Source organism: Pleuronectes platessa, chromosome 4, assembly GCF_947347685.1.
Source record: "Pleuronectes platessa chromosome 4, fPlePla1.1, whole genome shotgun sequence".
Classification (NCBI taxonomy): Eukaryota; Metazoa; Chordata; class Actinopteri; order Pleuronectiformes; family Pleuronectidae; genus Pleuronectes; species Pleuronectes platessa.
The window spans coordinates 20,241,488-20,313,306 of NC_070629.1; the positions used below are offsets into that span (position 1 = coordinate 20,241,488).

The following is a 71,819-nucleotide window of genomic DNA, read 5'->3' on the forward strand; positions in this document are numbered from 1 at the left end:
TTAAGCAGAAGGGACCTGACAAATTTGTCCCTGCATTTAAAAAACAAAATACGTAATAATGTGTGTTTCGGGCATCAATAACTGTATTTTTCAAGTGGCTAATTCTGTTAGCTTAAAAGAAACTCTGTCTGAGTTAAATAATTCAATATAAAAAGGAAGACTTCTTGATGGCTGCTGGGAAAACATTATTATTGCAATTTTCATGAGTTAGCTTCATTGTGCTTTTGCTGTGTCTGTCGCTTATGAAGGCCGGATGCTAAATGCTAAACCCATTGCTAACGTAGCATGCTATTAAATGAATGAATTTTTTAGATGTTCCATTACTGAAAAGATGTTTTAAAAACACTCAACAGAGTGAATGGAGAGTGAAGCTACACTTCAACTCATTGCAAAAACACAGAGTATGGGCCTGATAAATCAGATCTTTGGCTCGATGAGACTGTAGCATTATATTAGTTTGTAGCTCATTTATCAGTCGTAGCCTTTATGAGTTCAAAGGGAATTTCCCCCTTTGAGATTTAGCTCTTGTTTTAGAGCTACTGAACTACTTCCTGTGTTTTACAAACAGCATACAGACAAACCGACAGTACGACTTTTATTGCCTGTACGCACATAAAACTGTGATTTAAAAAAAAAAAAAAAGTCATCAAGATCACTCATCAGTTGATGTCACAGCCAAGGTATTACTTAATCCAAAATCACAAGTTCCTGACATGAGTCAAGTATTTACAAACCTTAAATTGAATTATCTACCTTTAATTATTAAGAACAATAAAACTGTTGTACCAACACCTGGAATCCAACTGTTGGAACTAGCACACAAATACTGCTTTTATTTAATTTATTTAAGATTTTAAATATTTGAACTCAGGTCAACTATATGCAAATGTATGAGACATCACATGGCATATGAGAAAAATAAACAGTTGTTTATCATATAATTTAAGTGTTGTGTGGGCATGTAAAGTAGCAGATTCTTTTGCACGGTCACTTTGTTGTTTTGGATTGTTTGTCGAAAACTGATTTTTATTTATTTAATTTTTTTGTCACCCAGTCTCTTTTAATAACAATCTCTGGGACATTTAATTTGAAAAGAATCAGAAAAAGTACAACAAAAAAAAGTAATGACCCTCTCTCTTCTGGGACAACCAAGCCTTATGAATTTTGTGAAGTGAAAATTTTGAATGTTTGTATGTTATAAAAGAAAAGATGAATTGTTTTATATGTTAATACTGCCTCAATAAAGCTCCCTAATGAATATTTATTGAAATATGGCGCCTGATGGGTAAATTATTTTACATTACTCAATAAAGTTAGTTTTTTATGATTTTTCTTACATGTCACTGCAGTGAGGTGGCAGCTTTTTCTTCTGTCTATATAAGACAATGAATTATAGTTTTATTGGTGCCAGCAGGAAAAAAAACCAACAATAATCATTTTACGAGGATTTAAAATCTCCAACATGCCTTGAACACAGCTAAAACAACAATATTCATGCGATAATAAACCAACCAAACTTTCTCAATGTCAATGCGAACCCAAGCAGCAAAAACTGAAACAACATTTCAGTGTCAACATATAATTACAAAAACAAAAGTTTGGCTTTCAATCAGAAAAAAACAACACATTTCCAAAGATAATAAGATCAATTTAATTTTTGTATAATTTTAACAAATTAAAAAATTATGAATTCTGCATCAGAATTCAATGTCTGCAGTTTGCTACTGTAGACATATATTATGAAAAATGTATAAACCGAAAGTTTTTTTAACTATGGGAATATCTTGTGTCCGTCCCCACACACTCGAATTCTTACAATGCTCACATAGTTCACATTCTTCAAATTGTAATTCAACTCTTTCATATGAGGCAACGTCAGAAGGCAGCGACTCAGGTTGATAATTATTCCATCTCACTCATTTCCCCCAAACTTTCTCAAAGCTTTGCCGCCCCCACATGGTGAAGAAGAGTTACTGCATTTTGTATCTCTGTCACTATGGTGATGTTTCTGTGAGCAACTAAAGATTTCTGGGACATAGGAAGTGTGTTCAGACCGTCACTGTTGACTGCCTATTCTTTTATAAATGAAAAAAATATGAGGTAAGGAGTTGATGTATTGCCTGAAGTCATCAAGTGGACTTAACTTCTCTTTTACTCTGTGCTAAAATACAGAGGTGACAGGAAATCTTCAGGGTAAGATTGAATAATCATTTTCTAAAACTGCGTCTGTTGCTTCTACGTAAACAGACTGAATCCGACTCTGTAGAGATGATGTAATGCATCGTTATTACAAGTCTAAATAGTGGTTTTGCTTCTATTGTTCGAACAGGAAGGTGGAGAAAGACGAAAGTAAATCCTACATGGTTGTTTGTGTGTATGACGCTGAGGTATACCTGTGGATAACCCTGAAAAACATAATCCAGGATCAACTTTTCAAGCAGCAAATCCGACTATGGAGACTCATCAGACCACAGGAGAAGCACGTGTTGTGTCTGAGCACCTGGAGGATGCTGGGAACTGTCGGCACAACATCAACCAGGAACCGAACCTCTGTTGTTCTCTCCTCAGTGAACAGAAGAAGCTGAGGCACGTCTTGGACTGGGCTCACAGATTCCTCAGCAGCGGATCAGAGCTTCACCGAGAACTCTGCACAGCGGACAGTTTGATTTTGGCAACTGAGAAGGATGAGGCGAAGAGGGAAAGTGAGTTATTTGATGGAGGGAGAGCAACAAGTTATGAGAATCAGGAAAAATTTAAATTTCTTTGTGGATTTAAATCTCCTTTACAAGACGAGCCCAGCAGTCCCTTCTCCAGGAGAGATGATGTAACTTGGCCTGAGAACAGAGAAACGGAAAATATCAAAAGTATGGAGCAAAAACACAGCATCAATAAACAAAGTCCCAGCCAAGACTACTGCCCAACAAACAGACTGAATGCATCTTATCAAAGACACCAAACACATATATCTGACAGCAGCGAGAATCAGACTCTTACATCACCAACTTTGATCGTAGGATCCACATCATGCCGGAGCAATGTTATTTGTAAAAAGAAAATAGTGTCATCCAAACGTGACTCTGAAGATATAAGTTATAAAATAAATGGAGCTCAGTCGAAAGGAGTAATGTCAGACAATCAAAAGGAAGTGAAGAAACAGGTTCAAGAGATGTCGGAAGGGGAGGAGGAGAAAAGGGATGCTGGGCTGGAGGAAGAGGACGGAAGCAAAAAACAAGGAACCTATTCAGCTTTTCTGGAGTTTGCAATTGATCACATGAGCCACCGTGAGATTCCCTGTCACTTGAAAACACCCTCAGATTTAACTGTGTATGAGCAGTACCAGCTTTGTGTGGACCGACTGCATCGCCTCAGATTGAGACTACGTATTGAAGCGGGATGTTTCGCAGACTCACCTGCACGAGGGAAGATGACCTGTGAAGAAACTGCAGCACCAGCCCGACCTCCAACTCGCTCTAAGTTCAACTCCTCCACCGCAAATCCTGAGATCAAAAAATACTTTAGTGAAGCAACAACAAAAACAGAAGACCTCTGTAAAAACAAGGACAGGACCGAAAGCAATGGACTTACTAAACACAAGGAAACCAAACACCATGACAACCTGACTCTAAGGAAAAACAGAGATTTGTGTCAGACAAGCTCTGTTTACTGCAACAAACATGGTGATTTCAAGAAGAGGCCTGCAGGAGCCAAAACCTCCACTGATAAGCCTGTAGACGTTCACGTAGAGGACTCAACAGGAGAGGAGAGAGCTGCACCTCCTGCTAATTCAGGTACTAAAAATAATTTATGACTGCAAACCCTAATCAACATGAAGTTCTATCTTGTACAAAAATATAGAAAAAAATGTAACTATTGGCCAGAGTTGTTGTTCCCAATCTGCATTCTTTTTCTTTTACTTATTTTTTCCTCATTTTTTTTTAAATTAAAACTGGATCTAAATCCTTAAAATCCTTTATATAAAACAGAAGGATGATGTATACTGTGACGATTACAAAAAGACATTCTCTAGTTCGAGGCATCATAAAGTAAAAAGACTGGAAACGCTTGCTCTACAGCAAGTTTATGATTTGATATGATTTCATCCACATTCTGATTATTTGAATATGTGCATTTATATTCAATGTGCGTTTGTCTGTTTCTCTCTCTGTCTATCGTCCGTTTTACAGCCAAAAAGGACTGAACGACATCCAGGCCTGAAATGTCATCAGAGTGATGTCAAAGGTCAAAAGAAGACAACTGGAGGTCGAGGTCCACAGCGGTTTAATGGGAAGTCATGCATTTCCCTGTCTTCGCTCACAGATGGGGGAACATTGCCAAGGTTGAATAATTTTTTTTCTAAAATTTAACCTTAAGAAAAGTATATGTAACATGTTTATGGATTTGCCAGAATTTTGTAAATTATAATCTGAAATCATTCAGCTATTTTCTGTTTTGGAGTTTTGGAGATTGGTTAAAAAAACAACATAACAAAGTTAATAGTAAACATTTTAAACACTGATTTTTGAGAGATTATTGTTTCCAAAATAAAAGCATGGTTCCTTCAAAATGACCTGTAATGCCTGACTAAATATTTATGTGATAAATACCGGTGTGTCACAATAAACATTATCATCTTTCTCCAGACCTCAGTCAGCAGCAGCAATCCAACGCACAAAAAGGCTGAATGCACAAACGCACACAAAGAGACACACACCAGAGGACAGACTGAAACACACATCGCCTTACAGGGATACTCCCACAGGCCTGAAACCTACAGAGACGCACACGCGTCAGAATGATGACACCAGACCGACATCCCCAGCCTCAGGTAAGTTTAACAATAAAATCACAGACATGAAAACATTACAAAATGTAAAAAGCAAAAGAGAAACAGTACAAGTCAACACCAGGTCATATGATTGGCTAAACTTCAATTAATTTCACACCTTATCAGATATCAATTTAGCAGCTAGTCATGAGTTTAAAAGAGTTTGTTAGAGTCGAATAATAGCTGTTGTAAATTTGGTCCCATTGCACCGGCTCACCTCCTTCAATGGAGCCATGCAGACATCGTCCTCACGTGAGCAGCAGTTTATTCTAAGGTTGGATCTTGAAAAGGCTTTGGTTGTTTGTGGTGGTTAATTACTGAAAGTCACAAGTGTTTAGGAGGGGCTGTAAAAGTGATTATGTGATTGTAAAACCAAATGTTTCATGAGATATTTAATGATGTTTTATTTGTCTCTTTGGAACCAAAAACCAAAACTTAATTTGTCCAATTTTGCAGGTATGAAACGAAATTCTGTATAGAACACAAAGTTCTGAAAAATACAAAATACATTTTTTTTTAAGATTAAGTAAAAGTTGACTTGTGGCAATTAAAAACAAAATATGAAACAATGAAGGTCTGCGTGTCTGCTAAACTCGATGCATCCTTACTATGGTTTCCTCCTTTGTTGCTGGTGAGCTGCGTAATTACAGTGTGAACTTTGAAGAACGATTGATTTTCATAACTTAATAATATGAATAGATAACTCTTTGTTTCCTTCACAGACACATCTGCCCACGGAGGCAGCACTGACTATAAACACACTGTAAGAAATATTTCTTTATTCTATTATAAACCTACTAACAATGTGATCACATTTACTTAAGTCGTACAATGTAGAAAATACATTGTAAAAGAGGCTACAGGGAGAACAGTCACATCTGTAGCTGACAATGTATTAAAAGATTTGATCTGCCTCTGCTTTCCTGCGTTTGCAGTTTGTGGAGAAAAAGGAGCTTTAAGTGATGATTTTGTGTCACAATTATTGTATCATCTTAGTTGTGTTTTCTGTTACACCTGTCAGGTGGCAGCTGTCCCTGCGTGTGGCCGCTGGCTGCGTCTGCCGGATGAGGTGTGGCTGTCCGTCCTGTCTCTGCTGCCTCACACTGATCTGTGCAGAGTGATGCAGGTCTGCAGGCGCCTGCTCACACTGGCTACTGATCACACACTCTGTGAGTCAGCTCCCTGCAGAGATACACACTCCTCACTTGAACCAGGGCATTTGTTTAGGCTGATCGTGCAACAACATGTTAATCTACATTTCAGCCAAACTCACAAATGCTCAGCCTTCCTTTGGCTGCATGTTCTCAAAGCATTCGAGCTATAGCACGAAGGTTACGGACAGATGACAACAACTGCAAAAAGAAACAAGCATCCTCAAAACAATGTTAACGCAACGCAGAGCGACAATAAACACACACATACTCCAGAGCAGGGGTCGGCAACCTTTTTCACAATAAGTGCCAATGTGAAAATGTCTTATTACTTAGAGTGCCATATCAACATTCTTTTATGTTAATTTGTATTATTGAACCACATTAATATTTCCAACAGATTGTTATTGTCGGTTTATGCCATCCATATTGGCTATATATAGAAAAACACTTAAAAGAAACATGTTTATCTCATTATGAATGCAATACTAAGTTGGTTATTAGCCCCATATATCTATGATTAGCCCCGCTTCTTCTTCTTATTGTTATTAAATGGCGATTGGCACTCAGCCTATGGCGCATTACTGGCACCTAGTGGCTGAGTTAATATCAGTCAAGCTAAATGATATAGGCTGCGTGACGGCAAAAGCTTTGAGTATTTATTAAATAAGAAATCGACCTGTGTTCCAATGACTATGGTGCGCGTGACATAATACACTCTGACCTCTGCTCCAGAGTGTTTGGGATGGACAGATTTATACTATATAATTATAGAGACAATTGAAGAAAACAACTTACTATCAGCATAATAATAAGATAACACAGGATAAGACATGTTTTAACGTTTTGAGCGAAATGCATTGATAAGGATGTTATATTGTTCATACAAATGATTTTTTTTTTTTTAAAAGATGGACACACCTTGAATCAATTTAGTCAAGAACTACATCATTAAAATAACAAGAAGATACTTACAATTAATTCCCTGTTCCACTATTTCTTATGGACTGATGATACATTACTCTCTTTTTTAGTAAATATCCTCTTCTTCCTGTACGAAATTATGCCAAACCACCATAAAGTGGAATTTTTTTAAGGGAAAACTACTGCACAGAAGTCACACAAAGCCGACCACAAAGAACATTAGACAAGTTGGTAGCGATTTAAGCTACAATCATTATAATTTGTCTCATGCATATTAAATAATACATATGTGACAAGACGTGTGAGGGGAATTTGCAGTTTGGCTTTATAAGTTCAAGTAAATAATTTGAGGTGATGTCTGAGGTCAGTGGGATGACCTGAACTTTTCAAAGTATCAGCACATGGTTTGTTCTCATGATGTAAGCAAAGTGTACCGTACCACTCCCTGGACAAATATACAGTAAGATAACCCAGATCTGCACCATCACATGTCCTCAAACACACGCTGTACATCAGAGGCAACATCGTGAATCACTAAAACAAGCTCATACACTGAACATGAAATATACTTGTTGCTTCTTCTCTCTGCTCCTGAAGGGAAACATCTGAGGATTGAAAACTCAATGCTGACCGAGCAGCGGTTGCTGTTTTGGGGCAAATGTCGTCCTCGCAGCCTGTGTCTGTCCAGCTGCAGCGGCCCGTCCGTGACCTCCCACGGGCTCCAGGTGTTCTTCACTCTGTGTAAGAACCATCTGGAGGTAAGAAAAGAAAAACACTCAAAGCAGACACGGTGGGTCAGATGAGCAGGGGTGAATGTCTGGTGAAAGATTCTCGTCATTCACATGATTTTTCACGTCAAGGTAAAACATCAGATCATCTTAAAGCCACTGTGCTGTCTGTGTGTTGGGCAGAAAATCGATTTATTAGAAAGAGAAAACAAAACTTTTTTTTAAATTGTCATTTGTTATCTGCCAATGAGACATTATCCTTCCTTGTTGACACTGTCAAATTATTGACCTCACATCCTGAATCCGTCTGCTGGCTCTCATTGTCCACCCAACACGTGATGTCACCGGAGTGAAGTGAGTCACATCTGTTACATCCTTTGCCACATATCATTTAAAAGATATCACATTATCAACATAAGTATATTTGAAACTTGTATGGAAGGATGACTGAGGGAATGTGAGGTGAGGGGCCCTTCAGGGTGTTTCTGTTTGAAGTGATATCTCAGTGGATTATTCAATCAAACAACCATGAAAATACACAGACCGATTCCACAGAGACTCACAGCGATGCAAAATAACCACCGGCAAACTAAAATTGGCCACAAGTCAACACAAAACAAAGAAACACGTCTCATTCCGTCTGGGTGAATTACTTGTATATATAAGAGGTCCCTTCTTTATGTCAACAGAGGCCCCTGGTCATAGACTCTTCACTTTCTGAGATAAAGAGGACAAGATTGGATCTTTTCATGAATGTGATATGTACTCTGCTTCTACATTACCTGCTGGAATCACGCCGCATTAAATCAATATTGTAGTTTGTTAATTACAGGATGTTAAGGTCACAGGCTGCACTGGTCCTGGCCTCCACGGTGACCAGATACTGCCTCAGATTGGTCAGCTGTGTGACCATGTGACTAGTGTGGACATGAGCTGGAGTGCAGCAACAGATATGGGAGTCAAAGCTCTGAGTGACGGCCGGGCAGGGTCAGTTACACACACTCACACATACACACACACTCACACAAATAAAGACACACATACACAGATAATCACATGCACGCACATGAAAAATATACATGAACAAACAAAGTGTAACAATGGTGATATGTTTTAATGCTTCATTTATCCCTCCCATAGGTTGAGACTAAAATCCGTTGTCCTGAACGGCTGCCATGTCACTGATGACCCACTCAAGAAACTTGTCATGAGACATAGAGAGAGGTCAGAACAAATTCAGCCCCACTGTATTTACATAAGTGTATTAAAATGTCCACATTTAATCATATACTCTATTCATTTTGTTGGTTCACCATTTACCTCACGGGCCAGATTACACCTTGCCTAAAGGTGGCCCACATCTGCTTTGGGATATTTGGGCCATATTTGCTATTTATGAGTAGGAAACTTCAGGCTCACATCCATTTTGTCACAAGAAGACCAGAAGTGCTACATCATTGCCTGAAGTGACCCACATCCGTATGCTAACTTATACGTAGTGGTGTTGAGATACATCAGATGTGATTTATATTTCATACCTTTCAAATTCTAATTCACCACCAACACTGCACTGTCACAGTAGGATATTTTCTTAATAGTAGAGCCAGATGTCATCCTCAGCTGCAGGTTTCAGTTGATAAATCCACAGAGATTTAATTATAACGTGCATAGATCTGTTATTTACTCTGTTTTCACATTAGTCTGTGCAGGCTGGAGGTGTTTGGCTGTCAGTTCCTCACTGCGTCCTGTCTACAGACAATATATGAGGTACTTAAGTCATCAGCATATTTAGTTTGAATCCTTTGTGCAGTGCTTCCAAATCACGTTTGTATCTTTTCTCAATAAGTGTACACTTTCTTAGTTTGTTTCAGTATGTTTTCCATGTAGTTTTTCACTTTCTGTGTTCCAGATGTGTCCTGGTCTAAAGCATCTTAACATCGGACAGGTGCCCAAAGTCAACGCACACAGTCTCACAGTGATGGCATCACAGCTCAAATGTCTAATTTCCCTTAATGTCACTGGTCTACAGGCAGTGAGTGTGAGATTACAACCAAATAAGCTGTATGCCATGAATATTTTATCTTTGAGTTTAAACCAATGTGCTGCATTTGCTTGTTTTTTTACTGCCACAGGTCACTGATGTCACAGTGGCCACTTTGCTTCAAAACTATGTCGAACTTGAGAGTTTGACCCTCAGCTCTTGTCCTGGAGTCACGGACCTGACACTGCACAACATAAGCAAATATACACCATGCATTAGGTACACACACACACAAACACACACACACACACACACACACACACACACACACACACACACACACACACACACACACACACACACACACACACAGGAATAGTAATGTAAAGAAACTGAGATATTGTGTGTGTGCATGTGTGTGTCAGATACCTGGATGTGAGTGGCTGTTGGGCAGTGACCGATGCAGGAGTTCAGTCTCTGACTCTGGGATGTCGACGGCTTCAGCAGCTAGACCTCAGTTCCACTGGTGCAGGAAACAGAGGGTAGGAAAATGACACACTGATGAGCTGTGGTATAGTTTCATGTGGGTACATGATTGAATGGGACTTGCCGTGTCCAAAAGTCCCAAGGTAAACAAAACCATTTTTACAACTTAAGCTGTGTGTTGCAACGTTTGATATCAGTAATGAAAATGATGAGTAAAATGTCCGCTTAAAGAATTAATGGTGTGTGTTTGTGTGTGTGTGTGTGTGTGTAACACAGGGTTTCTCTGTTAGCAAATTACTGCAGTAAACACCTTCAAACTGTCAAGCTCAGCTTCTGCCACATCACCTCAGAGAACATCCTGAAGCTCTGCAGACGCAGCAAGAGGTGAACACACACATGCACAAATTAATTTCTGTCAGTATTTGTCTGAATTATTTTCTCTGAGATCTGACTTCAAAGTGTCTATGAAGGGTCAATTTGCTCTTTTACACTCTTTGCTAATTGGGCTAAAAGTGTTATTAAAGATCCAAAGTGTCTCAAATGCCTCGAAAAGTCTTGTGAAGGAGCAATTCAAACATTTATTTTGCTGTCTGGAAATCCAGTTTGTCAAGGCCCAGTAGATAAATGGCTGTGTCCCGTTTACACTTACAATATAATGATATTTTAAAAACCTTTGGAATCTACGAGTTATACATGCTGAGGACTTTAACCGACATGAAACCAAGAAATTACAATAACCCAACATACATGTCCGATTCATTCCAGGGACGATAATACAGTTTAAACAATTAAAATGAAGTCTATCAATGCTGCTGCTAGGTGTGTCATTGAATTTTAATCTATAGCTAACACCAACCATCCAACTGTGTCAACTCCGTGTGGTAACCCTAACCCTAACCCAACATATCATGCAGCACAACTACACCACTTGTTGTTCCCGTGTTTCTCTCTCTTTAGGCTGAAGCTGCTACATCTCTACGGCTGTGTACATCTCCCCAGTGAGAGAGAGATCAGAGAAGTCAACGCCATGGTTAAAGTTTACCCTCTGTCGTGACTCACACACAAACATCTGCACACAACGGGACGGACACACACATAACTGAGTAATAATATAAAAACAAAGGTGCAACATCGTATCAGTTTTACATATTTTGCATTTATTCTTGTGGTATCAGGGGATACAAGATCTGCTGAGTCTCAACGAGTAATGTTATTTATGTTCAGATATTAATAAAACTTAATGTGAAGAATTTTGTGTGTCAGATGTCAGATGTGTTGACTCTTTCAAAGGGTTTCTACTACTTAACTTTTTCTAGTTTTGATCAGGCTCAATAACTTTTTATATTTGCCTCGACTCAAACTCCAGAATCCTCATACAGAGAATTGCAAATTGCTCGAAAAATGGAAACAATTGTTGAATAAAATCTTTCTTATGTGATGATATTCTGGATATATTTTTCAACTTGTTATTTGGAAACAAAAAGTTATTTTAGGTGCTTGTAACTCAGGAAGAGCCCGGCCTGGCTCTTATCTCTTTGCTTGGAGGGAATTTGCCCTTTGATGCCAGTCATGGATTTACAGCATTTGCCACACCAAGTTTGAGGGAACGGATTTTTGTTTTTTTTTATGTCAGGGGTGTACAAGAGTCACACAAAAAGGAGTGAGATAAGAGGGGGAAGGGAGGATATAAAAGTGAAATGGCAGAGGCGTTGACACAAACCTTTTTTCTTTTCAACGATGGGATTTTTGTAGACACGGAGCAAAAGGTTTTACCTGCTGCCAACAAACAACTGGATTTAAAACCTGTTCCTCAAATGAAAGAAATATGACATTAGAGTAAATGTCCTTAAGGTTCAAATTCAAAAGGCCTTGTCAGATTTTGTATTACACTTCAATCAACTATCTGTTGTAGCTGCTACTTATTAAAAAGCAACAACATGGCCTCATCAACAAAGGGCATGAGTGAAGAAGAAAAAACTCGTCTGACCTCGCTCTTTCACGCCTACGATGTGGATTACTCAGGCTGCATTGAAAAAGATGAATTCTTCACCATTTGCCAGGAGCTTCACGTCCCGTCCCAGGAGGCAGAAAACATATTCACCCGCCTGGACGTTGACAAAGACGGAACGGTGACTTTGGAGGAGTTCATCGGCGGCTTCAAAGAACGAAACCAGGAGGAGGAAGAGGAGGATGACAGCGAAGAAGAGGAGGAACACTCCCCAACTGTGGAGACATTTTCAAATAGCAAGGAGCAGATCATATCCAGGTGAGAGAACAGTCATCAACATGTAAATGAAAGTGAAGGTAAAAGGGATAAATCATTTGAAATGTATTTCTTCAGGATTTCCTTGGTGGGGTATTTTTTTCTATTCATGAGTTCAATAAAGAAGTAAAAAGAGAATGTGTTTTAGGTCACAGTATCTTTAAAAAGGTGTATTAAAGAAGTCTTTTATCTGATACCCCAGGATCCCTGAAATAAATCACCAACGTTTCTTTGACCATTTGATGCGTCAACATGATCTTAACCTAAACTGAAATTATGTCAATTTCCTTTTCTGATGAAAACATTGTTTACCAATAAAAAAAGTGGCACAGTTTAATAAAATATGCCGTGGAAGTGTTAGAGAGTCAAGCTGAAAAACAGTCCTGCATCAAAACATCATGATTTTTCTTTCTATTACAGTAAATGCAGGTAAATTGATGCTTCAGGGTGAGAAGGTTTTATTGTCAAATTTAAAACAGGCTCCCAGGCTTTAACAGAATATGCAGTAGATTGTATTTTCAGACATTGTCAAAAATTGCACTTGTTTTGGCCTACAGGTGATTTTTAAACACATTATTGACATTTGGAACCATTTTCTAACATGGAGACTGTGTCTGTGTATATTTTTCGTGATGTTTTATATATGTATACATGTACATGGCACCTATTAACTAAACTAGACCAAACTAAACTCAACATTTTAGACAGTTAATGACTTAAAACTCTGTATCAATTTACACAAAGAACAAAAAGCAAATGTAATATTGTGTGTCAGTATGTGTGCACACGTGTGTAAATAGTCATACACGCCAATTTAAACATACATGTCAGTACAGAGCATTGTAAATCAAAAAGGATGAATCACATTGAATGGTTTGGCCTGCGGGGTTCGGATTTATGAATTCAGAACATGTACATTAAAAGGTTTTCTCGTCCTCAAAACAACATTGTTCAAAAAAATGTATATAATAAATACAAGTTCCCTTTCATATGAGCACTGAAAATGTAGTTAAAAACATGTAAGAAGAATCTGAGAGGATACTGGTATTTACTGTTTTGAAGGAAAATGTATTGTAAATGCATTCAATGTGTTTTTCATGGCCCCATTATTATTTATTTTATTCAATTTTGTTTTTAATAAAATCTAAGCGTTGTTTATATATATTTTTTATATATTAACTTGCTTTAATTGTGATCTTTTCCGTTATTAATAACTTCGGTAGCCATGTTTTTGGCTCATTTAAAATTCATTTTTAACATTTAAAAAAAAAGTTTTGCTAATCACTTGCAAAGCACTTTGAATTACACTTGACCTGTGTGAAAGTTGCAAAAATAGTGCGTGTACTGTGTGTGTGTGTGTGTGTGTGTGTGTGTGTGTGTGTGTGTGTGTGTATAAAACGTTCTGTATATCACAGGTTGGAGGATTACACAGGTTGATGATCTGTGGTTCTCTGGTTTATAAAGTCCAGTCAATCCATTACAGGGTGTCAGCCTTTCACTACAATGAGAGCACTTTCATTTGGCCTCAAGCCCAGACCTATTATTCTCAGACACATACACACACACCCACGCACAAGCACGCACACAGGTAGTTGCTGTATCTGAGTCAGACAGAGCAGCTGTTCATTTCTTCGCTGCAGAAACCAACTGGAAACTTATTTCTTCAACAGGAGCAGAACATGTCCCGAGCATTTTCACATGTTGGAACGGATTAACTTTTACCTAAAGATGTTTTTACGCACTTGTATCGAAGTGTTTTGTTAAGTTTGGCAGATCGGGAGAATAACACACTTTCTCCGTCGCCTTTACCCATTGCACCGCCTTCTCCCCCCCCCCGCAGCCAGCCCTCCATCAATGGTATGAGCGCGGAGGAGCATGACCGGCTGCGCTCCCTCTTTCGCGCCTACGACGTGGACAACTCGGGCCGCATCGAGAGGAACGAGTTTCTCACCATCTGCGCGGAGCTGCAGGTGTCCGCCGCCGAGGCCGACCGCATCTTCGACAAGCTCGACGTGGACAACGACGGCACCGTCACCCTGCAGGAGTTCATCAGCGGCTTCCACGAGCGCTACGGGGAAGACATGGAGTCGGACGAAGGGGACGTGTCCGCCGCCTGGGAGCACTTCGAGGAGCGGCTGGGCGAGCAGGCCAGGTTCATCCCCAGGTGAGGGCGCACGGCCGCGGGCAGCTTGGGCCAGTGGGTGTGAGACGCGTATGGAAATGTTCAAGGGTGATTTGAATGTGTTGGAGCGAATGATGGTGACAGCTCAGTTATCTCCAAAGGGAAATTCACAAATTAGGCTTCACGTAAGGAAAGTAAAAAGCCAACAGGTAGCTGTGGGGAAAGGATCAGAGCTTATACCGATGTTTGAGTTACAGGCAACAAGGCTGGGCAATAAAACGATATCAGGAATTATCCAAATATATTTGTCATCAATAGCAATAAAACTAAAGTTCTATATATTTACATCGAAGACACTGATTTCAAAGCTTCACTGTTTGAACGTGGATCTGCATCAGATTTGTAAAATGTTTTTGGGTGTTTGGTGTTCCCATAAAGAAAAGTTTTAAAGCCCTCACCCAGGAACGAAAGTGACTCTTTAAACTTAAAATAAATAATAATGAGACATATATCGTGACACTTATCTATCTATCTAGCTATCTATCTATCTATCTATCTATCTATTTATCTATCTAATCGATATCTGATACTGATATGAACATTTTCATCGTGATATAATTTTGGGACGTCCAGCCCTACATGCTCCTCCTTGGTGTCAGAGAAAGAAAGTGAACTGTGGCTTGTTAATGTGTTTGTCTTCAGTTCTAATCCCCTACAGGAGTCATAATATCCCAAAGATAAATATGTTCTCATGTTGACTCAGGTGTATCTCTCCCTCTTCAGTATATGTTAGGGGGAGCAAGTTGAACATGTTGAATGAATGATCATTAATCAGTCTATTTTCTATGACCCTAAACTGTGTTGTTGATTTAAAAAAGGCCTTTTATGGGAAAGTGTGATGGACATTTACATAATTTTTCAAACCATTAATCAAGAGGAGCTTTTCCACTGGTCAGCCACTGAGTCAGCAGCACAGCAGGGGTTCTGTCGTGTTTCTCATGACACCAGAGAAAACAGGGAGAAAGGCTTGGAGAGTGGTTTTCACACAGAGTGAGTACCACACCTGTAATGCTACAACACAAGTCTTTGTTTGTGGACTCCAGCTGGAAACAAACAAGAATACATCCACCTGTACACGCTAAGGAATACTCACACAGAGTATGCCAGGCAGAAGAAGTGGCCTATTAAATCACCACTGTTCCTCCTTGCCGTCCATGGCAGGGAACCAGAAGAACGGTCTGTTAATCCACAGAGTGGTGCCGATGATGCAGAGAACCGGGCCACATAGCAGGCCACTGCCCAGCACAAGCCCAACAAGCTCAGCATCGCAGAACCCGTCCTCCCTTGCCCACTCACATTTGCAGCTCGGCCATCTGGGCCGGTCACAATGACTATACCTTAACTACAACCTTCATGGTCAACCAATGGAGTCCACAATTTATTTTGCCCACACTGGAGCTCGACCTGGAACAGATGGCCCAACACCAAAGGGTTGAAGAACCAAGGGTTTCTATCTGAATGTGGACCTGGACCTTCTGACCAGGTGGAAGGCCCAGTGGACATTACACACTTTTCCTAGATTCTGGGGCCGTGGAACAGTTCCATGTTTGGGATATCTGTTCTACAGGCTTAGTGCATGCCAAATGAAAACTGAGAAATGGACAACAACCAACCTCAGAGGGAAAACAATGTTTATTTCTAATTTGAAATTAATTTAAAACAATAACTTTCCTTCTTCTTAACAAAGCCAACCACAGCTTATTATTGTGACATTAGTTTTTAACACACACGAGGTCTGCCCTACTTGCCACAGTTTTGAGGATCATCATTTTGCAATGTGTCAGTTAAGAGCTTGAGTTTGTCTGCCATGAAAAGACCAACTGACTGTCACTATGACGGAATCATTATCAACTATAACTCATATAAATACCTATCGTCTGTTAACTGAGCCGCATGCGTCTGTAATTCATCTAATCCATCATCCTTTCCAATGAGTCATTCTTATCTGACTTTTGATTGTTATTGTATTTACAGTTACATTTCTGACCGAACCTTTCAGTGGAGGCTCACTTCTCTCATCATGTGGTCAAGTAGAGATCCTTGGACAGAGCCAGGCCTCAGACCGCAAACTGACCAAAAATGGGCCCGAAGAAGCAAATATCAGAAAGTGTAATTTATTAAAAGCACCAAATAATTTTCCAGATTTCAAAGCTGCATTGTTTAGTCAGTTAGTTTCTCATTTCAATTTTTGACTCCTTTATTTTGGCGAAGCTCTTTTACATCTGCTTGTCTCATCATGTTTGCTCTTAGCTGCAGTTTTATGCATCGTCATGATGACTCCCGTATCAAGTCAGCAATAATGTCAAAATACTTCCACTGGTAAAATGTTATGTCTCTGGCCAACCTTTGTAAGCATATGTCTTTATATTGTTTTTTATTTGTGAATGTTTTCATATATCATCTTTTTGTGTATGTTTTTGGCCCCGGGCCTGACATGGGACTCTTCCTCGCGCCGCTGTGCTGTGACATCGGAACATCGATGGTCACAGCGGCACCGCTTTCTAAATACACCCTCTTATCCCTAAAGAGTCCGAGTCACTGCCACAACCGTCAGCTGAGCGATGACATCATGGAAAATATAGCACACAAGACACAGTGTCTGTTTTCCAGTGGATGAAAGAGTATTTTGTGAGAAGGAGGCATCATGAGCAAAGCAATCGATTAGGGTCCCAATCCATAACTTCATAATGATTACGGCCGAAGTAATGAGTGTGTTTTGTTGATCAATATTCAGTCTTTCAGCTGACTGAGGCAGTGACTTAAATGACTGTGTGAGGGTTCACTGAAAACATGATTCCTACGCACAACATGACTGAATAGATGATGATCTGGTCATATCATATTTGTTTTAAATGCTCAACAAATAATGATATTGGGTGCTCCTTTGAAAACCGCATTTATAAAAAAAATTATTCCACATAGACGAAAGTTTTGTGGTAACAAATGTGCATTCTAAACAGACGATGGACAAATTATCATTAGGTGCTTGAAAACTATAAATCGCAAACACAGACAAAGACGACATGGGGTCAGAAAGAGAATAGGGTTAGGGTTAGGGTTAGGGAAAGTTTTGTGGTAACACACGTGCATTCTAAACAGACGATGGACAAATTATCATTAGGTGCTTGAAAACTGTAAATCGCAAACACAGACAAACACAACATGGGGTCAGAAAGAGAATAGAAAACCTGTGAATATAAAAAAGTCTTTATTTGGTGCCAGTAAAAGTATTTTAATGCTTAAAGTTTTGAGATCATTGGGCAGAAAAGTGACGTTTTCAGCAGCGTTAGACGACATCAACTGCCTCAACACAACTTCCTGTGTTTACATCCTTTATTTGTGTGTGTGTGTGTTTCTGTTTGGAAAAGTTTGTGTGTCAGAGTGAAGGACAGCTGTGTGGTGCCGCGAGTTATTGACAGACAGGCAGGAGTGTCTATATGCTCAGTATTACAGCCGGTCCGTCCTGTTGGAAGGCAAACACACACACGCACACACACACACACACTCACTCACTGTACACTAATATGATCGAGCTGTGACGCAGAACACTTTTATCACTGTAATGACATCAAACACTAAACTAAACTGTGTGATTAAGTGAGGTTTAGTTTCTCAATGACATGTATTTATGGGATCTACATTTTATGTATTTGACTGGGATACAAAATGAGTCCAGAAGCAACAGCAAAGACACTGGTGTGTTATAAATGGACTTTTGAAATTAGAATAGTTTCTTAAAATGGTTTACTTGTGCCTGTGCTGGTGTCATGTCTTTTTCATGATTTATGAGGTGAACTGATGTTAGTTCTTCAGGCAGTAAAAGAGGAAACTTGCCTGTTTTGACCGCTCATCTGATTCTCACTGTACATAGAGAGCATGCTCTTATTTTCCTGTTCTGTTAATTTGACTGGTTCCAATCATCATACTCCACGACTTTACTAGTTTCAGCTTCACATAATCACAATTTGGTTCATTTCACATCTCAACTAACCTTAACCAGGAGCTCAGAAATGATATTTAGCCTCATTAGGACAGAGCTTTGGGGGCCACAAGATCTATTGGTCCTCACAAGGTCAGTGCTTATGCTGGGAAAGGTCGCAAAAGCTGTAACAAAACAAGTAAACAAACACATAGGGTACAGGTCAGAGTGAGATTTATTCCAGTCAACATCTCTTCTCCAGGACACATCACCAAACACTTTGGGCTCCTGATAGATACAGTGTTTGGTGATGTGAATAAAGTATGGTGTATGATTTGCCGGGGAAAAGAGTGAACATGTCAGTAATTCATCACGGCAGACAAAGTGAAATCCTGTTTTTATTCCAGACATGAACAGGCAGCGACGTTGTACCAGAACATCAGCCTGACGGAGCCAAGAATGATTCCTCAGTTCGAGACCGTCATCCTGAACTTCACCAAAGAGATCAAACAGCAAAACTCTGAGATGGAGAACCTGGCCCTCGCCATCAAACGGTGAGAAACACACAGTCACACACTTACACACTAATATGATCGAGTTGTGACGCAGAACACTTTTATCAGTGTAATTTCCCTTATGGTTATGGTTATATAGTTATTAATTCTTTCTTTCAGTAAAATATTATTTCAGATGATTCAGTTCCAATGGCTGATGATGATTATATAGATTTTACGTTAGTCCCTTTAAATGTGTGTTGTCTTGGTCCTAATGTCAGGAAATATGCAATAAATGCTGTTATGTTCAGAATCCCTCTTCAGTCCAAGAACTTGCTGGTTGGGTAAATTTGGCGACTCCACACTGGCTTCACCTGTCTTGTGACCATCAAGAGGACAACCCAGTACCTGTACATATTACATGATGGAGGGATGCAGGCTTCTGGAGTACACTGACGTTTATCTCTCGTTGTTTTGCAGCGCGCAGGACCAGGCTTCGATGCAGCTCAGTGAGATGGAGGAGGAGATGGAGCAACGCATTCACGCTGCGGAGAGAAAAACACGGGAGCAGGTGGGACAGACTCATCACATCCTCTCAAATTCAAACGCATGCTTAAACACAGCTCTCTGATTTCGTTTCAATATTGCAGGTCAGTGGATATGATGGGTTTCTGTCTGTTGAGTATATTCAGGCCAAGAGATAAGCAGGGCGTGTTTATTCAGCTCTTCCCTCATGTCAAACAAGCATGAATATCACCTTACTGATCCACTTGGACACACCTGCGGATCTGTACATCCCCTACTGTGTATTACACAGTAGACACACAGAACTGCTGGTCTCCAATAATAAGACTGTACTGTAAACACATCGTTGTCATGATAAGAGTGGGGCAGTGTGTGTGCGTGTGTGTGTGTGAAAAGTATAATCTGTAAACTACTTTCTGAGAAAATCTTTGTGCTTTTAACTTGAACTTATGTAAGTGTACTCAACTGACTCAGGAGCTGCTGTTTGCTTAGTAAGAAAAGTACACATGATTAGAGGGCCATCACCTGTTTTCTCTCACACTGTAATGTGCACACAGCCGTGCTGCCGCGTTCCGACACCTACATCACAGGAATCTAATTTTGGAAACTGGACGTAGACGGTTGCTGATACACTTATCGATCAACCGGCGGCTTTCGTCCATGTTTCAAATTCTGCCCTAAAATAAGAACAGATTAATGAGTCATTATGTTAACATGTGTCCTTAGTAAGGACACATGTTAACATAATGCATTCCCTAGTCCCTTATCCTGATCATAAACTGAATTCTACCCATAGCATTAACACCAAGTCTTAAAGGTTCAGTGTTTAGAGTTAAGTGACATCTAGTGGTGAAGCTGCATGTTGCAGCTAAATACCACTCTCCTAACCCTTTCCTTCTCGACATGAAAGAAAGGTGTGGAAACCTTCAATTGTCCTAAAAACTCAAAAGCTGTTTAGCTTGTTCAGTTTGGGCTTCTGTAAAAAACATGGCGGCCTCCGTAGGGAGGCCAGCTCCAGCTGATATTGTAAAGTATTTAAATATAAAGGGCCCATTCGAGGGTAAAGAAAACAACTCATAGAATTTAGATGAAACATACAATAGTGAACGCATCACGAGGGATATTTTATATTCAATTTCCGCCAATAGATCCCTTTCACCTAAATCTTACACACTCCTCTCTGGGTTTGAGAATTGAGGGAAACATTTTGCTATTATGCAAGAGCACAGGTCGGAAAAAATTAAGATATAACGATGTCTGGTTGTTTTCTAGGAATTTTTATGAAGAATTGTTACATATCCTATTTCCTGAATCCTCATGGACTAATGGTCGATTAGTTCAACTTGTTCTTGGAAAAATAGAAGCACATGTACACACACACATTCACAGCATGCACGCTTTAATAAGAGAATATCACAACGTGTTATTTTAAGGCAGCCATGTTTTTGTGCTGGTTGTGTGTGTTTGTGTAGGAGAAGAAGCGAGGAGAGAACGAACTGAACGAGTTACGGAGAAATTTCGAGACTGAAGTGTGTGAGCTGCAGTGTAAGATCCAGAGGATGCAGATGGTAAATATCTATTTTGTAAAACTGCCTCTTCTGGAGATCAACACATTTTGCTCCACAGAGATACAGTCAGATCAATGTCTTGAAAACGGATGATTGTGCTGTTTAACTGTCCCAGTGACATGTGGACTCACAACAAAGAGTGCATTGCTGAAGAGACACTCGCCTTCGACTCAATTAAACACAAACAGGCCCTGAAGAGTTATTTGTACTGAACATATATGAAACCGCTAAACACTGGAACTGGGTGAATTGGGTCATTTCTCGTTAACACTGACTGACTGCATTCACAAGAAGGTGAACTAATGTAATCTTTTGACCTCTTGAAAACATAAACATCCACTTGAGCAGATAACACTCACTTGTTTCCAAAGATAAAAACATGAGCTGTGCATTAGTGCAGGAAGCTTTAGAGGCAGCAGCCGAAGTGAAAGAACTATAAAATCAAATCTAATTGATTATTATTTGAAAAATGTCTATTCAAGCTTAGAATTGATCCTGTGACATGAGGTTTTTATAGATTCTCTCCACTAGGCTTTTATTTTGCCTTTTTAAATTGCACTTCTGTTTTGAGTTTATCGCATAACTAAAATTGAAAATACAAAATTAAACAGGATCTTTTTATTCTTCATATCAAAAGGAAGAACCATAAGACTGACTAGCAAAGAAATTGACAAACACTTGATAAAGAAAAGAGAAAAACATTTTAAATACCTGAGGTCAACCAATTATGTGTTTGACTCCTCCTCACTGTGTTTTAAGTGAAAATAATATTGTGATAATTATTAATGTCGTAATATTGGCCATCTCTAGTTTGTATGCTTTTTATATTAGTCTGTTAAATCTGTGTGTATAGTCAACTGAAGCTATAATATGTGAACCATCAGATCGAAGATAAGTACAAGATCATCACTGTGAAAGACGAGAGTCCAGCTTTGAAGAAAAAGATCAGTGAGCTGACACTGGTGAGACTGCGTCTGTCATTGCATAACATTTGTTCAAAGTGCCAGAAGGAGTTTTGTCTCACGTCTCCGCTTGGAGCTTCACACACGTGTTATATTCTCACTTTCCACCGCTCTCTCCTCTTGTCTTTGTGTCTGCAGGAGAACCAGCATTTAAAGCAGGACCTGATGAAATCTCAGACCAAAGTGGCCTGTCTACACAGTGAGATGGACACGCTGAAGACAGAGTTAACCGATCAAAGCATCAACTCTGAGCGGTGAATTGCTTTTTATTCCCATGTTTGTCATACGGTGTTAGAGCACTTCTAGATTGGGGTATTTAACTGGATTTCTCTTGAATCTGTAGTTGCAAGTTGCAGACCTTTCTGACAAACTCAGCATCATATTCTATTTGTCAGATTTTTCTAGAGCTCTCGTGATCATACATGAGGGGATATTTTGTTGTTGTTTCACCACCAGAAGTAAATGGGTTTGTTGCACAAGACTTGACGTCAAATCCCACTTTCTCTTGCAAACACAAACGCACACACTTACCCCTGAGGAAAATATTTAAATTTGGAATTACTTATTACAAGGAAGTGGTAGAGCCGGTTTTCTCCCTCTTTTTTAAAAAATCTCATTTGTTAATTCTGAAGTTGAGAATAATATGGTCTCTCTGCTCTCTATCACACAAGAAAACCTAGACAAGACTTGGACAAAAAGAAGTGAGGACCTCAGTGTCCCCACCTGGGGTGGGGGGGGGGGGGGGTTCACTTTGTTACTGCTGAAACAGGATATCCTGGAGCGGCTTCACACACACAATAACTTCTTCAGAAGCGTTACTTAGCAACAGACGCAGCCGAGTTACACTCCCCCTACTCAGGCCTCCTCATCACAGACACACAAACACACACACACACACACTCACACACAACTGTTACATATTCTGTATGTTTTTTTCACTTTTATTTACCGTTTCAAATGTATAAATTCGAACAATTGTTATTTATGATGCAGAGACGAAGAGCTCATGAAACATTTCGCCGATGAACGCGACGTCCTGGAGAGTCAGATCGATATTCTGCAGTAAGTCCTATCCCCACACACACACACAAATACATGCAAACACACACACACACACACACACATACACGCACACACACACACACACATAAAATTAATAAGTCAAATAAACATTATTTATTACTCTCTCTCTGTCTTTCTCTCTCGCTGTGTGTGTGTGTGTGTGTGTGTGTGTGTGTGTGTGTGTGTGTGTGTGTGTGTGTGTGTGTGTGTGTGCGTGTGTGTGTGGATAGGACAGCCAACAGGAAGCTCCATGACAGTAACGATGGCCTGAGAACAGCTCTGGAGAGGACATCAAGGGTAAAGCTGAACAATTACAAAAAAAAAATGGTCTTGTTTACAAATTAAAAGAGGCTTAAGTTATTTCCTACTTTGGGTTTATAGACGCCATTTGTTTTTTTTAATAAGAAAAACTGACTTTTTGCTTTGATTCTTAAACCTATTTACACAATTTCAACCCCAAAAAACGAATTAATTGGACCAGCAGATTTGTTTGAAATGAAAAAAGGCATATTGTGTTACAATACTCATGAAAACAATCACAGTATGAATATGTGTCAGTTTCAGAAAGTAATGAAACATTATAATCTCTATATATATATGGTGTGTTTCAGTCTGGTAACTGTGCAGAAATTAAGGAGAGAAGCAGAAGTAAAAGCATCTGCTACACATCCCCATATGCGTTAAGGGAAAGGTCAGTGCGCCACTCTTCTACTCATTGTATGCACGTAGTGTATTGATACACAATGATGAACTTTTATATTTTCTGAACAGTCAATTTTTATTTTTTATTTTATCACAGCTACTGTTTATCTTTTAAATACTATTTCAGTTGTATCAAGAGCAGAATATTAACAGTAAGTGTTTAGGGATTAAGGATGATATAGGTGTTTGCAATGTTCAGGGTGTTTATTTCAGACTGGGTGCATCTAGTTTGAGCCATTTGCATGTCCAGTATAAAATGTATTGAGTCAAGACGCTTTGCTTGGAATTTAAGGCTTTTTCCTCATGAACACGATTGTCTGTTGATACAGCAACGTATTCGAGTTTTGTATTAGTATTCATTTATTTGGACTACCAGAAAAATAAATATGTAAATAAAACATTATTGCACAATGTCCTGGTTCCTCTGGGTAATAATAGTAGTAGTTTGTAGGCTCTACTTGTCTCACCTCCATCTTGTTCTAGAGGATGCAGAATTAGCCTATGGAGGTTTTTATTTATTTTCCTGGTCTCCTCCTCAGGTTCGGTCAGCGTATGGACGAATACCCTCTGTCCGCGCGGCGGCCCAGCTGTGACACGCTGGCCCTGGCCATGTGCGACCCAGGCCTGAAGCGCAGGGACAGCAGTGAGTGCGAGGAGGACAGCCTGCCCGAGGTCTACACGGACAGCGGCCTGTCGACGCTCAGAGGCTCGCACGGAGGCTACGACTCTGAGCAGGAGGTCAAGGGTCAAGAGGAGGAGGAGGAGGAGAGAGAGGAGAAGAAGGTGGAGGACGACAACAATGACAGCATGATGGGAGAAACGTCTGACGCTGAGGTGAGACGAGAAGAAGATCCAACACAGACACACAACTGCACATGGGGGTTAATTCTTCATCTGCCTTTCTTTGGTCATTAGCAAGATTACGCGAAAAAGAAAAAAAAAACGTTACACATTCCCATGCAATTTTGTGGAAGGGCGGGGCACGACAAAAGGAAGAACCCATACAATGTTCACGTTCTTTGACAGTGTTTCAACATTTCCGTTGGTTTCCTGGATAATGGACAATATCATTTCTTCAGTGTAATGCTAGCGGTTGCCTCTGTTTCTCCATCACAGCCTGCAGACACACAAGACAGTGAATCAGCAATCGGGTCGGACAGCAGCTCAGTGTTGGACTGGAAGCTGCCTGAACCCGTTGGTGAGACTTTTACCCCGGCACCGACAACAAGGAAAGCCCTCAGCGCCATCAGTGTTCAGGTAAGAGAGACAAGAAAGAAGGGAGGGAAGATAAAAAGAGGAGTGAGAAGAAGTCAACACATGTTGGTGAGAAATGACTTTTGATTCTCCAGAGAAAAATGCCTAAACACGCGTACATCACCACATCCGACTGTCTGCTTCTTCAAGGGCACACGGACACTGAATGTGTAAACACAGAGGCCGTATTTTGTTTACAGATAATGCTAATGTCTGTGGTGGATAATTCCATCTGTGGTTCACCTCGGAAATGCAAGTGCATTAATGTGGGGGGTGGGGTTTCTGAAGGAGCAGTGAAAGGAGGGGCGTGTTTTCAAATAGCAACAGTGGTTCCCTGTTTTCACCAACTCCACCTGTAATGGTCAAATATTTATTAAATTAGATATTGTTAATGATTTCAGTGACTCTAGTATCAGGATTCAGAAATTTAAAGATTTTATTTAGAATCCCAACAAATCAAGGTGTGTTTTTTCTTTCACTTGATTTCATTGTCTTTCATTGAGCAGTTTCTTCAGGGCCACGTTTAGCAAACGTATCTATGTGACCTACATTGTGATCTGCAATGAGACATAAAACCCTCAACATCGCCGAATGTGGCTGATGAAAAAGAGACATGAAAATAAGACGAACGAGAAATTTTAAAGTGGTCAAAGCCAAACTAATTGTGCAGATTTGTGTTATCACTCTGCCTCTGTCCCCTCTGCAGAAGGACCTGGGCAGCATTGACCAGGGCTACAGGACCTCAGAGAAAGCCTTCAGGATCGTGTTGGCCGGAGATGCGGCCGTGGGAAAGTCCAGCTTCCTGCTGCGACTCTGCAAGAACGAATTCAAACTTAACTCCAGCACAACTCTGGGTGAGTCGGATGAAACAAAACTCTCTTTTAGTCATGACTGGCTTTATTGTCTTGTTCTCTCCTCTTCCACTTCAGATAAATAATATTTTCCAAGAAATGAAGGCCTGGAGGGAGTGGCAGCTGACAGATTAATAGTTAACCAGTCAGTAGTTAATGGTCAAATTTCTGTGAGGGTTATAGTTTAAATAAGCCCTTGACTATTGTTTGAAGTTGTAAAATGTAATGTTCCCTTAGTTGTTTTAGTTTTGCAGTGTGATATGTTTTATTTTGACTTTTTGTGTGTTCAGGAGTGGATTTTCAGATCAAGACACTAGTTGTAGATGGAGAGCCTGTTTTACTACAACTATGGGACACTGCAGGACAGGAAAGGTGTGTTTGATATATATATATGTACTATTATATATGTACAAAAGCTTATAAGCGTATAAGAAGATATGCAAGCTTCCAGAAATATAGAGTCTGACCGTTTTACTGGTTCGTTGATAAATTCAGCCAATGTCCTTCACAGGTATATCATATTTGACGTTTGTCAAAATAAAATCAGTGATTTTACAGAATAAACAGAAAATCTGTGCATTAAAGATTACATTTTACATTAGCGAATTTTTTTTTTCTTAATTCAAGTTCAACAGGCTATATTTGTGTTTTATATTTATTTGTAATTATTGATGAAATAGTTTATGGTTTATGGTAGTTTTTATTTATGTAAGACGAATTAATCTAATTACGGTTATATGGAAGTAGATTTGTTGACATATGTTTAATATATTAAAAAAACTGAAATAAAAACCTCAATTACCTAATCTTTGTCATTAAGGTATGATAACATTGTCTTAGGAATCATTGAAAAATTGTTTAATTTGTACAACAGCCACTATCGGAAATGTTTTTCGTTTTATAATATCGGTCAGGCTGCATTAAAAGTAAGACAAAACATTTTGTATTTATCTTATCGCAAAAAACTTAAATTATTCTGCCAACACAAGTTAAAAAATCGACGTTGTGTGTCTAGTGTGTATTTTGAACTGTTGTCTCCCCTCACCTCAGGTTTCGCAGTATTGCAAAGTCTTATTTCCGGCGGGCGGACGGCGTATTGCTGCTGTACGACATCACCTGTGAAAAGAGCTTCCTGAATGTGAGAGAGTGGGTGGACATGATCGAGGTAATAAAGGTGCTCAGAGGAAAACATTCTGGCAAACTAAGTATCACAGTGTTTGACCTCTGCAGATTAAAGTGAAGGTGGAATTTATCCACCTTCTATAAAGGCAGCGTTTGTCTTGTTTTAAGATACTTTATGTTAACATGTTGTCACACGTTCATTTTAATCCCTAACTAAACGGTCTTGCCTGTTTCCCTTTTCTCCCATGCAGCAGATGTGTAAGTGTGGAGTGGAAAGCATGCACAGATTGTGTTCTGTTGTTTTATTGTGGGCTTGTTAAAAAATTCCTGCATGTTGTATTTTGTGGCCTGTGAAAATCCGTTATGTGTTGTCTGATACAAAGCACTATGTAAACAATGAACTGATATTACATTTTTTTTTTTTTGTACCTAGCACATACAGTCATAAATTCACCGTCCAGCAACATATATATTTTGTTTAATTTCTTTATGTTTAACTAGTTTTACTGTTTTTCTGATACTTAGCAGGACGTGAGTCTGGAGGACATTCCCATCATGCTCGTGGGTAATAAGTGTGATCTCAGAGAATTGGAAGTTAACTGTGTTCCTACCAGCTATGGAGAAAAACTGGCCATGGTAAACATCCACTATCATCTTCGTTTAATTTCCAAGTCATAACCTGTAACCAACTAGGATCAGCAGTAAAATAAACAGATTGATTATGGATTATTGATTTTCTGTCTTTACCCAACAGACATACAACACCCTGTTTTGTGAAACTAGCGCCAAAGAGGGCTCCAACATCCTGGAGGCCGTTCTGCATCTGGCCAGGTGAGATGTTCCATCTGGTTCCGTCTGATATGTATGAACCAAACACAGCAGTCGATGTTTCCAAGTAATAATCAGTTTGGTTTGTTCATCCGCCCAATTCATGATATCTCAATAACACCTTGAGGGAATTCAGGTTTGGTTCATATGTTCAGTTGGACATATTATTTTTGGTGGTCAAAGGTCACGGTCGTTTTTGACTCACAAATAGAGAAATTTGCCTTGTGAACCTCATATCTCAAGTTTGATGTTGGTTTGTCCTCAGACACAGGAAGTGAACGTGTACTATTTGAGTGAGTAGTTCAGGGTCTGTGGTGTTCAGTGGCGTTACTTTGTAGTGCGTTACTGTATAGTGCGTTACTGTAATTCCACTATTTTTAGCGGTAACGAGCATGTAACGAAGTATTTTTTGAGAAATTTGCCTTGTGAACCTCATATCTCAGGTTTGATGTTGGTTTTAGTTTGTCCTCAGACACAGGAAGTGAACGTGTACTAGTTGAGTGAGTAGTTCAGGGTCTTGTCTTGAGGCCTGTTAACTGTAGCATCTTCCCACCGGCAACCTGTTACTCTAGGTGTACTAAGATGACGTGGTTGATTCGTGATTAGTTTTATTGAACTTTTGCTTTGATTTCACTTTTTCTTTTTCTCTGCCCCCCCCCCAGGCAGGTAAAAGAACAGTCGACCTTAAATCGAAAGAGTCACTATCAGTCGCTCCCCAGCCTGGACGCTCCCCGTAAGAAACCAAACTTCTCCTGTTGCACCTGATCAGACTCATTTCTGGACCTGCACGTCTGACTTAATGTGAACTCGAGAAGGAAAACAAATGCAGAAACCTGACAAAGCCGAAATGAGACGTGATCTCTGCAACAGGAACAAATCATCACCCTCAGTAACCACAACTACTTTATGTTATAATGGATCAAGTGAGCAAAGTGGATCACAGCAGAATATCCACAACTTCACATTCATTTTAGATGTTTGTTTTCGTTATTCAGGGTTATGTAAAAGAAGTTTTGTTTCGGGCACAGCATGAATTCCTAACTGTTCAATATTTTACCATGTAATGTTTGTTCTTTATTATGCTATCACACTGATTTGCACAATTTCGTTCCTCCTGTGTGATATATGGTTTGTACAATCAGCTCTGCCTGGTTCTGGCACGTTGTGAAAAGAATGTGTAGATCATGAGAAGAGAAAGACGGCTGTGTAAGTGAAATCCTGTGTCCCTCCTGTGGCTGCGAGGGATTTCCTGTGGGGGCACTGGTTTCCCTCCTACAGGGTGAAGACATGTAGGTTAGATGAACTTGCGACTCTAAAACGAAAGTGAATGTTGGATGTTTGGCCCTGTGATGGACTGGTGCCTGGTCCGGGTGGAGCTGCCTCCATCATCTTGTGCTGGTTTGAAGTGTCATCTACAAAATGTTGTTTGCCTCAAATGAAACTGATGTTTGTAGTTGGCACCTCCCAGATATTACTGCAAGTGAACTGTATTGACTGTCGACATGGAGACACAGAGAAGTGTGTAAGGACCTTAAAGCAACACTATGCCACTTTACAATAGCATCTTTAAAACCTGTCACAATGACAAATTTGTAACAAGGAGAATGGTGCCACCCTCTTCGGTGAGCAGGTACGATCTCCTGCGTGAAGTGTGTAACAGCTAATGCCGAATTGTAGATGAGTTAAAAAGACTTGGAGAACTATGAAGAACCAGCGTTTATTTCAAGTATTCAGAGAAAAAACTTAAAATACTGAGAATTCTAAACAGAGTTTTGCGTATTTGCTACAGCAGCTGCTTCTCTGACTCAGGAACCTGGGGATAATGAGAAATTTCCAACATTCAGTTGTATTTCAGTTTAATTCAATCACATCAAGTTTTATCTCTACAGCCTATATTAACAAATCAAAATTAGCCTCATAGGGTTTGATAAAAAGGTGTGACGCCCTCTGCCCTGAACCCTCGACTAGAGTGAGGAATAACTACCAAAAAAACAAAGACACCCCAGGGGGAGTCACATGTGAGGGATCCCTCTCCCGGGACGGACAGAAGTGCAATAGATGTCATATGTCATGTCAATATTTACAATTTTCTTGAGAAATGACAGTGTCTAACATAGATAGAAATGTGTATCAATGTTTAAAGCTTTTATGCAGAAAGAAAAATGTCTGAAAGGTAAAAACATCCATTGAACAGGCCTTTTTAATGTGACTTCATCTTCATCATCACCATCATGTGTGGCTGCAGAGGGCGCTATTGCTCAGTAAAAGTTACATGGTGTTGCTTGAATTAAATAAATGCTCTATACTGTATAAGATGCAGTGTGTGGTCGTATGAGGCTTCATGCTAATGTTCTGACACATCCTTTTTATTATATTACCCACAGTGTTATATTTCCTTTCATTTGACCTCCTGCTGAGGATGATGCTGTGTTACAGATTTTATATTTTTGAAGCTGAACATATCGCACATCATTCTCACTTTGCATGAATGCTAAAAATAACTGCTGTCATTTGATCATTTAACCATCTGGTATAAATTATAATTAAATAGGTATGTGTAAATGAAAGGTGGCAGACTCTGATCCACTAGATGTCTGTTATTCTGTTTAAATGAGTGCACATGAACTTAGTAAACTACTGATGTGATTGAGTCTGTCTTGTTATTTGTCCTGGATAATAAAAATAATGCCGCATTATCAATGAAAGCCTTGTCTGAAATCCCTCTCTTTATCTGACCGGGTGTCTTCGAGGGCGCCATTGTCACACAATTTTTACTCTTTCATCTTAATTTACTGCATTTTTAAGGGAAAAAAATGTTAATCTGAAGTTGAGATTTTGATTTTATTTGGTGGGGAGATTTTATTTTTATTTTGTTGTCTTTACTCTGTAAAGCAGCTGAAAGTAAGTTATTATTATTATTATTATTAATAATGATAAAGTTTTTATTATTACAGAATGGCTGAAGAAAACTAAATATTAGTGTGGTCATCTGTGAGATGTTGCACATTTATGTGACATCGATGGGTGTATATAGTGCAGAATCATAGAGTATATATATTATAAACCCTGACGAGCTCCGACACACAGTGATTGGTCGTGAGGATTTCTGAACCGTTAAGACACCACATGGCTCACAGTCATGTTAGGGAACATGGCTCTCAGCTATTTATTTCCACACAAACTAAACTTCTTCTTTAAATGTCTTTGCTAAAGGTCATAATTAGTTCAATTGTGCAGTTATTCCTTTGAAAATAAGGTTTCTTTCTGTCTTTGTTTCTCTGTAAACATGTAGTGTGAATGCCACAACATCACAAGACTGATATCACCCAGATGAACAGAATATTAAAGACTTAATAAATAGATTTATTTAAATAAATTTGGTGAATACATTTTAAACCGTTTGTGAGGGAGGGGAAGATTACTCAAATACATACAGAGGTCTCATCATAGGATGGAGTATAGTCTGGATCACTTAGGACATCCTTGGATGGTTAGGGTTAGGGTTAGGGTTCACAATACACACTCTATACCCCATCCTTTGAAGGAAAGGATTCAGCAAAGGAATGCCGATGATCTCAATTGCTAATGTCATATGATGTATTCTCTTTTTTTCAGAAAAACAAGTCTGAACTGCAGAAAATGGACATCTCTACTCTCAAAAGGCAAAATACCGCGCTGGTCAATAAGAATGATGAGCTCATGGCCAAACTGAAGATGGCAGAGGCTCAGATCCACAATCATTTTATAGGCATTAACATCTTACCCAACAGACATACAACACTCTGTTTTGTGAAACTAGCGCCAAAGAGGGCTCCAACATCCTGGAGGCCGCTCTGCATCTGGCCAGGTGAGATGTTCCATCTGGTTCCGTCTGATAATGTATGAAACACAGCAGTGGATGTTTCCAAGAAATAATCAGTTTTGTTTATCCATTCGCCCAATTCATGATATCTCAATAACACCTTGAGGGAATTCAGGTTTGGTTCATATGTTCAGTTGGACATATTCTTTTTGGTGGTCAAAGGTCACGGTCGTATTTGGCTCACAAATAGAGAAATTTGCCTTGTGAACCTCATATCTCAAGTTTGATGTTGGTTTGTCCTCAGACACAGGAAGTGAACGTGTACTAGTTGAGTGAGTACTTCAGGGTCTGTGGTGTTCAGTGGCGTTACTTTGTAGCGCATTACTGTAATTCCACTACTTTTAGCGGTAACGAGCATGTAACGAAGTATTTTTTTTAATCAAGTAGCGCAGTTACAATTTCTGAAATTTAAATGAGTTTGTTACTCGCGTTACTCTCTTTTGAGAAAACTGAACACTTGCAGACAAGAAGACAAGTGAAGCAGATCCCCCGAAAGATGGTCGAGACTTAAACTGATGTTCTGGTCGTTTATTTGAGCCGTCCTTGTAACACCGTACACCTTAATACAACTTTGAACAACTTAAGGCCGAATTATAGTCCTGCGACTGCAACCGCGGAAGGCCACGCAGTTGCATCGACGGACTCGTTTTGGTTTATACTTCTCTAATGTGTTGCGCGTGTTGCAACGCAATTCACCGCCAGAACATTAGGCGGAGTAACGTTGTTTGTCGAAGACAAAACACACAAAGAAGAGACGTCTTCTTCTTCGTCGACTGTTTATTTAGATCGCCACTCCGGCTCCTCATAGCCTATTTCTGGCGGACAAATCCGCCAGTCAGTGACGGGTTATACAAGTGGTCATACTTTCGGATCTCTTCTGCCAAGTGCTCATCTATTTGGTCCATATTCATTCTTCTAAATCTTCCGTGATTTCCGCGTATTGTGGGGCATGAAACCGGAAAATAGACTCCGGACAGGATGTTGTAAGCTGACCAATCACAAGCCTTGCGGGCTGCGTGAGGCTCGCGTTGTTTTGTCGTATAGTTAGAAAAATTGGCGGACGCACGCAAGCCGCCAGAGGGCTTGAAAGGGGCGTGTTTTGTGTGTCTTGCGTGCATGCGTGCAACCCGACTATAATTTGGCCTTTAAAGGCCGATATATGCTTCTCCGAGTCCGTTACGGACGGACGGATCGGACGGACCCTTTTTGATTTATAGTTCTACGAGCCTTTTTGTTGTGAAAACAATTCACCACCAGAACAATAGTTGGCGCAACGGAAGTCGAGCTTAGAGAAGCCTACCTCATGAGGTATATAGAAGAAGTCCACGCTGGTTTATTTACGTCCTCCCGGCTCCTCACACACAGTGAACGATGGCAACTAACAGAAAAAGGATGTTGATGACGCGACAGTTTTTGCTGAAATAAATTGACACCCAGCGGGTCAAAATGCTTTTGTTATCGTGTCTTAACGCAGCGGTTCCCCGGTCTTGTTTCCAAACTGCGTTGCTAATTCAACAGCTGCAACAGCTTGAAGCTACACGGAGGCAGCTAGCTCCCCCCAGCTTCCACACACAGTCAGCACGGACACCCGATACTAGCTACTACCAAGTGTTTGCTTCTAACCTGACGGTGTTTGAGAAACAGTGTCATGAGAGCCGGGGGATTAAAGTCAGCGGGTTTTTATGCTGTTCCCACCGCAGTTAGCATGGTGGCTAGCCCGCTAGCCCCGTTATGAAAGTTCGTTATAACTGTATGTGACCGTACACACATGCTGTAAGTGCTCTAACCAGCCACTGTCAGCCGGACAACGCCGCTGGCTTAACACACTTGTCACATTAATCATAGAGTCGTAGTTGTGATTTTGGTTTACTGTGATTTAGGGAATGGAACAGGAAGTTTGAGGTCCCGAAATGCTGGCGTTAGCGGACCAATCACAGCCAAGGACTATCCTAGGGCTCTCCGCCATGCCGACGTGTAGTTAGAAAAATCAGAGCTGTCCGAAAAGCTCTCCGTGGAGCCCCGGAGTGGCCCGGAGAGGGCGTTCCACGGCAAAGAAGGCGGTCCTATCTGTCCGTGTCCGTCAAAACGGAGAAGCATAAATTGGCCTTAAGTCATTCATGCTTCCCCAAGCGCTGCGCGTCTTATAAAGCAATTCCCCGCCAGAACACTAGGCGGAGTAATGTTTTTTGTCGAAGACGACCTTAGAGACCCCTTCTTTCTTCTTCGTCGATTGTTTATTTACATAGCCACTGCGGCTCCTCGTAGCCTGTTTCTGGCGGACAAATCGGCCAGTCAGTGACGGGTTATACAAGCGATCATACTTTCGGATCTCTTCTGCCAAGTGCTCTTCTATTTGGTCCATATTCGTTCTTCTAAATCTTCCATGATTTCTGCCGGTATTATGGGACATGAAACCGGGAACTAGACTCCGGACGGGATGTAGTAGGCAGACCAATCACAAGCCTTGCGGGTTTTGTGAGGCTCGCGTCGCTTTGTCGTATAGTTAGAAAAATTGGGCGACGCACGTAAGCACGTAAGAAGAGATACATAAGCCCGGAAGGGCTCTTGCGCTTGCGGGCCCGTGAAAACGCAGAAGCATGCACCGGCCTTTAGAAACACCTTGAAACAACCGTGGACACCGTAAGACATTTTGCTTCTTCGGAGGGTCGCTAAAAACATAAACCTTTTTCGTAGCGCCGTTGTAGTCATCACAGGATGTGAAAATGTAACATTTTCACAATAAAACATTTTAATAATAAAATTACAGAAAGTAACTTAAAAGTTACTTTTCCTAGTGACTAATTACTTTTGATATACAGTAACTGGTTAAGTAATTCAATTTTTAAAAGAAGTAACTAGTAACTGTAACTAAGTACTAATTTTCAGTAACTTCAGTGGCTTGAGGCCTGTTAACTGTAGCATCTTCCCACCCGAAACCTGTTACTGTAAGTGTAATAAGATGACGTGGTTGATTCATGATTAGTTTTATTGAACTTTTGCTTTGATTTCACCTTTTTTTTTCTCTGCCCCCCCAGGCAGGTAAAATAACAGGCCAGTGCTCTCTCTTTTTGCACTTTCTAACATTTAATTACATCCAAGATACTTGGATACAGCTAAATCTGATTTTAAAATCACAAAATTATCAACTGGAAGCAGACGTGATTTCCAATGGCTGTAGTGAACAAATACTGCCCTCATGAGGGCCAGATGCACAATGTCATTTCGTTTTTTTTTCATTTTTACCCTCAGCAGCACTGAAAAGTACAGTAAAAAATAAATGCATTTACAAATGTTTTTCACAGACAACTAGTTTATGTTCTGCAATACACAACTATGAATTAACTATTAAAGTTATTTAAAAAAAATCTCATGGCTCTATGTCTTCATTTTTGCTATCTCTCTGGTCTTAAATGTCCAAATAATATCTTGGTAGTTGGTCAAGGACTGTTTTGCATCTTGCATTTCACTTTTTACTTCACTTTTTATATCTTTTATCTATTATATATATTTTATTTAGATATGTTTATATCTAAATAAATGTTACTTTGTATAAATATTAGAGAAAGGGAGTAAATAAGAAGTAAATAGTGAGTAAATATATATTGTTTCTTATTATTACTTTTCTTATGTGTGTTGTATTTATTGTATTTTTATGTTTTTATGTTTCTATGTTCATTGTATGCACCAATAACCAGAGCAAATTCCTTGTAGGTGTAAACCTACTTGGCAATAAATACTTTCTGATTCTTATTCTGATGCTGTGTATATGTTTTTAATAGATCTTGTAAACATTAGTTCAAAAAGCAGAAACAGTTCAATGGACCTCTCGCTAGTCTGTACATATGGCACCAAAGTACATATTGGTTCTCTAAATATAACAGCAAACCAGGGCTGGAAATTCTTTTTTTCTCACTTTCTATTTGAATGAAAGAGCGACACTTTAATGTTCCTTGACCTTACTGAGAAACCACAGCATTCCACCCTCACCCTTAAATAGACAATGGCAAAGCTGACCTCATGGTTTTGGTAAGGTTATCAGCACACAGACAGGCAGGCCCAGACATTAAATAGACATGATCGCACATTCACTCACAACAGACATGTACTGTGCACACTCACATGCACGTGCATACACACTTATATTTCCCGTAAAGAGGGCTCAGACCAATGTGCACCTCCTCTCTCGTGACAATATAAAAATCCCCCTCCCCCCACACATGTACATGTGCACTCGCACACACAAACACACAGCTGTGAGGTATTCATACAGCTGGGTCTTGAACGTGAAAACAAAACCAGTCATGCTGAGGAAATTGGTATGGCCTTGGGGGAGAGAACATTTGAAAGGGAGAGAGAGACAGATACAAAGCTGTGAAGCAGGGGAACTCCCTCCTAGGTCTTTTTTCATGAGGCAGAGGACGGACAAAAGAGAGCGCCCAGCAGGCTCTCAGCACAGCAAAAGCTCCCTCGGCCATTATTTCAATTCCAGCAGGATCAAGACTTTAGACAGTTTGCAGTTCACCGTTTACAGTGAACTGTGCCATCAATGGGCTTAGTGAAGAGGGAGCGTTTAAACAGAGGCAGGCGTTTTGGCAGGGGAAGACAAGTTACAGCTTGACCACTCCTAAAGGAAGACGACGAAACGGATTGAAGGACAATAAAACAAATGCAGTCCAAGGTAAGAGTAACATTTTGTCTTTCTTCATAGTTTGCCATTTTTAGTGCATTTGTCACGTTTTTAATGTTGACACAACATCTGCTGCAGGATTACTGCTTTTTATAAAGCAGAGAGGATTAAGAGCTCATCTGCATTTACTGTGTGACAGACATAGTTCATCTGCTTTAAAAAATCTGCCAAAAGCAAACCTGTTAAAATGTGTTTTAATTTGAAGGAACTGTGGAAAACACTTGCTACTTGCATTGAGATTCCTGTGAGACATGTTGGGAGCATTAAGTGACAAAATGTTCTCTCACAAGCTTATCATTAAATTCCTGACTTTACTGGCAACCTCCTCAACCTTTGTGTCCTCTGCTACATTTAGGTCACCATGCCAGCAGGAAAAAATCAACGGAGCAATTTCATTCTGTTGATAATGGCTTTGTCAGTCATGTTGGAGGATTGCAGGGTCCATGGCTGTCGGACTGGCTCTGGGTCAGAGTGTGAAAAAGCTCCTTTTGTCCCAGGCCACAACCTGGCAGGAGAGGGCTTCGATGTGGTGCGGATGCGTCGAACGGGCGCGTATGTCATCAACGTCAAAGCTCACCTGGCTGACAACCACACCTGCACACTGTGTCCCAACCGGTTCCAAAACGGACAGGTAGAGTCAAACTAACAGACTGCTCAGGCCTCTCAGAGCACCTCCTGCTCTGTTGTATTCCACTTCCTTTAACTGCTCTCTTCTTACACCTGCATCCCCATGTACTTCCGGTCATTCTTAACTCTCCTCAGATTCAGAGGCTTCCAGCGGCGGTGCTGGACTGGCGTCCCTTCAGCCGCTGCAGTAAGCAGCTTTCTAGTGCCCTGCACCACTCGGTGGACTCCCTGCTGCGCAGCTCCAACTCCCTGGTTAACAACAACTGGTACCTGGATTTGAGCCTCGACAAAGTTGGCAAGGCAGTGCTGGGAGGAAGCAGATCAGACCTGGCAAAGTTTGCTCGTTCACAGCACAGCGTGGACAAGGCCACTTTTGCCATCCATGAAATAAGTTGCACCTACTACAGGTAAAGGGGAATAATGGTACACAAAAGAAAAACAATAGATCTGCATGGTTACTATGGTTTAAGGCTGCAGACTGAACTTGAATGTTTATTGTGTTTGTTACAAAAAGGTCAAGATTATTTTCTAATTGCCTCATGGCACTCCGCATGTACTTTGTTTCTTCAGCTACAGGCTGGCTGATCATCCCCAGCTGAGTACAGAATTTACAAAGCATCTGAACCGACTCCCACCGAGTTTAAACACAAGCCAGGACAGAGCCAAGTACAGACGTCTGATAGACACCTATGGAACACACTATATACACCAGGTCAGAGAAACACACTCTTCTCTCTGCGCCTTTTAATAAATGCATCTTTTCATAGTGATTTACTGAGATAATGACAAAGAGGTGGATGACAATAGTTACTGAAAAGCCAAAAGTAAATATTTTTGTTTCCTAGGTCCAGCTTGGCGGAAAGGTGAAGAGAATCACTGCCTTCAGGACCTGTCTGGCCACACTGAAGGGTTACTCAGAGTCCGAGATCAATAACTGCCTGAACTCCGAACTCCGAATGGCTCTAGGTTTCGTTCCTGCTAATGCTTCCTTCTCCAACAAGTGTGAAAACTTCCTGAAGGGCAATATGAGCATGGGCTTCTACCAGGGCTTCATGACCCACAAGACCGAGGTTATCGGGGGGGAAAGGTACTTCCCAGACATCCTCTACCAGCAAGACCCATCTGAAGCATACCGCAGCTGGATGAACAGCCTCCACGACAACCCTGATGTGGTTTCCTACGCCATCTTCCCTCTACACCATTTGGTGGAGGACTCGCAGATCAGTGCCAATCTGAGAAGCATCGTCACTGACTACATTAAAGAGAACCAGCTGCAGGAGGGGCATCCTGCTTCCAAGAGCTGTTCCCCGACTCCTAACCTGGATCACAACTGTTGTCCGTTAAGGGCTGGCAGAGGAACCCTCAGACTGGAGATCCACAGAGCCGCAGGCCTGAAGGCAGACACCTTCACAAAAACAGACGCCTACCTGAAGATCTTCTACAACGGCAAGTACGAGGAAACTGCGACAGTAATGGACGACAATAATCCAGTGTGGAATGCAACGTATGATTTTGGTTCTGTTGAACTGGGTCAGGAGATGAGGTTTGAAGTCTGGGACAGGGATGTGCTCTATAATGACAGGGTTGGGACATGTCTGCTGTTTCCTGAGAGGGGAGCTCACTCCCTGAGCTGTCAGCTCAGTAAAGGAGTTCTCTACTTCACCTACACCGTCAGATGTGATGCTCACTTGACAGGCTTTAGGTGTGGACGCTACTCCCCCCATGCTGAGTAGGTTGTTAGGTAAAAATGTTTCAACATAGATTTAGATATATATAGATGTTTAAGTGTAATATATTTGGCATTTTATTATTGCATTTGAACTCTGAACATAAACATTTCATATTTAATCTTGTAGGAAACGTTAATTTAACCAGAAACCAGTTGTCTATGTAAATAATGTTTCTGTATTTATTAACTAAAGTCAATGTCCTTATACATCCATCGTACATAACCAAATAAATGTTGATTAAAGACACGGCTACATACTTTGGCTGTTGACCTTTAATTGTCTTTTGCTCAAACATGTGTTTTTTTCAACTTAGAATGAGCACATTTATTTCAACATCGAGAATTAGTCCTGTTTCACGAATTCTGCCTTGTTTCTACAGTGGCCTAGAACAGACAAACCAAACACTGGCTTTAGAGAAGGCCTTTCACATTAAAAGGCAACCATAGGTTATATTACATGCTTGGGAGAGGCGGTATTCAGTTGGTTGCAATGTGCAACTTCACCACTAGGTGCTCATACATCCTATAAAACGTTTATAAGGACTGAGAACATGATGGCTCCAGAAAATGAGGCAAAGTGTCTCCATGTCCCCCTGGTGGCTGGCAACAGCCCATCTCCTCAATGTTAACTGGTTCGGTCAGTGTAGTTAGTTCATATCACATTGATGTATTTTTTAATTGTACATTTTCGGGTTAGTTTAGATTTAATTAGTCTTTGCTATAAAAACAGGGTGAAACCTCATAAGTGACAGCTGAGACTGACTCGTGATTGGTCGAGCATGTGTCAGTGGTAAAAAGGATTTGTTAAGTCCTGCACTTCTTTCATTATAATTCATCCAGGTACCAATTGGTCCTCCTGCTGAATCCCCATACTAATAACCACACACATTTATTCCAATATTTATTATTAAGTTTAAACAGGTATCTAGAAATCATACAAACGACTTAGTAAAAGCGTTTACAGTAACACTTGTACACTTACAACACATTAGCCACTTGTACAGTACATGAATGCAGCAGCTGATTCCTCAAATCATCTTCTTTGTTGCTTGGCTCGAAAACTCAAAGAAACTAATTCAAGCACCATACTTAACGTAAAAACATTCTCTTAATTAATTTGACAAGTCTCCGACAGGAAAAGAACTGGGCTTGAAAGATGAAAATCAACACATTAAACTAACGGGGACAGAAGTAAATTTTCCAGATAGTTGGCTGAAATTGCAATGCAACCACAAGTGCCAAAATAGTTTTGAATAGAATGAAAACATTGGGATGTAAACTAGTGTGTTTTAAAATCACTGGCTGGAATGACAAGGATGCAACACTGTCAGGTGCCATTCTCAGAGCACCACCTATTGTGAAAGAATCATTACCATAAAACAATTCTGAATATTTCATCAGGCTTCTCAGTGTCCTAACCAGCATACAGTACAGTTATCTAAATGTATATATGACACAAGGCTTTGTTCACAACACTTCAGTTATGGAAACTTTGTTTCAGTCTATATGTTCAGTACCCAACGGCTTCTTAAAACCACTTTCTTTCACGTTTCTACACTTTGGAATCTTATACGCAACATGTGAAGTGCATATTAATAAAAAAGGCTAAGTTGTTGTTGTTCAGCCTTCTCTGTAAATACTGGTCTCATAGACAAAGTAAGAACATAAACTCAGAGCAGGTAAAATTGTGTTTCAGGCACAGCTAGCACGCTACACAGTCAGTCAATCAGAATTCATTTTCAGAACCTGCAGCATATGATTCTCAGTAGTTTCTGGCCAGGATCAAAGGAATGCTTTCAAAAACATCTCAGGTTTCATGTGTTTGTGTATCACATTCCCAGTGAAGCTTTGAGTAAAGATGCCATATCTTCAGGTATGACCCCCTCACCACCTGAAGGACAAACAGTGCTTTATTTCAGGAGTTTATGTTGAAGTTATCTCAAGTCAGATCATTTGAAAGCTGCATGCCACAAGATAGAGCTAAGATACATGGCCCCACTATGTCATGCTTAAGACCTGGAGCCTACATGTTGCTTTTTTAGGTCAAAGTGCGTAAAAGGGGTGAAAAGTTACCATCAGCTGATTAAGCTGAAGTAAAGATGTGGGGCGACCACCAGTTTAGCAAATATGATTATGCCTCTGCTTTTATTCGTTTTCCTTTTCATCTGTTTCAGAAACTCACCGGAAAGCTAAAAGGGGACAAAGTGTCTGTAGTCAGGGCCCTGAGGCTCCGTCTGAGGAAATCAGGTCAGTTGACTCAGTAACCTTTTTTAAATCCTTTCTTAAGATAAACTTTATTGGACAGTTTTTTTTTACTGTGATTAATATTTTCTATGAACTGTCTTTTTTCTTTTATTTATGTATTCATCTTTTATTGTCCCAGACTAAATTAGTTTTATCTGAAACTGTTGGTAACTGATGTCTTTTTAAAATCTGATGAATTTGTGACTCGTCCGTTTTATTTCTCTACCTTGTGAAGCACTTGGTAATTCTCCTTATTCCCCATCATATATCATATAATTGTAAGTTACGTCAATATCAGACATCATACAATGTAATAAGATATTAGCTTTTGCAACCAATAACATAAGGTACAGTCTACAGCTTATAAAGATTGACCAACCAGTCGTCATCATACGGAATACATGACATTATTACAATTTCAAAAAGTTAACACGGCCAGATTAAAGGATAGCGCGATCACGGGTAGTGCTCCTCTGATCAGTTATATATACATTAGAAACTTAACTCACTTTTTAACTTAATTATCTCAAACTACACTTATTTTAGGGTGATTATCAAAGAGGGTGGTCTGCGTGTGTAGGTGCGTGCGAGTCCTCACCCTGATCAGCAGCAGTCATGTCCTGCTCCAGCTTTAATTTCCTCTGTCCCAGCTGCAGTATGCAGTCCTCTATGCTGCCCTTACTGATCAGCCGAATCACCTTCACAATCCTGACACACAAGAAAGTATGTTTAGTCTCTACAGTCAATTAATACATGAAGCACAGTTCTAATGAGATCTGAGAATAGCAATTAATAGTTTATGGTCTTATTCTGAGATTTGGATCACATCCAAATCTCAGAATATAACATCAATGTTTTCTTTCAATCCAACTGCTGATAAGTAGAAGTTAGAAGTCAAAAGAAGTAATTTCTTTGACAGGAGGATTAGTAATAGATTACATCTAACCTGGTCTGTCCCACACGGTGACACCTGTCCTCTGCCTGTTTGTCATTGTAGGGGTTGCAGTCGATGTCATGTAGAATCACGACATTAGCTGACGTGAGGTTGATGCCCAGGCCGCCAGCACGAGTTGACAACAGGAAAATAAATATTTCAGGGTCCGTGTTGAACTCATCAATCAACACAATCCTGCAGGATGAAGAAATCATTTTAGTCATTATGTGTGACACAATTTAATGTCTGCTCATAAAGTGAAATAATAGACATCTTTTCTCAATTTGACATTTTTTTTACTTTGTTACAGCTTGGAAAATGACTATGCTTCACTTATTTACTATAATATAACTTCAGCATCTAAATCCCACTGTACAGGGGGGACATTTAGGAAAGGTTTAACCATATCAACAATTTGATAAAGCCCAACTCTAACTGACCTGTCGGCTATGGGTGTAGATCCATCCAGTCGGATGTAACGATGCTTGTGATGTTTCAGCATCAATTCCACAATGTCCAGCATCATGGTGAACTGACTGAATAATACCACTCTGTCGCCCTGTTGGGGTAAATGTTGATAAATTATCTTTTCCTCCTTCGCACACAGTCCACACACATGATTCTGTACATTAGTACATACATTGTTTTTTAGAGAGGCCAGCATCTCTTTGAGGTAGTGGAACTTCCCAGAGTCAAGCAGGATATTGTTTTCAAGCTGGTAGGAGCTGATGGTGGAGTATTGCTGGCACAGACGATGCAGATCAAAGTCTGACATCACCTCCATGTCCTCCTGGATCAGAGCCGCATCTGCATCAAAGTGAGTTGGCTCCTGAGGAAGGAAACGCAGAAAAATAGCTGAAACCTTTATTGAGAACTCGCATGTACAAGTTTGATGTCAGCAGCAAGCATCAGGGACATCAACCGTCAAGAGCTAAAGCAAAATGTATATTCGATTGTTCAGTTAAAATATGGGAACAGAGAAATACAGAGGAAGGAGTAAAATGATAATGAACAATTGAATGGTTGAAGAATTCAAATTATACAAACTGAAGGTTAAGAACAGAATTAATAAAAAAAGATGGACAATGGATAGGGACTGACCTTGAGCATGAGTTTGCTCATGGCTTTGAGCTTCTCTGTGGTGTAGTACTGTCTGTGGAGCAGTGGGTGGTTGGCCATCTTCCTCAACTGCATCATCACATTACACAGCTCCCTCTCTGTAGAGACATTATTAACCATGCATTAATTTCCGTTTTGTGTACAAAATAATGTCGTTATTGACAAAAGGGAGCCGCTAATGCAGCCATTTAAATGAGGCTTACTCTCGCCAGTGGTGGAGGCCTTGAGTTTTTTTAAGAGTTTTTCGTACAGCACCTGCTGCTTCTCACTCATCGAGCAGGACTCCACCTTCTCCTCCTTTGCTGGCAGCTGCTTTAAAACCTGGAGGAAGGAAACATCACGAGTTATTTAAAACACTAACACAGGGTATTAACCAACGTTTTTATAAACGCTGAGAAGCAATTGATATAAACTGACAAAAGAAGAGAGAAAAAAGAAAACAGAGAACATTTTAACGTCAAGTCTTCATTTAGAAGATCAACTCACGTCACTCTTGAGTCTTCGGAGGATAAACGGTTTCATGATGAGTTTGGCCTGAGAGATACGATCCCTTTCAAAACGGCTCTGCTCGTCTTGGGATTTCTAAAACATTAAAAACTTTCGTCAGATTGAAACAGAAGAGACACATTTTTGCTCAACTAGTCCCGTAGCTTCGTTTCATACTATATATATTACAATAATTTCAAGTAAAAAACTAAGACCACCATGGATGATCATGAATCTGAACAAATAAAGGGAGATTACTCGCTTATATTTCTAGGTAGTGTTGTTTGAGTAGCTTCAAATGGAGTGGCCTTACAAACTGAGCTCACTGTGCTTCACACACAGACAAACTTACCATAGAGAACATTTTGGTGAGCTGTGTCGTGGTGCTGGAGAACATAGAGGGCATGATGAAGTTGAGGAGAGACATCAACTCTAAGAGGTTGTTCTGTAAAGGAGTTCCTGTCAGCAGCAAACGATGCTCGGCCTAAAGGAAGAGAGAGACAGAGAGACATCCCAAACTGTAAAACAGAGAGAAAGGCAACTAAAGACATGATGGCAGACATGAAGACCACTGAATGGTTGTGATGGGGAATACATTACAAATTGAACTCACATTTATAGCCATGAGGTGGCGGTAGCGCAAGGTGCTCATGTTCTTCAGCATGTGACCTTCATCAAACACAGCATACTTCAGACGCAGCTTGCGGAAAAGGCTGCGGTCGTTATCGTTTCCTATCGCCAAGTTGTATCTGTAAAACAAAGCAAACAAGCTTTCCTCATCCGGTCTTCAAGTAGCATATTTACATCAATGATCTGTAACATATGAAGCGGCTGGTCTGCGCGTTTGCTCACGTGGTCACTATGACATGGAAATCAGATCTGTCATTGAGGATGTCGTGTCTGAGGTAGCGGCGGTCCTCCACAGATCCTGTAGAGAACACAAGAGCACAAACTCAAGAGCTCAGAGTGTGAAAGAATATAATGTTTGTTCGTTAAAATCCATGAGCAGAGTTCGACGCTGATTAACGGCTTGTACACACAATAGCAGGGTATCGAAGAAAGAAAAAATTCCTCGTGCACACAGCAGGCATTACATCACAGGTTCAGCATTGTGTACATTTACTGAGAGATTTCTTACCGCAATAGATTAGAACATTGAAGCGTGGGCACCACAGCTTCAGCTCTCTGACCCAGTTATCTAGAAGCCAGAGATATTTAATTAAGCATAAATCAAAAATGAACAATTTATTTGTGAGGAAAAGCTTGTGAGGTGCAGAGTGCTTTGCCCTTTTTCTTATATGGAGGCTACAACCATTAATTGATTTTCCTGTTCTAGATCCATTTCTCTCATTTAGTTTGATTCTCTTTCTTATTACTATGTACTTATTCAACAGACTTCTCTAAGACTGCACACAAGGTAAGGTCAAAATCTGTTCGTGACACACCTACAGTATGGAATAGAACCCCTGTATCATCAGCAGTAACTGCTACAACCAAGCTTGATTCAGGAAGGTGTGTACATATACAGAAGTAATGTCCAAACATTCCTATAATTCTTAGAGACAATCAGAGAGATGACTGTCCCCTTTCTTAGAAGCCAGGAGCAGATACAGTAAGACGCAAGGTAAAACATGAGGATTTTGACATTAAATATCCAATAGATAAGTTCTACATATAGCCAAAAGGTATAAGACCCCCTGATGCCTGATAACATTATTATCTAAATATATGTTGTTTGCTATACATAACATGTTATGAAGCAGACTATAGATAGCAAAGTAGTTGATTTGTGGAGGCTATTACCGAGCGTAGAGGACGGCACAACGAGGACATGAGGACCCTCTATTCCGTTCTCGTATAGCTGGGCCAGAAACGCTATGGCTTGGATAGTTTTCCCCAAACCCTGAGAGGAGGCAAGGAGAGGAGGGAAGATGAGATACAGAGTCTTTCAAACTCAAAGATTAAAAAAAGAGGAGCCAGATGCACGAGCATTAAAAGATTTTTGAACAACTGCGTTTCAGATCATATTCAATGCCTGTAAACAGAAAAAAATCCTGACACACTTTACCCATAGTGCCTCTTTCCTAAACTACAAAAAAATCTCTTACTGTTTGAGCTTAAACAATTTCTTTGTCCCCTCTCCTTTTCTGTTTATTCACCTTCAAGATTGAAACATATCGACACAAAGCCATGTGATGCTGACACAGCACTGATGTTCACATGTCTATTAAAGTACGCCATTGGGCTTGAGAACAAATCTTCCCACGGGTCCGAGGTTGGTTGTCTTACCATTTCATCAGCCAGGATACCACTGAGCTTGTGCTCATGCAGGAGCAGGAGCCACTTCAGACCAATCAACTGATAGGGCTTCAGCTGTAACCTGAAAGACAACCAATAAAAACACAAACTGTAAGTTGTTTCTAATAGGTCCTGATTTCATCTAGTAATCATTTAAGAAAACAAATATACTAAACAGTAACCCATGCATTATGACACAGCATTAGTAATTTTTGTAGTTTTATTATAGTGTTCTAATATTTGTACTGCTAAGAAAGAACTACAACAAACTGAGAAATTCCATACTAAGTTTGCTGCCAAAACCCATTTGAAGTAAGAGTAGTAGCCTTGAATTAACGTTGACACAATTTTCAATATTCATAAATTAAATTTGATGTGCATTTTACTCACTTGCTGTTGAGTATTCTGGGCTGTTTCATGGCCCCTGTACCCTTCTCCATCACTTCAGTCACTTGTTTGAGCATTTTTGAGGAAATAGTCTTACATTTGGACATGAGCCCCAACACCATCTTCCGCTCCCTGAGGACAAGTCTGCAGCCGACGAGTAGATGCTCCGACAGTCCATTGGCCCTGACAAATGTGTCAACCTGAAGAGGACAGAACAAATGGTTCACATAGTGTTTCAAGTACCTTATCAAAGTAATAATTCAATATCTGTCTCATGGAGAGACACCTATAGAGTGGAGCTGGTCCGTTATGCAATTGTATTTGCCATATTAACCAAGGTCATACCTAAAGGAGCCCTTCACGCATGCATGAATAGATGTTGTGGTTCTATAAAAAATGTAAGTTATTTAAATATATATTTTTTATCAGTTTTAAAACGTTCAAGATATATATGATCTGGAAAAGCACACATGAAGTGTGACTGTATGTTTTATGTATTTGGTTTATATGAAAGATTGAATTCCATCAGGAGATCCTGTGATAGTTATTGTCCATCATTTCCTTTGGTATTTTCTCAATGATAATGGATAGATGTATGAAATAAAGGGACTGTTGAAAGGCTGATGAGATGTGTTATTTAGCTGTTCAATAGACATTAGAAGAGGATTAGAGAATTCACTAAATAAAGAGTACTAAAATCTATGATTCAATACGCAGACAATAGCAGTTTCCAGGTATTCTATAGATGCTGTCAGTAGCTGTGTTTTTCATCTTTCCCAATTGATACCTTGTACAAACTGTTTTATTTCCCATAAAGGAATCACCTGCATGTTGTCTACTCAATATTTCAGTATCTATTTCATGGATTTGTTTTGAGACATGTTCTCTCACCAGGCTTTTCCAGCTACTAAAGGGTCTCAGCTCCACAATTTTCAGGGCCTTTTTAACAGAACAGCCGGCGATCAGCATCAGCTCATCTCTTGATGCCTCCCGGAAATACTTGAGCACCTCCTTCTTTATTCCCGTAATGGCACCTTTAGCATCGAGCTCCTCATCAGAGCTCTCGAACTCACTGCTAAATGTGTCCTCTTCATCGTCATTTTCCCCCTCAGAACTGACAGGTTCAGAGGCGAGCGCCTGTATCTTTCTCTCTGCTGCCTGTTTCCTCGCTATACTCGTGCCACTGGCAAATCTGGAAAGCATCTGGGCAGTGGACGAGGAGGACGAGGAGGAGGAGGAGGAGGAGGAAGAAGAGGAAGGCTTTAGGGACGAAGAGGTGGTTGTTTTCTTGACAGAGGAGGAGGAAGACACTGGGTGAGAAACTTTTTGTAGCCACGTGCTCATAGTGGAAGCTCTACTTGTGTTGGGTAGGGAAACTTGAATGTCTTCTTGGTCTGATTCGTCTTCACTGTCAGCTGTTGACGCTTCTGTATCATCTGTACTGTCTCCATCCGTTTTACTGAGAATTATGGGGTCTTTAGAGTTCACATAACCATTCCTCTTTGTACTGTCTCTGTGATCTTTGTGGCGCCTAAACTCTTTGTGGTCCCTGCTCGACTTGTCTTTACTCTTTGATTTGCTGGATTTCTTTTCTTCTGACTCAGGTGCGCTGAAGCTGGTATCTGACACCAGGAAACAAAAAAAAAAGTATGAATCGGTAAGAGCGGACCATAGGAAAGTTAACAGTACACATACACATGAAGTCAATGAAAAGGTGGCTGGATTGAGAATAAAGAAGTTGTGTTCACACCTGGGTCTGAGAACATCTGGAGAACCTGCAGAGCCTCTTCGGCATTCCAGTCGTGTTCCTGGAGAACCAACCGCAGCTCCTAAAATTAGGTTGAGAGCTTTAACACAAAATACACTGATTCCAGATACCTCGAAAACCATATTCCGGTTTGATGGTAAAGTCAAAAGAAGCACCTGTAAAAGGATGATAGAAAGTGCTCTGCTTTGCCCAGGCATCATTTAACACAAAAGATGAAAGATTAAAAAAAAAATCATCATCTTAACAGTCAATATTTGTTTATTCACCATATAATAAAAGTTAAGGCAAATTTTCCTCCTGTCTACAGGGAATTTCGGCTGGAAAGCTGGTTTTGATCAACATTAAAGTGGAACATCACATAAAACTGAATCAAGTTCAGTCACAACCATAGGACAGTTGTCATGTTAAGTTGACTATGATCCGTTTAGGAAGGTGGAATCAAACTATACTAAAATGAATCTCATAACAACATGGCTTTGTGAGTTAAAGAGAAGGACAGTGTCAGTGTGTCCTCACCTCCTTGTCCTGGTCAGGAAACTTTTTCTGCAGTCTTCTCACCATGGCTTCCTGCTTCTCCCAGCTTGGCTGGTTGGCATCATCGTCACCTTCATCAGATCCCTTTTTTGTTTTAAGATGTAAAAGTCTTAAAGAAAATACTGAAATGTGTGCTTTGCAGGGAAAGTAAACCCCAAATTGTCACACTGCTATTTACATCATAAGCCTCAACACACAATCAATCTGATCTTTACACAACGCTTGCAGCTGTGTAGGTTCATCATACAATAATCTTCATTAAACTTGAAAATTAAAATTTCAACTGTGATAATATGTACATATTATTCCATTATCATTTAAATCTGAGGGGTTGTAACATAGGAATCTTACCTCTGACGTTCTCCTTTTCTTGGTCTCTTGAATCTCACCACTGTCCTGAGAACTGCTGGATCCATCCAGCTTTCTCTTTCGGTCTTGTTCCGGAGCTGAGGAAAAACAAAAAAGCCATTTATCTCAGTGGTTCCATATTAATGAGAAAAGTAGCCAGTGAGACAGCTGTAGTTGTTTTATGCATAGCCCTGTGGCTTTACTGCAAAATATTTCAAACATCTGAAAAAAAAATCTTATTTTTTCTGAATATGCACCAGGTTGAGATTTACTGTTTTGCATCAAGTTTCCTGCCTAACAGCTTTGAGAATGAACAAAAAGTTCCTCCATAAAATGCATATTTATGATAGAGGTCACAATCCAGCATAAAAATGCATTTCAATGTATCGTATTCACAATTTTATAGCGGTTCATAAATTCAGTCAGACAAATATGAATTATTAATACTATTACAACTGAGCCGTAAATTACAAAAAAGTTTTTGTAAAAGGGAGGAGGCCGACACGGACAGGACGACCAGACTTTAATGTTAATTTGTCTTGATTCTGAAGCAGTGGTGGTTATAACTATGTAGTGGCTGGACATAGTGGAAAGCATAAATCGATTGTGTTCTGTCACTGCATCATTGCAGAGTTGTTCACTTCCGCATCGTGAAGCCTCTATTAATCGAGAAATTTCCACAACTATACTTTATGGAACTGAGGATGCTCCTTCATTTGGTTCTTGAAAAAAGAGATTTCTTACCTTTGTTATCAGAGCCCTTTAAAAAGCAGGCATCTACAGCCTCTTCCAATGTGCTCGTGCTCCCAATGACCTGAAAACAGAACAGAATAATGCTTAGAACAGCGAACTGAAAATCGCCATTCATCATCCATGGAGTTTAACTCGTGTGTTACATGCTTAAAAAGGTGCCTCACCTCAAGTAGCTCCTCCCTCGTCATCTGAGGAAACATCTCTTTAAGCCTGGTTGTTTTTTCCTCCAACGTATTCTCCTCATTATCCGAATGATCTGACTGTTTCCCAATTGGATTCCTGTTGAAAGAAAGGCAACACAACTGTAAAACAGTACCAATACCCATGAATGTGACACAATTGAAAAGGGTGACATTTTAGCTGACACTTACTTGGATTTCATACTTGTTGCCGTTGTTACTCTGGTCTTTGGTTCAGAGAGGACCTCGTCATCTTCTAAGTCGATAGAAAGGACTTCCTCGTAAACCACTCCTCGCGCATGGGACTTTGGTGACGCTTTGACACGCTTCATCTGAGCTGAAAACCATGGTAAAAACAAGTGGTTAGATGCTCTCACAGCAATAATTGGGTTATGATGGTCCTGCTCAGACCTGGTGTTAACATCTGTCCTGAGGCAGCTAATCACAAGTGGACAGTTTTAAGATCAAATGTTCAGAAATGGCATTAGAAAGAGTCTCCTCTGACGACTTGTGTGGATCTCATTTTCCACAATATATGCAAATAACCATGTTTTGTCATTTGTGTTCATGCAATCCAAGTTATGTCTTAACTAAGTCTGGGTTTAAGCATAAATCAGATGACAATGATTAATTGTGTGTGTGTGAGTTTCTCTGTTTGTCCACTCGAGCAAAAGAGAGAAAGATAGAGAGTGAGTGTAGTCAGGAGAGGCTGAATGGACATATACACGCAGCTATTGTTTGAGGGAACAATGTAACCAATTTATGAAAAGTATCAATCATTGTGTAGCGGTCTATGTTGATATGCCGGTGGTGGCTGAAAAACCAAATCACTGAGAATGGTAACACATTTGTTTAAACTGAGGCTGGTAAGAGAACATCCGCTGATCCTTCACACAGGAAAGAGAATGTGGCCACATGCGTCTCAAATGCGATTTGAGAGATCGAATCTCAGGCATTTTGATTTGCGAAGACCTGAAACACTTATAATCAGATCTGTTAGGCTGGATGTCAACACCAGGTCTGAACGGGGCTAAGTTTGCAGCTATGTTCAGCTGCCCTCCTCTGATGTTAAAGGTTATGTAGGAGTCCATCATTACAAACCGATAGTGATAATGGCTGTTTTCTATTTAACACAACTACAAGTGTAAGAGGGACACCAGGCAACTATGCGCTGGGTTATTAAATAATGACACAATATTTACAGTGTAAATACAATGACTGCATCACTCTTTGGATTCCATCTAACTCCTTTCAAGGAAACCACAAATTAAAGATGGTGGCTATGTGAGGGACCCAGACCAGAAAGTGGCCTCACATAAATCATGCATCTTGACGATCATACTTGAACTTGAAGAGCAGGTATGTGTTGTGTTGTCACGTGCGACCCCATCACGACGCTGTTGTATGATGTGATTCTGGTCTGGAAGCACGACGAGTAGGTTGACATTGTCTCCAACCATTTCTAACACACAGCACTAGTACCTCCATGCTGCCTTGAAGATAATTGTGTTTAAATTGACTGTCCAGCGTCAACACAACAAAAAATGCTCTCCGAACAAAACAAATACGATGACATGGACGTTTGAGGGGGAGGGGGGATGCATATTAATAGCATGACATAACTAGTGATGCTAACGATAGCATGTGTGACACATCTGGCTCTCAGGAGTGGAAGCTAACGCTAACATACCTGGCTTATTCTCCTTCTCCGACTCGGGACTGTTGGAGCCGCTGTCCTGCGCCTTCTTGTCGAAACGAAAACGGTCCAAATTGAACGAGCTCATCTTAAACGGAGACTATTTCTCGACTGACAGCGGCGGCCGCCTTTGTCTCTCTTCTGTCGGCGCTGTCTTCTGCGTCCAGTCGCATGTAGCAGCGGCTCTTCCCGTTAGCAGACGTGACACACTAGCTACCGGGCGAGTGTTAGCATAGCAGCGGAGGCAGCGCTAGCTCGAAGACGGCGGCGTTGAACCGTGTGTGACTGCGCCGTTTGTAGCCTCGGTGGCTTAAAGCGCATCGATTAATGGCGGAGTGGTCTAGTACCAATTTAATCTGCTGCGTCTTCAGCTCAATTGTGCTCCTGCTATCACGATACCAGCCGGTTTCCCGCGAACTAAGGCGGTCCTGCAGGATGTGGAGCCGACCCCTCTCATTGGTCAGAGCAAGCGGTGGGCGGGAATTAACCTCATGAACCAAGACAGTACACCGCGGCACACTTCCGGTTTAGCTCAAACTCTGTGTCTCGGGTTAAATGCTCTTATTGTACCACGTGACTGAGTCAGGAAATGGTCGCGGGCTTGGCGTGCGATTCGAAATATAAGGGGCAGCGAAACGCAATGGACCCCTCACATTTTGTGGACGTGGGACTTGCGCATTTGTTTGCAAAAAGAAGAAACCGCCTGAAACCAAGCACTGTGGAAACGTTTTTAAATAAAACTGAATAAAATGTTGTCAATATTTTACGTGTTAAATGTTATTCCTAGTAACACAAGCACATTCACATCACAACCCTCTGCCCAATTTGTTTCCACTTTCCCTTTAGACCCCGCCATTGTATCATAAAGACAATCACCATATTAATGAGGTCACAATTTATGTATTGGCATCACAAAAATCATGCATTAATTTATTCAATTCAAAGTTTCACACACCATAGCCGTGGCGTCATTTTAATCGCTCTGCCTGTTTTACATTTATTGTCCACTTGATGGCGCAGTAGAGCAAATGAAGCGCCATGAAGCTTCGGCCCATGGGTGAGCCCATTGGATGGAAAGCCTCAATGCTTCATGAAGTTTCATCTCGCCATCACTAGATAGAAGCTTTGTAAAGTATAACTGTAAAGAAAAGTAATTTATATGGGGAATAAAATACATGTTTTATTCGATTATTTCATCGTTAATTAGTCAAATTCACCTGCTTCTGTTTGCCAACCACTAGATGTCACAATCTCTCTGCGAAACACTCTCCTGATGAGACAAGTACTGTCATACATTTATTGATCGAATGGGGGCAACATACACACGTTCTCTGATATTGGATAAGGGTATGTGCTGGGGTTCACCTGCACGATTAGACAGTGATACCACTTCTTCATGTCTGTGTTCGTGTCCCTCTTATGGCAGGCAGCTTGTTGTGTCTGAAGTTCTTCTGTTTTACTGACAACAAGCTGTTATAAGTTATGTCTCTGTGCCCTATTGTGAGGTGCAGCTAAAGAGAAAGATTTATGATGAACTTATTAGAGTTGACCAGATTAGAGCATAGTAGCCTAGAAAATAATGGAATATGATAAATGTGTGATGTCTTCAATGACACAGATTAGGATTGGGACGAGTTGAATATTGTGTGAAATTGAGGCCAGTTTCTGAAAAAAAATGAATTCTTGACAGAATTTGGTTCCAATTCCTTGATATTTGTTTTCGTTTGAATTGAACACGATGTCGACGTCACACATTGATCCTCCAGGATTTCTGGCTCAAACAACAAGTTGTGTTTATCTACTAACATGTGTGACATAAGAAATAAGTGTTTAATTGAATGGTTTATTGTAACAGAGTGTCGCACTCTTATTAATTATAAGAGAGTTACATGCCTTTGTTTCTTCCCTTTGTAAACTCAAAATGGCTGTGGTGGCCCTCATCTTCATTTCATCTTGATGGTCAAAGTCAATGGCAACTACTCCAACCACCCCCCCTTCCATACTGCACACACACACACACACACACACACAAACACACACACACACACACACACACACACACACAAACACACACACCCACCACACACACACACACACACACACACACACAAACACACGCACACACACACGCACACACACACACACACACACACACACGCACACACACACACACACACACACACACACACACACACACACACACACACACACACTGCCCCACAGTGTCACCGGTTATTTTGTGAACATTAGATCAATTATTATTAACATAGATATAATTTAACAAACGTTGCTCATCTTATCGTGTGCGTCTACCTGCAACTCCCCTTTATATACAGTGAATGTGTTATGATAAGTTGGGGTCCTCTCGTCCGAACACCCCAGCCGTCAAAATATAGCGCCATCCTGCCGCCTTACTGTCGCCCCCATCATCTCCATGGAGACCATGTAAGTTACAGCGTTGCGTGTGTGTGCGTGCATGAGTGTGTGTGAATGTGTGAGTGTTTGCACTCTACTCATGGCACAATAGGCAGACTGACACAGAGTCTGATCGGGGTCACGACACTTCACAGCAGGAAGCTCAAACTGTGGCTCCTTGCCTTCTCCTGTCGTCCTGGTCAAGGTTTTTGTGTGTATATATACATAAACATGTGTGTGAATGTGTGCGTGTGCCTGTGCGTGTGCGTGTGTTTGTGTATATGTGTGTGTCTTACATCTGCATTTAGATAGACATTTGTTGTTTGCTCCTACGTTTGTTTTGTTTTGTCATGAATTTCGTGCATGTCGACTATGTAGGTGTATACGTTTGTGCGGACATGCACACATCCACACACATAGACAAGCAGGCGCACATGCAACAACACTTAATGAATGTTTTGCCTGGAGGCAATAACTGAGATAAAAGCCTGTAATTATTACCTTTGCAAAAGGGAAACAGGCGATTGTGACATTTGATAATGGAATTTGACTTCTGAAAACTAATTTTCAATTTACTATCAAAAGCCACATGTCAGTGTGCATACACACATACACACACTTGCACACACAAACAGATATCCAGAGGGTTGGAGTTGAGTGTGCGTACTGTAGATGTGTATTTCTCATACGGTACATGCACATGATTGCATGTGATATGTAAATAATTTTTGTATACATCAGCTGTAAATCATGCTTGCTCAAGTTTCTCACATTTAGCGTGCGTGTCAAGTGCATGTGTCACTGTCTCCATTGGATGCACGTCTGCGTATGCATGGGATTTTTAAGTTTGACCCAACCATGGTCTCCCAGCGGACTCGTCACAAAGTCTGTCACCACCCAGTCACCATGGCGCCCAACTTGGCCGAGACCCGACGGCGGCAGGGAGCACCTTGTCACCGTGGTAACACGTCTGGGATGTAACACCCCCCTAAGAAGAACACAGAGGCACACACACACCGCCCCATTTGAAAGCTCTTTCTGAGGGTAGAACATATTTCATGTTCAAAAATAATTGTCGCTATCGATTCTGACTGATACGGCTTTGAGATGAGAGAGACAAAGAAATTCTTTGTGAGATGTGATGACAGAGAGACATAACTTCATCTTTTTTCTATTGCTATCGACTTTAACCAGTTTATGGCTCCTTTTAAATGAGTTTGACAGCTTCAGTTGCTTTCATTTATGCCAAGTGTACCCTGTTCCACACCACAGGCTTGTAATTGGTTTGAACACACTTTCAATTTTTCCTTTATTTGAGCTTATTAGCTTTCACTGATGCCAGCACACCCCAAAATCCTGTACTCTTATATTGAGATAACAATAAACACAATATCTCCATTGTCATTGTATAAAGAGAATATGATTTAAACTGACAATATAAAAGCCCTTCTCTATGGCTGCTGTATTTCTACTTGTTCTTTTCTCATATTGATTCATCAGTCCCAAAATATAAAAATTTCCCAACACAAAAAAACTTTTATCCAAAGGTTTTGGGCAATTGATTTGATATGACAACATGGCTCCATTGAAAGATATCATATAACAGAGATAACATATAACGATGAGGGATCATTGGACAAGTTTGAATATTGAAAGCTTCAAATAGAAGCTAATATGCATTGCTGGAAAAAAGTCAATTTAAACTGAAAAGCCAGCATGCCCAAGTTGTCACTGTGCTATGTTGCTGGAGTTCAATCCTCTGGCCTCATGAAGAGTCCCGGAGAAAGATGGTTCCAGGGGGGCACAAAGAGCTAAATGAATTAAACGGGGATAAATAAAGAAGCACAATATTGTTATTTTTATGTCAAAAGCATTAAATGCAGTATTTTATAGCACAGCAAAGCATAGCATAGCATTACATGAAACCCATGTTACCCCACTGCAGTCTTTGTGAATGTTTTTACCTAAAGGGGTCACAGCCAAGACAACCCAATACATGGTGCTTGTACTATATGTTTATCTGTTGCAGTTGGTTGCTTGAAATGTCATTTGTCAGGGCTGCATATGAGTTGTGTACAAATAATTATAAAAGTGAGCATTTCTAACACACTGAGAGGTTTTTAGAGATCTTTGTTCTTTCTCTGATCCATTGAAGCTGACACAAAGTCAAGTGCTGTAGTCTGAAGAGGGAAACTTTCATTAGCCATCGTTGATTAACAGATATATTAGAGACTGTCTCGTCTTCATAGATAAACTAGTGGTCTCATTATGTCATTTACAGAGACATAAATGTGCAAAAACAAAAGCTTGTATAGTTTGCATCCTGTAGCGATACATCACGTACATTGATACAGATAGAAGCATCTAAAGTTAATAACGGTCCCTCCTTCTTTTGGCTGTCGTCTCAAGTCGTCTTCGATATCGGCTGTCAGAGAACTTATCACACACTCATTTCACTTCTTTTGTGCTACCTTTGTTTAGTCATCACTCATACCACCTTTCTCTCTCTCTGCAGGCAAAAAGAAACAGCAGCAGGGGAGAATTCCCATGCTACTGGAGGTGATGCTGCGGAGCAGCCGAGACAAGCCACCAATCACAGAGAGACAATGACTGATCTCCCTGGCTGCCTTACAGAACATCAGTCAAACTGAGCTTTGTTAGCGCTGCATTCCTCTGCATTGTCCTCCTGTTTGTACTCCCTAATGAAATAATCTTCATTTCAGCTATTTCATAAAAATGACACTCTTCCTTTCATGCATCGTCTCCGTGACGCTGTAAACTGGGTTATTCATTCTAACATTTAACATCCATGGCTGATATGATGATTATTTATTATTGGATTATTGTTATGATCATAATTGTGGCTGTAAATAAACTTTTTCATTTGTCTTAGATGTGGTTCAGCTAGAAGCTTTCACTCTATTTTGCATTGTTTTGTGTGGCAGCAGAATGAGTGGCTGCAGTCAACTTTGTGTGGGTCTGTCACATTAGCAGTGTTTTAATTAAACTGAAGGAGACGTGCAGAAAGACAGGGGGACAATGACTGATCCCCAGGCTGCCTGACAGAGCGCTGAGCTTTGTTGGCGCTGCATGCCTTCGAATTGTCCTCCTGTCTACAATCGCTTCATCAAAGGATGCCAATTATATCTCTGTCATTTAAACATACAATATTAGGAGCTATGTGATTGATTACAGATCTTTGACAGGGATTTTAGTTTGTAAAATTAGTGGTTGTCCTATCTTGATTACGCTTACAAAATTATAGTTATCTTAGCATTTCTATACATTTTCATTCCTTTTAGATTTGACTCCAGATGTACACGTGCAAACACAAGACCTAAAACAACTTGAACCGTAACCATGGTGGACAAACAGAACGTATGCATTTGCTCAACCATTGAATCCCCTTAAAGTGCTGTGCAATTTTCCTCGCTGTATCACAAGTGACAGCAGTTTGAGGGATCAGGATACATAAACTTTCCCAAATGTATAATGAACATGAAGATACAAACAGCTTCAAGTCGGCAGAAGCACAAAAAGTCACATGCACACGGTGAAGTAAGACTTTAGAACTAATTTATAAAGTTATCTAAGGAGACGAGAGCTGAGACAGGAAGAGAATGAAAAACTCGTTAAGTTGTTCTTTTTTCTGGCAGACTGTGTGTGTGTGTGCGAGTGTGTGTGTATGTGTGTGTTTGTGTGTGTGTGCCCTGCCCTCTCCATTCTGCAAAGTGGCAGGGAAGTTGATACGACTGAGATGGGAATGTCAGCACAGGATCAACACCCCTGCTGGTGGACACCAGTTGGGGGTCGGTCTCCACTGGGACGCCACTGCATCTAAATGTGTGTGTGTTTGATAAGACATGTGAATGAATATGTGTGTGTGTGTGTGTTTGTGTGTGTGCGTGCAGTTTGGCTCATGAGTGTACATCCTAAATATGAGTTTGTGTCTATGTGAACGTTAGGGGCCAGTGTCTGGGCCGCTTTGGGGGGAAGGGAGGTTAGCCTGGTGACAGGCTCAGCTGTGTTGAATTGTGGGAGAAAAAGAGCTGACGCGACGGGAGTTGATGTCTGACATGACCCCTCTCAGCAGGCACACCACAGGGCGCTGGGAGCTGCCGCTGACTGAGTGTGTTTGTGTGTCTCTGTGTGTGTGTCTGTGTGTGTGTGTGTGTGTGTCTGTGTGAGTGGGAAAGTGAAGAAGGGACCTGGAGTTACAAAGCGAGGAACGACGACAACAATCACAAAGACGACTTCTCTTTCGTCTGGGTCCATTTTCGCTTCATATCCTGATTTCTCCCACATCCACGGCAGAGTCCCCATCTCCGTGAAACAGCATCTTGATGGATGTGACACTGGACTTCTCCTCCTGTGTAACCCAATCTTCTCGGGGCCTTTCCTTCCTCCACCTTCCATTTTCACTCCCTCCATATCATATACCCCTCCTTGACCTTCTCGCTCATTGTTGCTGTCCCCGTGCTCCCTCCTTCCCTCTCCTTCTCCCTTCTCCGTCTCACCTGAGGGTGCATTCAGGCTGGTAAAGTGATCTACAGGTCTCCGCTGGGCTGCTGCTTGTTGCACTTGCCATTCTGAGCCGTACTCTTTGACCCTTTTTGCCCTTCGCAGTTGTCTCATCTGTATTTGCATCCTCCTTCTAATCTCTCTTTCCTCAATCCCTTCCATATCTCCAGTCCAACACACACACACACAGACACACAAATATACACACACGCACACTCCATCGCTTTCTATTCACTGTCTCTCCTCATTGGGTCCAGTGCTTTGCCATCAGTCTCTGATAAGTGCCCACAAAGCCCCCACTGTCTAGTGGGACCCGCCATTCTTCCCCCATCGCCTCTCGCTCTCTTTCCCCCTCTCCTTCTCTCTCTCCATCCCGGGGCAGCCAAGCGTGAGGTAAAAAGGGAGGGGCTGTTTATCTTGCGCACACACCCCAAGTTGTTTTACCTTCACCCCTTCTTTTTTCCACTCTTTCTCTCTATCACACTTTTTGTCCTTACTCTGCGGTCACATCCTCCGACATTTATAAAACACTTTCTGCCGCTCTCTGTCTCGTTCCTCTCTCCTCCTCGTCTAACTTCCCTCGGTCTGCAGGGAAACCTTGTCCCCCAGCTCTCACAATGGATGCTGATGCTTTTAATGTAGGACAATGGGGCAGATCTGAAAGGTTAGCCAGCCCTTTGCACTGTATCCCCATGCACTCTCCACCCTCCACTGCTCCTTCTCTTTCTTCCCACTGTCACCTACACCTGTCTCTCATCTTGATCCTTTAATTCTGGTAAATGTATTATTTTATTGTTTTTCTCCTCACTGATCTTCTTTCAGGATCACGTGCAATGAGGATGAAGCAAGGTTCAGCTCGTCATGATACATTTGGCTCATAATAGAGATGACAAAACGACTCAGGTTGTGTTAACACCAAAACAAGGAATGTATCTAAAGTGGCCCCGTTCTTGATTTAAGATTTTTTTTTTAAAAGTCGGGGTTAAACCAGTAAAAAAGTCAAACCTGCATCTTTTGCTGCAGTGCAATGTAACATCAGTTAAGACAACATTAAAGTCCTAATCCTGTGGTAGTCAACACCTTCATGGCTAATAAAAGACAATAAGAAGAAATGATCCAGGACACAACTACGTCGACATATATTGTGTTCAAATGTATTTGTAACAGCTAATTTACCCACGGCTTGTTTAACAACCCAACAACTGATGAGACAAATGGCCTTATGGCGTTCTCACACCAGGAAATCTGGATCATCGGCCGAACCAAGGTCTATGTCTTTGTTGGATTGTTCACATTTGATCTCATTAGTTTGGTTTCACATTGTAACACAATATCATGCAACTATGATATTTGTGCTTCCTGTCGTCGTCACCCACGGGCTGCGTCTCCCTATAGTTCACATCGATTGATTTGTAGACCAAATTTGACGTCGGCATGTTTTTATTCCAGCTATTGTATCTTTTTAATAAAGTTTCTTAAAAAGTATAATTTCTGTTTAAACAGAGACAATGAATGAAATAATTGTACTTCCTTAAGTATCTGTTAGATTAAGTCTTTCTAAGGAAGATGTACCTCCTCCGTGACGGCAGGTGAAGTTCTCAGAAGTTGATAATTTGGCAAACTCATGGATACGTGACTAAAACTGGTCACTTGTGAAGAGGTCCACTCATGCTCTTCGCAGGATGGTACATTCTGACACCTGTAAAGTTTGATAGTCTATATATAATATGAATTATATAAAAACTTCTTTATGATCAAGTTATTTGTACACATGTTAATTTATTTATTCTCGCTCGCAACAAATCCAAGTATCTCCTTTTCTTCACCCTCTCTGTTTCACTCCCCACCCACAGCTGTCAATCAGTAAACCAGTCAGTCAGTCGGCCTGTCTGCCTTCCATCACTCTTAAGATCTTAGTACTACTAATGGATCTTGTTAGCCACTTAACTCCCTATGCGCTGTTCTCCCTCTCTCTCTGAGTATGAATAGAATAACCCTAATGGTGCTTGTTTGCCACTCCACTGCTTTCCCTTATCCTCGTAAGGCTCTATCATCGCTGATCAGCGGACCTGGAGATAAGTCTCTATGTGGGTGTGCGGTATCCTCTTCCTTTAGCTTTTATCGGTCCTGATCAATGTACTTGGAGTTTTCTGTCAGAGACCCCCGCCTGAGAAGGTCATGTTTTCATTCGCCCCAATCGGCTCACTGACTGATAAGACAATTTGTCAGGTGGAAATCAGAGAGGCCCTTTCTTGGTCGTCTTGGGGGGGAAAGACAGATGGAGGATTGAGATCCAGAGGTGGAGACAAGGAAGAAGTAACATGAAGTCAAATGAAGTATAGCATGTACAAAAAAATGTGATTTTATCATCGCCAAGTGGGAATGTTGATCTCTACAAAGGTGTTGTCCAATTGATTGTTTGCAAAATGCCCTCCTTGAACTTTCTAATCGTAGCAACCTGTATTCAGGGACAAAATAAAAAATACAACTGAAGTATGATCGATTTGAGTATTCGCTTTAGCATAAGCTGCTAATATTGGCGTGCCTGGTTAACTAGTTAATTACACCACTTATTACAGGCAAAACTTAACAATACTTCCAGGACTTAGCATTAACATATTATGAGCAACAATTTTAAGATTAAAAAGAGTTGAAGATGTTAAATGTCTGAAGGACAGACAATATCTCTTTGCCACTGTTGTCCACAATGTCACTTGTTCCTGGAACAAAAGAGAAAGTAATGGGATACTGTCATTGTGTGATTTCTTAAATTACTGCCCATCTTTGATTGGCTATCAATTAAATATTGTTTTTATTTTTAAAATTAATCAAAGATTTTTCTTAACTATCTCGACAAACTTCAGCTCAATTTTACTTTAACATTAAAAATCTGTATCTCATGAATCACTATGCGTCTACTGATGTATTTGTAGTGAAAGAAGGCTAAATAAAGAAAATATTGAATGTGGAGTAAAATGTTACTTTTACTTCTGGACCCTCTCATCAGTATTCAATCTGTGTCCCTCAGGGCTCCCACTCCGGCCCTCACTAATCCAATCTCCTCCTCTGCAGACTCACACAAAGCCTCCACTAGTCCAGCCACGGACCCTTAATCGACATGTTATTGCCAAAAAATCCCATTTACAGCACAGAGGCAAATCTGCGCAGATGCGATTGTGTTGGACGTTAATCCAATAAGTTCCCGCTCACTTTTCTTTTGCTCGGCATTCTTCATCTTCAAAAACAAGGTGAAAGTGTTTTAATTTTCATTCTTGGGTGACTCTCCATCAATTTGGCTCACAGTGTGTGGCTGGGTTTATGGTGTGAGACACGTGTAGGTGCTGGTTATTGTACAAGCTTTTATTTCTCTCCTGTGGGAGAATGAAGAGCTGAATTTTGGGTTTAGATCTGATTAAAAAAGGAGCCTTCTGTTATTGTTTATTCACAGAGGCAGCGGCTATTGGATCATACTGGTAAGATTTGTTCACGCCTGGCGGGTTGGTGATCATTATTTGGCTTCGATAATTGATGTTGGTCACTAGGGTCAATGTAGAATAAATATACAATGAAATACCCTACTACTCTACCACCTACACCACTGGTGGGAGTGCTCACATGGCCTTTGTATTCTGGGATATTTAAACCATCTTTGAAAACCACTTAAAATATAAAAATCACTGAAGACGGTTTAAATCAGGCACCTACCTTATGCCACATGGACGGTAAGAACATCTGGCCACAATTGGTGAAATGTCATTTTAAAATGTGATCTTATTTGTTGTTGCGATGATTTGTTACCATATTAAAGCTGCAGATCTGTACAATTGAGAATGGCGGACAGGGTGCGGGCAAAGAAAGATAGAGTATTTGTACCTGGTAACAGGACAAGTTAAACCCATTAACTATTAACCGTTTGTTTGTTTCCTGTACATCACAGACACACTGACAGGAGACTAACACACTAACTGACTTAACCAGTCACTGAAAAATGGCAGTGTGTTACGCGGTGTTATTTTCTGCCCCCTGCCTCTATCTGTCTGACAGAAAGAACTCTACCCAGGGGTGTCCATTGTGCTGTCTGCAGGACGACTTGATCTCCCATGGGGCCTGCCCCTCACCGTCTCTCTCTCTCTCTCTCTCTCTCTCTCTCTCTCTCTCTCTCTCTCTCTCTCTCTCTCTCTCTCTCTCTCTCTCTCTCTCTCTCTCTCTACACACACACACACACACACAGACACACACGCACACACGTTTTAGCTAATTTTCTCGCTCAACTAAAAGTCCTATACTTGTCGTCAGTGTAACACTGCAGGAAGACGAATGACATACACACATCTGTTAAGAAAAGAAAGCACAGAAAAGACCTACATGTTCACTTAACGCATTGTGGGGAGCCGAGTTGGTCAGGTGGCCAATGGACGATCCGTGGACAGACATGGGTGGACCCCTTCAAGTATGTGTCTCTGTGTGTGTGTGTGTATGTGTGTGTGTGTGTGTGTGTGTGTGTGTGTGTGTGTCTGTGTGACCCAACCCAGAGTCTCCAGGTCAGAGTTCTTGACACACACTCTCACCCAGCAGGGCAACGAAATAATTAACTCCAAGTATGATTGACAGACAGTTCATCACAGTCACACACACGCACACACACACACACACACACACACACACACACACACAAACAATAACAGGGGGCATCACTTTCCCATAATCACCAGCGTCGACAAGACTGATGATCTGTGGTTTTTCTCACATTGGAAAATGAAGGAAATGACAACTAAGCCTTTTAAAATCAAATAAAACGATGTAAATACATGGTCCATAAACAGGAAATGTGAAGTTGACAAAATGATCTTGATGTCAGCGCCTCTTGATGCACAAAAGAACATCCAAGGCATTTATTCAAACAATGCATTCATTGTAAGGACATTTGACTTGAAGTGTGGGTGTGCGTGGGGTGGAGAGGAGGCGGTAAAAATGGGCCTGGGCGGTTGGATGGAGGGGGGGTAACCTGCGGATTGAAATGGTGTGCCTCCCCATGCCCGTCCTCCATCCCCTTGATTCTGAGAGGCCATTTTTCTCTGCGACCACAAAGGCACAGGGCTCGGATTGCGCCGGCACATTCACCGGCCCACTTTGTTTTCAAATGGTTTTGTTTAGTTGTGACACTTTAGACACCCAACACCTTCCAAGAATCCGAACTCTTGTGTGGGGGAGTACAGAGGGCAGGTGGGTGGTGTGCAGGCATGAGGGGAGAGGAGGAGTGAGAGGTACTGGAGGGGATGGATGAAGGGACCAGAGAGGAGGACACCGAATTTGTTTAATGGCAATCGGGACGCAGTAACAGCATCATTCCCCTCTCTTCTTCCGAATGTGGCGAAATTATGTCTTTCATCTTTTGCCGAGCCCTCCTGCTGCGGCTCCTGTGCCGTGGCTGCTCTCCACCTCTGCCCTCTCCTCCAGCATTCCCTTCACTCCTCCGTGCCTCAAGGCGTTCACGCTGTTTAATCTTTTCCACTTCTTGAGTGTTTAAGCAGCTTAACACAGCAGGATCTGGGCCGCTCCAACTAGAGTAGGCTGATGCTTTACAGTGAATACGGGACTAATTCTAGGCTTAGCCCCCGCTTTTTACATGCCGCTTTCTGCCAGTCTATTGATATGTGTGACCTCGTAAATGTATGTTCGTGAGCTATATGCACTCCAACGCACATGTGCATGCCAATACATTTTAAACTCCTTCTCCCACAAGAAACACTGTGGTTTCATAGACATGAATTTTTCAATTATTTGCATTCCAGGGAATTCATGTTTTTATTCACAGCCTTCGAGGGCACTTTATGAAAATAGATAGTGAGAAGACAGGAACAACTGCAATCAATGAAGACGGAGAAGCTGCCCCAGCTGAAGTGGAGATGTTGTGGTCCCTTGGTGGTATTTTAACCCCGAGGCCATGAGTAAATTTACAAAAAAGCAGTTTTTACACACTAATATCAAATTAGGTTCTTAAATGAGCTATTTTCCGCTTATATTTAATGTTTTATCTTGTCTGACCTTAAAATAAATATGTACTTTTTATTTTAATGAGCATTATTATAAGCCGTTTTCAGACCACATAAACTAGGGGAAATGCAAATCCAAAATTGGGCTCCATTTCTCATATAAGGAGCACAGCAGAATATTTTCCCATTCAGACATGTTCACAACAACAGCAACATTTCCGGAACATTCAGGCAAGGGGTGGTGCCTGGGTCTTGCACGCAGGACAAGATACAAGATATAACGTGTTTTATAAACAGCACATCAACACTGATGTCGGCCCTTGTTCTTAAACGCACTCGGCTCCCATTTTTCATCCTGAGATTATTTTAGTTTTGTACGTTTTGCATCTGTCTTGTGTTAGAAACACCATCAACATTTTCATGCTGTATGTTGTATACTGGGCGTAAAAGTTCCAGGAAATGTCCGCGGCACCCTCCACGGACATTTGCATACAAACAGCATCTGTGGAACATTTCAGGAAAATGCCTGAAAGCACCTTTGAATAAAGGCTTTTTTGGAAAACGACATTTCCAATTTGTAAAAATCAAGGTGCGAGAGTTTGTGAGACTTTGTCTAAGTCAATTCAATATACTGCTTATTATTTAAATGAAAAACATAATGCCGTATGTTGTGAAACACAGGGATGGCCTTTGTAAACGCTTCATGACATGCTTGACGAGGCAGCAGTACCTGAGCTCAGTGGGGCCATGGAGTCAATTGCTACACATAGGCAGTGCTTTGAAGGGCAGGGGTGCGTGCCGTACCGGGCTGCCCCCCCCCCACACACACACACATGATCCATTCCACTACCATACACACTGCATCCCAAAGGACAGATGGAGCAGCGGCAGGCTGCAGGTCCAACCTCACCAAACACCACCGGGCCAGAGGTAGCTGAGTTCACCTGCTGCACTGTTCACTCTGAGTTAAAAAAACAAAAAACACAGTGAATATGCATTGAGTGTGTGTGTGTGTGTGTGTATATTCATTGAGTAAGTGAGAATGAAAGGCAGCAAGAAGGGTAAAGAGCTAAAAAAAAAGCTGGAGCGAGTGTGTGTCTGGTTGAAAAAAGAATGAATAAAGAGACACGCAAAGAGAGCAAGGGAAAGACTATCTGCTGCATTAACCTTCCCCTCCTCTGTGCCAGTATAGAGTCTTTTCTGCACTCCTCTTTCACCAGGGAGGACCCAGGGGACGGTAACGCTGAGCCCCACTCCATTCTTCCACCAGAAACTTTGATTTCCTATTAGGTTCCTCCGGATGGGTACTGATGGGGCGAGGAGGGGAAGAAAGGTAAGGAAAAGAAGGCAGGGAAGGACAGACACCGAGACGTCGAGGGCAGAGGACAGAGAGAGCGTGGATTGGTGGGACAAAAAAGTGAGAAGTGGCCAAAATCAGAACAAGACAGGAGGAGAAGAGTAGAAGGCAAGTGTGGCGAGGAGGAAGAGGGAGAAGGGGGAAGATGAGTAGGAAGGGCTGGCCACACATGGCTTGTGTTGGTGGTGGCAGGACGTTGGCTGTGGGACACTGGCTGTTCCTGTCCTGGGTATCGAGGGCATTGTTTAGGCTCGGCCCATTTAGTTACTGACCTTTCCAGGCTGGCAGACACACAGACTAAGGAGCATCAAGGTACAATGAGGAGCAGACAGGTTGGTATGAAGAGCAGGAGAGACAGTATGACAGGATTGTGGGGATACAGATACTGTAGATAGGAATATAATCCTATGAACAATGTCACATTTTATACAAAGCACGCAACTCAAAGTACTGTAACATTGATTCAAAAACACAAACTCATTTAGAAAGCGAGCGGAAGACCAATAATGTATAGTTCAAAAATCTAGTGCTGTCACTTATATATCTATCAAAGTTAAAGCCTGGAGATATTTGAAAATCTCGTGAGACGACCCTGTTTCCCTGAGATGAGGTTTTAACACAACTAAACATGACTCATCAACTCAAACCCTCTCATTGCGTGAGCGTTTCTGCCTGAACCGAGTCTAGGATTGCATAGGAGCATTGACAAAGGCCCATATTATTGTCACAATTCACGGGACACGCATACGTGGCCTTCATTTTGTGTCACACCATGTGACCTCCCATGAGGGCAATGCAGGAACAAAAAGCCTTTACTATACAGGGAGTAAAAGTTCAACCGATCCCTATTGTCGCTTTACTTCTCTTACAGACTTTGCGTAGTTGACCCCATTATGGAGACAAGTGTGGAGTTTTTCTTCGGCTGCAGACCGTATGGCTGCTGTAGGTTGACACGTGGCAGCTGGAGAAACTCTGTCTGGGGAGAGACTCACCTGAGAAAACTGGAATAATGATTAAAAAACTAAATTAATTGCAATTAATTTGGCTTTAAACACATTCATTATTATGAATTATTATTAACAAGTATGTAATGCTTATCTATTAGATCTACAGCACCCATTTGACAATTGGCTGTGCGGTTGCGAGAAAAGTTCAGTGAACCCTTTGAAATCATTATCATTTATACATACATTTTTCTTATGATATGGTCAGGCCTCTGTGTCTAGATGAAAGGAATTCTCAAGTTTAACAAGGTACCTTATAGGATCATTTCAGAGTGGCTCACTGGTATGGGGAACTGGACATGTGTATGCTGGGGTAGCAGTAGGTTTCAATTTCAATTTTCAATTGTTTATGGTCACATGACAATGCAGACTCTGAGTTTTCAAACTGGAACAGGGAGAACAGTGCAAACGTAGCAGCAGACATGCACTGAACTCAGAGTGAGAGGCTCCCAAGTTTTTGCAGATTTTCTTCGCCTGGCCTCCTAGTATAAAGTCTGTAAAAATCCAGAATGATTCGATGTGTGAGGGGCGTAGATGATGCTTCTAATGTGCAACAGATGCAAGACTGAAAAAAACTAAAAGAAAGCAAATGTCTACCCGGTGAAAAAGGTGTCCCACACATAAGGCACACACAAAGATGTTAAGAGAGATTGTGGTGATAAGAACCAACATGGGCTGCTCCACCTCACGCCTGAAAATCCACTTGTTGGTGTGGCCCAGTCAGGACTGACCAGTTCACCTCAGATCTTGTAGGGTTACAGTAGAAACAGGACTTTTTGGACAAATGCTCTTAGCTCTCCAGTCTGATCCACATGTCTAATTAACAGCTTAAATGGAAACTGCTTGGGGTAGAGAAGTCTAATGTGGAATGAGTATGTTCAATGTAGATGCAAAAGACAACAATGGTTTGAGCAGATTGTATTTGTGTAACTTAGATGAAGATTAGTTCACATTTATGACCAACTAATCAAAACCAAAGACTTCACAGACTTTTACTTGCCACTGTAACTCCCTCGCCAAAGGACAAGACAGGAGCTGTCGGCAAATCTCTCTCTTGACGACGACATTTATCTTTTTATGATAAGTAGTTCCCATGTCATGTGTGGGAAAGAGGGATGAGGCAGATATTAGAGTTGTGTAGGCGAGACGGGGAGATATGGAGACAGAGACATACAGAGAGAGACAAAAGGGGACTGGGAGAGAGGTGGTCGGAGGGAGAATGATTGATGTGGTCAGTGAGGCGTCACTGATCTCCACGGGAGCCCCCCCCGCAGTGAAGAGGATGTGGATTGGCCTCAATGGTGTGAAAACAGGCAGAGTGCAGCACTAATCTGGGAGGAGGAAGATAAGGATGGTCAAATCAGTTACAAACAAACAAAGTCAATGAGCTTGGAAATTTCACGTGTTGGCAAATTCACCGGCCGGCAATTTTTAACACAGGGGTCATTTACTCTATGAGGAAGGCAACCCTTGAAAAAAAACAATAAAGTTATTTCCACGGAAAAAACAGCCAATAATATGTATGATATGTATATTTTAATGATAATGAAGCAGGTAATAATGCAACTTGGGAACATGATTTGCTCCAAAATGAAAAGATGAAAAGGAGAATGTCTGATTTAAAGCAATTGGGGATTTAACAGGTGGGATATGAGGATGATCTCACACAGAGTGGGTCAAACCACCATTGTTTGTGTGTTTGTGTTCCCCTGCAGAGAGGCTTGCTAATCCGTTACACCAGTAGGAAATGTCCTGCTATATTAGCTGTGTTATCCTGCTGGGATCTTGTATCTCAGTGAGGGTTCTTTATTCTTGAAGACGCCCAGAGGCTTTTACAATCCAACAGACAACAAATACACTTTGCTCGGAGTTAGGATCATCTAAAGGAAATGTTCACACCTAGCTCTCTTCATGTTACACTATCAATTTCAATATGAAAAAAGTTGGTGATGAAGAAGGGTAATTTGACTTTAAAATCGTTATAATACAATTTTAAAAGCAGCACTTAATTAAATTTTAAAAAACGGATTTCAGGTATTTGAGCTATTTTTGGTGCGGGTTGAGGTTCACAGACCCACACATTCACATTTCCGGTCATGGTGAAAATATCCATGTTAGTCCAGTTCCTTCACGGTGGGAAGTAGAGCGCTGCTGTTTTAACCTAACAGTGGGGTTGTTGTTTCTGAATATTCCCCGCAGCTATTGTTGGGGTGTTTAAAGACCACATAGTACCACTCCTCTGTCAAGTGGGTGATGTGGTGTTGGGTGGGCTTCTCCTCAGGACTCAGGGGTCCACTTGATACTTAAGCCACACTTAACCAAACGTTGTGTCTAAAGTAACCCTAAATACAACATATTTGTGTGGTATCATCATTTCAAGTGGCTGCCCTGTAGCTGTGACAGTGGGGCGGTCGAGTTGTTTGGGGACTAACATGAATAAGGAATTAAGGATTGTTAGAAATGAGATTAGTGACATTTGATTTAATGTTATGCTCTTAACATTTAACAATTTTTACAATATGACATGAAATAGAACGTATATATTTAATCAAATATGCTGACATGAAACAGTATATATGGATTTTCCTTACAAACTAGTGTATTTGAAATAAAAATTCATCAGTGTCTGATTAATGTCATGTACTAACAGTCTAGCATGGCAGGGTAGTACGTGAACCAGGTATGTGGTGCGTTCAGAGCATTGAGCTGTGTCGTTATAATGATCATGCCAGAACCAAGCGGCGGTCACGGACTTCATCAAGCATTAACAAAACGGAAAGTGTGTGAGTCCAGTGTAAAGCCGAAGTGTCTAAGCTATGCCGTAGTCTCCACATAGACGTGAACCATACGATTAGTCCTATGCTGCACCCAGACGTGCACCTCCCAAAAAATGTAACTACACAAGAGCTGTGGTCCACTTGGTGGCATTTCATCTCCGGCAGACTCTCCCCCATTTGTGAGTTGATGGAACAAACACAAACCACGCCTTTCAGAAAAGTTATTGCTCTTCAACATTTATCAGCGCCGACTCCAACACGATCCACTTAGTAACACTCGCCCAGGGTCAGCAGTAAACAAAGACGCCAGAGAACTTGTAAATAAGCCGACCGGAAACTGGTAGGAATCAACAGCAGCACAGAAACTACTGCCACTAGCGTTTTGATGGTGTTATTGCAGCGAGAGTCACACAAACTTACACGCAACTATAAATGCTTGGCGATGTGTGTGTAGGCTACATGTGCACCCAAGACAGAGATTCGACGCAGAAGCATGAATCAGCCTTAAGTCTTAAATCGCATCACTGTTCATTTCAATTCAACTGGTTCTAGAGCACCGAGGTATATTTGCTTCCTGATTGGTTCTTATCAGTCACGACTCGACTCCCGGGTGTAAGAGAATAAAGTAGCTAACACTTACTTTCAGTAACAGTTTCACTTCCTTGTTGGTCGAAGAAAATACATTCTTGCTCTTACGTTTTACCAGTGTTTGGTTTTGGAGACATTTCTGTAACTAAGCAAGCATCTGTAAAGGAGATCATCTGCTTCCTGTTTACACCTGCATGCACATGCTCAGTGTATGTGAATATCCATCTGATATGAAATTGCAGATGTGTTAGTATTGTAGTGTGTAAGCACATGGTGTGATGACAAAACTGGAGCCCAGGTTAGGTAATAATGTGCATGTGTGTGTGTGTGTGTATGTGTGTGTGTGTCTGTGTGTGTGTGTTTCTACCTGTGCGATAACCATTACCACAACTTTTTTGTCCCTGTAAATGCACTTGTGCCATTCTCCTTCTAAATTCTTGTGTCACTCTGAGTCACCACATCTCAATTGCTTTCTTTTCAGCGCACAGAAATGGCTTTCCACAACTCCATTGTGGCCCTCCTCCTTCCCGGATCGGTGGCTGAATGGACAGATTGAAAAGAGTGGGGTGAAAACGATAGGACATGTATCTCTAATTGGTAAGATGGAGGAGAAGATGTGCATGTGAGCTTGCACCAGCACCAGTGTGTGTCTATGCGGAGCTGAGAGAGGGAGACAGGCGAGGTGAGTGGGTGTGCTGTCGCTGTCTGAGCTCTGCGGGCTGTGTGAGGGCGGGAGGGATACTGTAAGCGATACCCTTGTCTGTTCCCTACTTGCCCCACTCTGAGGCCGCTCCACCCAGGCCAGCCCGGGAGAGAGTGGGGGTCCCCTGGGAACTGGACAGGACAGGGAGGGAGAGGAGGGACAGCATGGAGGCCAGGCTTTCAGCCATTATGAAAAGGAGGTGGAATCAAATACATGCAAAATCACCTTCAATATACTGTATCCCTCACCGGAGTAGGGCTTCTAGCTGAAAGGAGATCCACGGGGGCAACTGTACAATGGGCGCAGGAAGGACAAGAGGAGAGGAGAGGAGAGATAGTTGAGTGAGGATAAAGCAACGTTTAGTAAGAAAGAGAAAGTAGAGGAAATACAACACCTTCTGCTGCATTCAACACGTTTTAAAAGTTATTTATATGTTCTGCTGTTCTGATGTTATACAGAAGATTCACCAGTGGTCACGAGACAGATATATATTCATGTCGTTTTGGAGGTTTTAACATCAATCCTGGTTGTCATTACATTATTTTTCTTCCCTTTGTATTCACTTGTTTGTGTCCTTACTATAGTGGCATTCAGCAAGCACTGAAGTCCAGATATTTTGAAGGGGGACTGTTTATTGCTAGCCTGACGTTGTCATAATTCTAGTCAGAATATGAGTCTGATACCGCTCCATTGGGCTGTGATTATGGGGCGTGTTTCAACCGAACCAGGAAAAAAAATGCCTCTTCGCTCAATTTGATAGACCTACAACCAATCAGAGCAACATAGTTGTTTACAACATTTGATTCATATCACGACATTGTGAGTTATTTACTATGTCAGACAGTCAAGACTTTCTCTTACCATTTGTAAGTTAGATGAACTTCATCCACGACGATAACTATTATGTTGGCATGAAAAACATCGGAGCCTAGCATGTCCCTCCACTTCTTGTTCAGCAGCCAGGATTCCGGGCTTCCGAAAAG

At 41.0% G+C, this 71,819-nt stretch overlaps 4 protein-coding genes across 6 annotated transcripts; 3 read left to right on the forward strand and 1 right to left on the reverse strand.

Moving 5' to 3' along the window:
* Nucleotides 1-9,332: 9,332 nt before the first annotated feature.
* On the forward strand, nt 9,333-10,155 carry LOC128438483 (F-box/LRR-repeat protein 20). The gene is made up of 4 exons (XM_053421066.1): nt 9,333-9,395; nt 9,538-9,660; nt 9,761-9,888; nt 10,035-10,155. Exons 2-4 carry the CDS (start codon nt 9,538-9,540, stop codon nt 10,153-10,155), a joined length of 372 nt encoding a protein of 123 aa, XP_053277041.1. The 5' UTR covers nt 9,333-9,395.
* A 3,773-nt stretch (nt 10,156-13,928) lies between these two features.
* Nucleotides 13,929-30,532, forward strand: rasef (RAS and EF-hand domain containing). Of its 2 annotated transcripts, none has more exons than XM_053421461.1 (17): nt 13,929-14,522; nt 18,867-19,013; nt 19,434-19,524; nt 20,951-21,046; nt 21,931-22,008; nt 22,147-22,262; nt 23,002-23,070; nt 23,301-23,367; nt 23,682-23,761; nt 24,312-24,606; nt 24,889-25,029; nt 25,733-25,880; nt 26,168-26,249; nt 26,928-27,042; nt 27,525-27,635; nt 27,754-27,830; nt 28,490-30,532. In XM_053421461.1, the coding sequence occupies exons 1-17, from the start codon at nt 14,218-14,220 to the stop codon at nt 28,590-28,592; spliced, it is 2,121 nt and encodes a 706-aa protein (XP_053277436.1). In that variant the 5' UTR covers nt 13,929-14,217; the 3' UTR covers nt 28,593-30,532. The 2 variants fall into 2 exon arrangements, with proteins under 2 accessions (XP_053277436.1, XP_053277437.1); XM_053421462.1 differs by having other exon boundaries at nt 27,528-27,635.
* Nucleotides 30,533-35,958: 5,426 nt separating this feature from the next.
* Nucleotides 35,959-38,959, forward strand: LOC128438774 (perforin-1). Its single transcript, XM_053421468.1, has 5 exons — nt 35,959-36,367; nt 36,732-37,007; nt 37,139-37,410; nt 37,574-37,715; nt 37,849-38,959. The coding sequence occupies exons 1-5, from the start codon at nt 36,356-36,358 to the stop codon at nt 38,734-38,736; spliced, it is 1,590 nt and encodes a 529-aa protein (XP_053277443.1). The 5' UTR covers nt 35,959-36,355; the 3' UTR covers nt 38,737-38,959.
* Nucleotides 38,960-39,620: 661 nt separating this feature from the next.
* On the reverse strand, nt 39,621-51,919 carry LOC128438762 (SWI/SNF-related matrix-associated actin-dependent regulator of chromatin subfamily A containing DEAD/H box 1A). Of its 2 annotated transcripts, none has more exons than XM_053421452.1 (23): nt 51,473-51,919; nt 49,975-50,119; nt 49,768-49,882; nt 49,595-49,664; nt 48,854-48,948; nt 48,485-48,586; nt 47,951-48,029; nt 47,092-47,822; nt 46,204-46,400; nt 45,805-45,895; nt 45,319-45,418; nt 44,654-44,713; nt 44,368-44,443; nt 44,129-44,264; nt 43,868-43,999; nt 43,516-43,611; nt 43,233-43,350; nt 43,012-43,127; nt 42,551-42,739; nt 42,351-42,469; nt 41,923-42,105; nt 41,575-41,684; nt 39,621-40,623 (listed from the first exon to the last, which is right to left on the reverse strand). In XM_053421452.1, exons 1-23 carry the CDS (start codon nt 51,564-51,566, stop codon nt 40,562-40,564), a joined length of 3,216 nt encoding a protein of 1,071 aa, XP_053277427.1. In that variant the 5' UTR covers nt 51,567-51,919; the 3' UTR covers nt 39,621-40,561. The 2 variants fall into 2 exon arrangements, with proteins under 2 accessions (XP_053277427.1, XP_053277428.1); XM_053421453.1 differs by having other exon boundaries at nt 51,826-51,893.
* Between the last annotated feature and the right edge of the window lie 19,900 nt (nt 51,920-71,819).

Coding starts and splice junctions, on each gene's coding strand:
- LOC128438483 (XM_053421066.1), top strand. CDS start 9,538: ATGTGTCCTGGTCTAAAGCATCTTAACATCGGACAGGTGCCCAAAGTC. Junction 9,661..9,760: donor ATGTCACTGGTCTACAGGCA/GTGAGTGTGAGA, acceptor TTACTGCCACAG/GTCACTGATGTCACAGTGGC. Junction 9,889..10,034: donor AAATATACACCATGCATTAG/GTACACACACAC, acceptor TGTGTGTGTCAG/ATACCTGGATGTGAGTGGCT.
- rasef (XM_053421461.1), top strand. CDS start 14,218: ATGAGCGCGGAGGAGCATGACCGGCTGCGCTCCCTCTTTCGCGCCTAC. Junction 21,047..21,930: donor AGATCCAGAGGATGCAGATG/GTAAATATCTAT, acceptor GTGAACCATCAG/ATCGAAGATAAGTACAAGAT. Junction 22,263..23,001: donor CAAAGCATCAACTCTGAGCG/GTGAATTGCTTT, acceptor TTTATGATGCAG/AGACGAAGAGCTCATGAAAC.
- LOC128438774 (XM_053421468.1), top strand. Junction 37,411..37,573: donor ATAAGTTGCACCTACTACAG/GTAAAGGGGAAT, acceptor TTGTTTCTTCAG/CTACAGGCTGGCTGATCATC. Junction 37,716..37,848: donor GAACACACTATATACACCAG/GTCAGAGAAACA, acceptor TTTGTTTCCTAG/GTCCAGCTTGGCGGAAAGGT.
- LOC128438762 (XM_053421452.1), bottom strand. CDS start 51,566: ATGAGCTCGTTCAATTTGGACCGTTTTCGTTTCGACAAGAAGGCGCAG. Junction 48,949..49,594: donor AAAGGGCTCTGATAACAAAG/GTAAGAAATCTC, acceptor GTTTTTCCTCAG/CTCCGGAACAAGACCGAAAG. Junction 44,265..44,367: donor TTCCATGTCATAGTGACCAC/GTGAGCAAACGC, acceptor TTTGTTTTACAG/ATACAACTTGGCGATAGGAA.